Below are 60,948 nucleotides of genomic sequence, written 5' to 3'. Positions count from 1 at the left end.
TACAGTACTAACCAGAATTCTATAACATGAGTGTAATCACCCTTCAAACCTTTTACCAACTGTATCTCCTGTATATATGAATTTACCCATTTCTAATATTATGGTTTACTCTTTTGATAATAAACAGTTGATTAATAGATCAACAAGTCTAAACTGGTCTGCCCTGGGGTCAGCCCAGCTGTCTTTGATCAGCATTTACATACAGTCAATTCGAAAAGGTGTAGTGGGGGTTGAGAATGGCTCTCTGTTGTTATCTGCTGCCTGCAGCTGTCTCCACTGACTAGGCCTGCCGCGATAAGCAATAAATCGATTAATTGCCGCAATAATTAAAATTAATGCAATGATTTTGACGGGCGCGATTAATTGCTATTTGCGCGTTTGTTTTAATGAGGCGGAACCAGTACCCCTCGTCAGTCACTCCGTGTGGGGGGCCGCTGGCCTTACTACAGAGCACAGAACGGGAGCTCCGTGGGGCACTAGCAACGCCACATATAGCTTAACTACATTTCTCAATAGTGTTGCTCCTTTTAACCAAATAGCGTTCTTTGTAGTGTAACGTTAGCTATTTTTAGACCCAAGTAGTTACTCGCTACTGCCCGGAGAAACTGGACTGCTAAATAAAGATTAAAGATCTAGTGTTGATGCTCATTCAATGCCAACAACATTAGCTAAATAGCTAACAAACGAAATACAACGTATAGCATAGCTACAACACAGAATAACGTTAATACAATTACATGCATCATTGTTTACAATGAACGGGTGGGACTAGTCAAAGGACTGGACACGGGGACAAGTTAAACATGAATACAGGTAATCGAGTTGCGCTCCCGTGCCTACGCACCACAGGGCTATTCTATTCTATACAGCTTTGACGCTTCCTCCTCATCGTTAATTGCCTGTAGTAGCTGCATCTAACGTTAGTAGCTAACGTTAAAACTAACCTAAAGTTAGTTGCTCACCAACAATCTCAACATTTGTTTTATCATTAGCTCAAAAACACAGAACCGGACGAGATGCTGCTAGGATAATAACAACAATACTTCCGCTCCGGTCGGTGGGCTTCAAAATAAAAGTCTAAAACCGGAAAAGACGGAGCGGTGGGCTTCAAAATAAAAGTTTTGGGAAATAAATTTCTCAAAAAAAAATTCTCTAACCGGTCGCAATAATATCGCTTATCGCGATATTTTCGGGGGCAATTAATCGCCCAGCAAAATATGTTATCGTGGCAGGCCTACCACTGACTGTTGAGCCTGATTTAGCCACTGAGTCTCTCTCTGCTATTGAAAGATACATCTGGCTTTTGATGTGGTCCTCTAATTTATTCACACATATTAATTATGAAATTCAACGTCAATTCTACCACATAACCTACTTGCGTTCAGCGTCCCACGTGACCACGCCTAGCACGCCCCCGCGGCGACGTGGCAGCGGCAGAGCGGCAGAGGCGCGCAGGTTGCCGCGGCATTATGCATACGCAATCCCCCCTGTTTTAACATTGACGGTTAGCTCAACTTGTTCCTCAACTTGCTGTGGAGCCTGCGGTCCAGTTGGTGACAAGTTCAAATCACTTCAATTTTTTTTTTTTTTTACGTTTAATTAATTTATCGCCTCTCTATATAAACGTAACTAGTGTCTGTCTTACTTTCGCCGGTTAAGTTTAGGCATTCTTTCAGAGTTGGTTAAGGTTAGGAGACTGTTGTTTAAAAATTTAGCTGAGTTTAGTGCACATATGGCCCTGGGATAAAAACTAAACTTCAGTCTGTTAGTCCGGGTGGGCATGACGCTGAAACGCCTGCCCGAGCGCAGCCGCACGAGGTGCTTGTTGCCCGGGTGGTGTGGGTCCTTCAGTATTTTTACTGCTTTTTTGAGGCAGCGGGAGTTGTATAGTCCCTCCAGTGAGGGGAGGGGGCAGCCGATGATCTTCTGGGCCGAGTTGACGACCCTCTGGAGCGCCTTCCTCTCTGCGGCTGTGCAGCTGAGGAACCACACATTTATGCAGTAGGTTATTTCCGCTCTGCCGCGGTCACATGGGCGTCGTGGCCAATCAGAGAAACGCTGAACGCAAGTAGGTTACCTTAAGTGTTCACGCATACAGGTCCGTGACATTGAATAGAATATTAAAATCGGAAAAAAGCTAAAACGGTCCAAAAACGTATATGGACCGCGCTGAACGGTCCCCCACTTTCCATTCATAATGACATTTATGACATACACAACATACAGATATAAGAATCTAATCTAATCATCTAAAGTTTAGATGATTAGATAGATTAGATTCTTATATCTGTATGTTGTGTATGTCTTAAATTAAATGTCATGATTAGATTAGTTTAGATTCTAAACTAATCTAATCATGACATTTAAGACATACATGACATACAGATATAATACAGTACTGTTACATTTGTGACATACAAGATATGCAAATATACAGTATTGTTAAACCGATGATGATCCTAACAGTAAATATATACATACGAGGGGAGGAGACTGTACATTAGGTGGGGGGCGGGGCGGGAGGGTGTTTTTTCGCAGATGGGCGTGTTGCGCGTGCGCACCTTCCTCTTAGCTGTCAGTACCGTGCTGCGGAGAGCCGTGTGTCCGTCCGTCTGCCTCCTGGATCTCTGGACTGGAAACAGCAGCAGGGCTTTTAGCTTGACAGCTTTATAATGAGTTGCTGATCTCAACGGCTCATCTCTCATCACGAAGCAAGAAACGGGAGCGACTGAACAACACCATGCTGCGTGTGTGTCTGAAGGGGGCGAGCTGTGCAGCCCGGGTGAGAGAGAGAGAGAGGATCACTGTGTTCCAGGAGCGGTTAGCTTAGCACGTTAGCAGCTAGCGTGTTAGCCCGTCTAGTTGTCATTCAATGACCCACAGCCTTTGCTCCAAGGCCTTTAAGGCTTGATAATACTGATGCATGTCACTTAATAACTGTTGTTTGATTAACACACAAGGGCGTTTCCACATATTGGACGTCACGCAGACGGCTGGGAATGAAAACGCCTCGGTGGATTGGAAATATTGCTAAATGTTATTGGGCTTCCATTCTGGCTCAAACGGCTCTGGACGCAACGTACAGCTGCGGCTACGTAAACTGCGTAGTGGAAAGAGGCGTTGTCCTGGTTGAGTGACTCCAGCTCCCTGCGAATAAAAACCTCAAGCGTCATGATTGACACGCATCTAAACCAATTGAGCGCCGGACTTTTGCTCATTATAACCAAGGATCTCTTTTTCACTATGTGTACAATGACAAGTAACTACTTCAGTCAAACTCTGCTGTCAACTGGTCTTGATTTACACAACCGTGAAAGCAGTCCTTTGCGGTTTGCCTTGATGCGTACGAGGTGAAAGGGGTGATTTGTGCCAAGGAAGGACATCTGACCTTGTCGTTCAGAGTTGTGTGTAATCAAAACAGGTGACTGTCTTAGTGGGAATATTTCCTCTAAATTAATTGATTACTAGTAGTGGTTGATTACCACTGGAACCTACCGAAACACAGAGTTGTGGGGGAAGTAGCTATTATAACACGGCCACACCAGTGGAATAGGGTCAGTGTTTAGACTTGTATTTTTTATTATAAGAACAGCTGTGGTGCCTTAACCTGAACGGTGAGGGATGTAGAGCCAAAGAGCTACATTACCACCACAGCTACCAAACTACTAGGAGTCGCAGGCCCGCCATCGGTCTCGTGAGATCGGGAGCTGCACACAGCCAAGGAATTAATAAAAGTATGATGGCTAAAGTCGGAGGTCTGTCATTTACTAAGCCTTGCGATAAACGTCTGGACCAGCTCCTGTTGAGGTCAAGTGTTCCTTTATTTGATCCCCTCGGGGAAGTTCAGGAGTCGTAGCAGCACGGGCGAGGGAGGTACAGGCAGGACACGAGACCATAGAAGTAGAAATCATCCTAATAACAACAATATAGAATAATAAAATAGTAATGTAAAAATATAAATAATGATATAGTATAATATCAAAATAATAAGAGTAGCAGTATATTCTTTCAATCATACAAGATGGTACTATACATAGTAGTGTGCTGTGATTCTTATGTCTGTCTATATTTCTCTTTTCATTTCTCTCTGTCTGGCTCTATTGCTCTCTTTGTCTCTTTTTCTCTCCCCATATCTGTCTGCCTCTCCCCATATCTCTGTCTGTCACTTTTTCTCTCCCCATATCTCTGTCTCTCTCATTTTCTCCCCATATCTCTGTCTCTCTCTTTCTCCCCATATCTCTGTCTCTCTCTTTCTCCCCATATCTGTCTCTCTCTCCATATCTTTGTCTGTGTCTCTCTTTTTCTCTCCCCATATATCTGTCTATTTTCTCTCCCCATATCTGTCTCTCTCTCTCCCCATATCTTTGTCTCTCTTCTTCTCTCCCCATATCTCTCTCTCTCTCTCTCTCGCTCTCTCTCCCCATATCTGTCTCTCTCTCTCTACCCATATCTGTCTGTCTCTTTCTCTCCCCATATCTCTGTCTCTCTCTTTCTCTCCCCATATCTCTGTCTCATCTTCTCTCCCCATATCTCTTTTTCTCTCCCCATATCTGTCTCTCTCTCCCCATATCTGTCTGTCTCTTTCTCTCCCCATATCTCTGTCTCTCTCTTTCTCTCCCCATATCTCTGTCTCTTTTCCTCTCCCCATATCTCTGTCTCTTTTTCTCTCCCCATATCTGTCTCTCTCTCTCCCCACATCTGTCTCTCTCTCTCCCCATATCTGTCTGTCTCTCTTTCTCTCCCCATATCTCTCTGTCCCTCTTTCTCCCCATATCTGTCTCTTTTTCTCTCCCCATATCTCTGTCTGTGTCTCTCTTTTTCTCTCCCCATATCTCTGTCTCTTCTTTCCTCTCCCCATATCTCTGTCTCTTCTTTCCTCTCCCCATATCTCTGTCTCTTCTTTTCTCTCCCCATATCTCTCTCTTCTTTTCTCCCCATATCTCTGTCTCTTCTTTCCTCTCCCCATACCTCTGTCTCTTCTTTCCTCTCCCCATATCTCCGTCTCTTCTTTTCTCTCCCCATATCTCTGTCTCTTCTTTTCTCCCCATATCTCTGTCTCTTCTTTCCTCTCCCCATACCTCTGTCTCTTCTTTCCTCTCCCCATATCTCTGTCTCTTCTTTCCTCTCCCCATATCTCTGTCTCTTTTCCTCTCCCCATATCTCTGTCTCTTCTTTCCTCTCCCCATATCTCTGTCTCTTCTTTCCTCTCCCCATATCTCTGTCTCTTCTTTCCTCTCCCCATATCTCCGTCTCTTCTTTCCTCTCCCCATATCTCTGTCTCTTCTTTCCTCTCCCCATATCTCTGTCTCTTCTTTCCTCTCCCCATATCTCTGTCTCTTCTTTCCTCTCCCCATATCTCTGTCTCTTCTTTCCTCTCCCCATATCTCCGTCTCTTCTTTCCTCTCCCCATATCTGTCTCTTCTTTCCTCTCCCCATATCTCTGTCTCTTCTTTCCTCTCCCCATATCTCTGTCTCTTCTTTCCTCTCCCCATATCTCCGTCTCTTCTTTCCTCTCCCCATATCTCCGTCTCTTCTTTCCTCTCCCCATATCTCTGTCTCTTCTTTCCTCTCCCCATATCTCTGTCTCTTCTTTCCTCTCCCCATATCTCTGTCTCTTCTTTCCTCTCCCCATATCTCTGTCTCTTCTTTCCTCTCCCCATATCTCTGTCTCTTCTTTCCTCTCCCCATATATCTGTCTCTTCTTTCCTCTCCCCATATCTCTGTCTCTTCTTTCCTCTCCCCATATCTCTGTCTCTTCTTTCCTCTCCCCATATCTCTGTCTCTTCTTTCCTCTCCCCATATCTCTGTCTCTTCTTTCCTCTCCCCATATCTCTGTCTCTTCTTTCCTCTCCCCATATCTCCGTCTCTTCTTTCCTCTCCCCATATCTCTGTCTCTTCTTTCCTCTCCCCATATCTCCGTCTCTTCTTTCCTCTCCCCATATCTCTGTCTCTTCTTTCCTCTCCCCATATCTCTGTCTCTTCTTTCCTCTCCCCATATCTCTGTCTCTTCTTTCCTCTCCCCATATCTCTGTCTCTTCTTTCCTCTCCCCATATCTCTGTCTCTTCTTTCCTCTCCCCATATCTCTGTCTCTTCTTTCCTCTCCCCATATATCTGTCTCTTCTTTCCTCTCCCCATATCTCTGTCTCTTCTTTCCTCTCCCCATATATCTGTCTCTTCTTTCCTCTCCCCATATCTCTGTCTCTTCTTTCCTCTCCCCATATCTCTGTCTCTTCTTTCCTCTCCCCATATCTCTGTCTCTTCTTTCCTCTCCCCATATCTCCGTCTCTTCTTTCCTCTCCCCATATCTCTGTCTCTTCTTTCCTCTCCCCATATCTCCGTCTCTTCTTTCCTCTCCCCATATCTCTGTCTCTTCTTTCCTCTCCCCATATCTCTCTCTTCTTTCCTCTCCCCATATCTCCGTCTCTTCTTTCCTCTCCCCATATCTCTGTCTCTTCTTTCCTCTCCCCATATCTCTGTCTCTTCTTTCCTCTCCCCATATCTCTGTCTCTTCTTTCCTCTCCCCATATCTCCGTCTCTTCTTTCCTCTCCCCATATCTCCGTCTCTTCTTTCCTCTCCCCATATCTCTGTCTCTTCTTTCCTCTCCCCATATCTCTGTCTCTTCTTTCCTCTCCCCATATCTCTGTCTCTCTCTCTAGAAGTGCCTGTGTGGACGAGGCCCCTCCCACACCCTGCAACACTGTCGGCCCTACACAGCAGGCGGCGCGGGGTAGAGCACCACACGCTGCTTACACTGACACAAACACATGCATACAGTACATACAGTGTACACGCATACATTACACACTTTCAATATTTTATTTGAATCCACAAATCGAAAGACAGATACAGACACAAACGCATGTATACATACAGTGTGTGCATGCATACACACACACATTTAAGTGTTTTATTTGAAAATGCTGATACAGTACATTAGTGCAGCATCATCTGACACAGTAGAATCAACTGGTTTGTATTGTTCTCTAATCTGTTCCATCTCTCAAATCATCTCCTCTCCTCCCCTCTTCAGCGGGTCAGCCGGGAAGGTTGTCGGGGCGAGCTTCTTGGCGTTAGGGGGTGGAGTCGGAGGGACGGTGCTCTACGCCAATTGGGACCCAAAGTTCCGGACCACAGTGGAGAAGAATGTCCCGTACTCTGAGAAGCTGTTCGGCCTGGCTCTGGGGCCCAACACCTACACGGCTCCCAAAAAGGTGAGTGTGTACGAGCCAGACCTGCATCTTATTAGCATCCCTGGTTTCTTAAACCATGGGCAGGTGGCCTAAAGGGGCCGCAGGCCTTCTGCTGGTGGGTCCCCACTTTAAAACAGTAGTTAATAATAATAATAATAATAATAATAATAATAATAATAATAATAATAATAATAATACATTTCATTTATATAGCACACTTTAGACTCGATGAGATCTCAAGGTGCTTCACAGCAAAATATAATAACTGGACCTTGAAGAAGTCTTTATTCGGCATGCAGTGACACACACATGCAATGGCCGGCACACACACAGGAACACACACACACAGGAACACACACGCATGCAATTTTTGTTGGGTCGCCGTCGTCGATGCGATTGAGTCTCTGCACTTGACCCAAAAGGAAAAATAAAAAGGCTTAAAACATAAAAATAGGAGCAGAAAAAAAAGTCCTAGTGTAGAGTAAAAATAAATGGGTTTTAAGGCTGGCCTTAAAGGCAGCAAGGGAGTCTGAGGCCTTGATGGATCCTGGCAGCTGATTCCACAGGCGCGGCCCCAGTGTGGAAAAAGCACGCTGCCCCATGGTTGACAGCCTGGTGCGTGGGGTGGAGAGGAGGTTTTGGCTGCCAGACCTGAGTGACCTGGATGCAGGTTGAGGGGAAAGGAGGTCTTGGAGGTAGGTCGGGCCAGAGTGATTTTTTCCCGGGTTTTGGTGAGGACAATGTTCTAAACGTCCTGTAATCTCTGGATGGTTTTGGAGGGAATGCCTGCCAGCAGAGAGTTACAGTAGTCGGACCAGTTTTTCTACGTCAGACTGGGAGAGTGGTGGTCTGAGTTTAGAGATGTTCTTCAGGAGGTTTGACAGACCGTTTTTAACGTGTGCATAGAATGACAGTGATGAGTCCTAACTTTACACCCAGGCAAGTGAGGAGAGTTATACGTTTGTGATATGTTTCAATGAACCTGGATCACATGACAAGAAAAGAGAAATAATTTGGGTCCCTGGCTTGAAGTACAAGAGCCCAGAAGGACAGAATAACGTGCATTCCAAATTCTCCGTCAGAAACCATTGCTTTTGTCATGAAAGGAACTAGGGCTGAGCCCAAACGTTCGAACGTTTGGACCTTTGTTCGTTACGTTGGCATTCAAATCTTAATTAATGGGTTCGAACCTCCGCATTTTTATTTTTTTTAAATGTTTACATAAAATATATATATCAGAATATCATAGTACTATGTTGTGTTTACAATAATTCGAAAGTCACGCACGAACACAGGACAACAACAGTCTAGTCGGGATGAGGAGCGGTCACGTCATACATAATCAGGAAATGAATCAATCATGCAAAAAAGAGAGTTGAGTGACCCGCACTCACCCGTCTTATTTCATAATACAACATTTCCGAATGGACGTGTGGATTAAACCAAGTGTATGCAGTGATGCTGAACTTTCCCAGCGGAACACAAGTTACTTAACGTTACACAGGTGTGTTATGCACGTTAATTAAGCTATGCGCGTTTAGCTGGCTAACATTAAGGTAGCAGGAGCCGTTGGCCAACAAAGATGTTGTTTCAACAAATGTATTCACAAAATGGATTATCATCCAAACGTTATTGAAGCCTCCCGTGACCAGTAAGTAGGTACTACTACTCTTAACACTTTGAGTGCCAGGGACGCGATTTGTCGTTAGTTCATGCCACCAGTTGAGTGCCACCAACGACATATAGCGTTTGTTTGTCGTATATTTCTTTATTAGCGATTTGAATTCATATTTCATCAATCTAGGCTCACGCTAGTGTTGCAGACTCTCTCTGAGCTCAATTGGGAAAATACCGCCCCCTATCGTCTCTCCCTGTGTAACTGCGGTCCAGCCTCCTCATGTTACTTTTCTGCCAAGCCACCTGAAGAGACCCAAGTTGATCGCAGACCCTCAGAACAGCGTGGATTATGTATTTCCAGTACCCAACGCTGAATCAATAAACTGATCGATATTTGGAATGGCGATCAGGAATTGGAATAATCTTTTTGGATAACATCTGATCTGAGGTAAGCAATTTATTTTACCAGTCTTGGGATAATCAGAGCTGTTTTCACCTATATATCAGCGTGTGCCCTGTGTGTGTGTGTCTGTGAGTGTGTGCTCACTGATCAGGAAATGAGAGAATATATTTTTCAGATCGCTTCTCTAGCGTGCATAAATATACATATACTATCGATAATCTAGCGTTTATTTGAAAACGATTCATAAATAGGCCGAAAAATGACAGTTTTTTGTGTATGCCAGAATATTCCAGTAAAGGGCGATTATCACGGAATCTATATATTTTCCTGAAAAACGAGGGCTTTTCAAAATGCTATAAAACGGAAATGAACCGATAAAAAAAAAAAACACGACAATGTTGCCTCGACAATGTTGACTGCAAACAAGTCATTGATAAACGACGGGCAGATTAGACACATAGCCATAATTTAAGACGGAGATTATGCGTTTAGAGCGCTATCATTGAAGTGGGTGGTGGCATCCAACGATAAATAGTGCACGCCACGCTGGCAATCAAAGTGTTAATAACCGCAGCAATATGCGCTACGTTATATATGCGTAAATGTGTGCTGTGCCTAAAGTCAAGACTCGACTGAACCAGAAAAAGTATTTAGGAGCAAATTTTTTTGCATGATTAAAAACGATGGTTCGAACGTCCGTTCGAAAAACTCTGGCAAAGTTCGAATCCCAAAAACAGGCTTTGGGGAAACAGCTCTAACTGGAACAAGTGTTGTCTGTATATAGTTTTGAAGTTGGCAATGCTGTTGGCATTATCGATCACGTAATACATGTTATTTTTTTATTTATTTTTTATCTTTTTCCCCCTCCATTTTCCTCCGATTTTCTCCCATCCCAATGTTAGTCGTTATGCCAATTCCCAATCCCCTTCCTGGTCGCTGCGCACTTACCCCCCACAGTCGGTCTGGGAGAGTGGAGGCCATCACATGCTTCCTCCGACACACGTCTAGCCAATCAACCGCTTCTTTTCACCTGGCAGCGCGGATTCTCACTGAGAGGGCGTAGCGTGTGGAAGGATCACACTACCCCCCTTAGATCCTATCCGCGCTTAGCAGGCGCCCCGACCGAACTGTAGGAGTCGCTGTTTACAACGACCTGGACCCACCCCGCCAGCTTTCCCACCCTCTAATACAGCCAATTGTATTAGTGTGAACGGCCAGCCAAGCTGGTGACAACGGCGGAGCTGTGAGCTGGATTCGAACAGGCGAATCTAGCCGCTCCGGGGTTCGGTGACGAACGCAATCTCCGTTACGCCACCTGACCGCCCCACGTAATACATGTTCTATTCCATACTATAGTAAGTATTTTTAGGCATTTTGGCGATGGGAGTGGGTTTCTTCATTGAGCTCTTATCCTTATCGTTAGGGCACAAGTATCTTGTGTTTTATTATACATATCTTTTGAAACGGTATATATATATATATATATATATACACAGGAGGAAGAGCGGTCGTCTTGATCTAAAGGTTCCCGGTTCGATCCCGGCTCCTTCCCGGTAGCGTGTCGAAATGTCTTTGAGCAAGGCACTTAACCCCCTAACTGCTCTCGATGAGCAGGTTGCATGGCTGCCTCCGCCATCTTCGGTGAATGTGTGAGTGAGCGGGTGAATGTGAGGCTTAAGTTGTAAAGTGTTTTGGATAAAAGTGCTATATAAATGCAGTCCAATTACCTAACGTACCAATTATGGGGCATATTCGGTCGGTAAGAGATTCATAGTGAGAGATTATAGTGTCCATATAGCTACATGTTCAGTTTATCAACCAGCCCTATCATTTATTTAGTTGTTATTTGCTTGTTTTTGTTGCTAGTTGATCCAGCCGTCCTCAATGATGCTGGAGGAGAGCAAGTCCCCCAAGACCAAAGGAAAGAAGAAGGAGGAGGAGCCATCGGACGGCGCCGCCCCTGATAATTCCCCAGCACAGACTTTAGAGGGTGAGCGAACAAAAACTGCATTCTTCTAACGGTGAGCAGAGAAAGCAGTCATTCTGGACTGGAACTTTTGGTGGGAAACCACTTTTAGATTTCTCTCTGATATATCGGTGCTGTAATTGAAAATGAATTAACCTGTATGCTAGCTCTTGTTTTGCCAGGTTCTCATAGTAACTTACAGCTGTGTTTATCACATAGATACAACCAGTTACAATTCGAACTACACCAAGTTAGAATACATTTATTAGATTACTTCATGACAAATGAGGTACTCTCTAAATATCCTATCCTACGTGAGGTTTAAGGAGAAATAAAGTGTGCTCCTACTGAGAGTGAACGTTTTTTTATTTTGTCCAATAACATCTGGTTCATGCCACGGTGGTTTAAACTTTCCAGTAGACTCTTATCTCATGTTCGCTTGTAGGTAACTAGTAGGTTAGTAGGGTTCTTTTTTGAGTGCAGTGGCACTGGTTTGTAATTATGGGTGTTAACAATCTCAATACAGAATAGGAAATTCTGGAAAGAAATGTACAGTGTATACTAGGGCTGTCTTAAATACTTCGAAGCTTCGAAGCTTCGTTCGATGGCACAAGCTTCGAACATTAAAAAAAAATCAAAGTTTGGGCGGCTAGGTGGTGTAGTGGGCAAGGCACACGCCACCAGTGTGGAGACGCTAGGATTCGCGTGTTCGAATCCAGCTCTCCACATGTTTTCAGTTTAGCTGGTCGTCCGCAGTAATACACATTGGCCGTATTACGGGGAGGGAAAACTGAAGGGTGGGGATCGAACGTTGTGAACAAGCGACTCCTACAAGTCGGTTGGTGCGCCTGCGCAGTAGAATCAGGAAGTGTCGGGGGCAGCGTGAGCCTCCCACGCGTTACTCCTCGACACTGAGAGATCGAGCTGCGCAGGTGAAAAGATGCGACTGCTGTTACCTCAAGTACCGGAGGGGACTTGTGCTATGTATGACTTAGTCCACATTGCAGCCGGCTTGTGGGAGGCAAGAAACAGCGTTCGTGACAGGGGAGGGTTGAATTGGATGATACGAAATTGGGATGGGAGAAAAATATAGAAAAAATGGGAGAAAAAGTGGATAAAAAAAAAAAAAAAAAATCAAAGTTTAAAAAAAAAATTAAATTTTTTTTATTTTATTTTTCAAAAAAGAATAAAATTTTTTTTTACTTCGATTTGTGTGTGTGTGTGTGCGCACATGGGGCCATTGGGTGGGGCCGGGGGACAAATACACTGGAGGAAAGTAACCCAGCTCAGCACTGCCCAAATTATATCATCACTATTGCCTGTTTGAAGGATATCATCCTCAAACACATGCCTTGTAGAATTCCACACATAAGAAAGAAAGATACTGGGATGAATAAACAAAATGGGAAATAAAATGTAGAAATGCATGCAATACATAAATAAATATGAATCTCCATATATGAAATAGAACATTTAGATAAGGTGCTACTGAGATGTTTTGGTGAGTTCTTTGTTTTTTTGTGGAAGTAGCCCTTCTTAAAAATGCATGAACATTCACTGATAATTGGTCTGTAGTGGAGTCTACAAGGTCTACATTGCCGGACCATGTAGAATCCGGACCTTGTAGACTGACATAATTCTGTGCATAGTTTAGTCTACACAGGCCATATTTCAAATAATCAAAATCTTACTTCATTCATCTTAAACATTCTTGATTTGGGGGATTGGTAGTTCCCATAAAATCTGAAGTTGTTCAAACGACAACAGCGATCCACCTTGAATTAAATCACACAGCCGAGTGAAACCTTGTTGGCTGCGTCACAGTCACGAAAGGGACTACTTAATTCATTAATCCAATCCACTTTATTTATAGAGCACATTTAAAAACAACAAAGTTTACCAAAGTGCTGTACAAGTCCCACAACATAAGATACATTTTTTTTTCTCGAAGCTTCAAATTAAAATCGAAGCTCGGCCCCGAAGCTTCGATTGCCAAAAAAAGCTTTGAAGGTCAGCCCTAGTGTATACAAATGTTTATTCAGTTAAATTGGTGGAATGGCTGCTGCTATTAGCGTAATGTTTAAGGCTAATTTTCATTGTTGAAATAAAATGTTTATAAACAATATAATATAACCAAAATATAATATGTATAGCCTAATCTTTAATTGGAACTAGTAGTATGAATACATTTTAATGTATAAAGAATTGAAAATCAAGTAGAGAATCAAATAAAAAATGTGTAAAACAAAAAAAATAAACTATTATTATGAGCCCTGCAGAATGTTCATTCACTGCTCCCCACAAACGAATGTTGAACGCTCCTCTGATCAGTTTGCTACAGTTCCTTTATCTGACTTCGAATGAATAGAATTTCCTGTTAGTGTTGCTTTCTAATCTCTTAAAACATTTTCCAAGAGATTCTAGAATTAGTTTCTAATGTGCATTCTATTGTTTCTACCGCAGCCCCAGCAGATACGGGTAAGATTCTAGTGTAGTGGTCTCTCTTTGAGTCCTACTGTAGAATGATACTACATCCTCCTTCTTTTACAATGGACTTTTTGTCTGTATTGTAGTGGACTAGTTTCTTTCTACCATAGAAGACGGAGTTCTAAGTCGATGTACAGTAAACATGTTGCTGGCTAGCTGACGTTAGCTAGTGTAATGTTGCTGGCTAGCTGACGTTAGCTAGTGTAATGTTGCTGGCTAGCTGACGTTAGCTAGTGTAATGTTGCTGGCTAGCTGACGTTAGCTAGTGTAATGTTGCTGGCTAGCTGACGTTAGCTAGTGTAATGTTGCTGGCTAGCTGACGTTAGCTAGTGTAATGTTGCTGGCTAGCTGACGTTAGCTAGTGTAATGTTGCTGGCTAGCTGACGTTAGCTAGTGTAATGTTGCTGGCTAGCTGATGTTAGCTAGTGTAATGTTGCTGGCTAGCTGACGTTAGCTAGTGTAATGTTGCTGGCTAGCTGATGTTAGCTAGTGTAATGTTGCTGGCTAGCTGACGTTAGCTAGTGTAATGTTGCTGGCTAGCTGACGTTAGCTAGTGTAATGTTGCTGGCTAGCTGACGTTAGCTAGTGTAATACCATTATTGCCAAAGCGGCTTGAGGTTTTGGTTTGGTGCAATATTTTGCACCACAGTGCAAATCTTTAAAACTATAGACAAAGCTGTAGCTCTTTCCATTGTCCAAGCCACCCACATACCCTGAAGGGTACTATATATAAAAACAGAATGCTAATCGATCAATAAGATCAATCCATCAGTGATGGCTGTCTCCAAAAGTTGTTTACATGAGGTGCACCTTGGTTGCATATTCTTCTACTTTAGAATCATATCTGCCAACATTGAGATGTGAAAAAGTAGGACCAATTTGTCTGATTTAAATGTGATTTTATAAAAAGAATGTTGGCAAATACGATTAGAAACTGATTGTTTTTTCGTCATGTCTCTAATGTAGCCTCTATTGTTTCTTTCCATCTCGTCTCCACTATGGCTTCTATTGTTTTTTTCTCCTCTTCCTCTAGGTCTATATAGCTTCTCTTGTTTTTGATTGCATATTGACTATTCTAGTATTGGATTATAAAGGGCAGGTCTAGTTTCTGCCATTTGTTCTCCACCTCTATAGCTTTGTCTGTGTCTCTGGGCAAACTGTTGTGTTATCCAGATAGTTGTAACTGTTTTATTAACCAGACAGTTAACTGTTGTATTATCCAGACAGTTAACTGTTTTATTATCCAGACGGTTAACTGTTTATTACCCAGACGGTTAACTGTTTTCTTATCCAGACGGTTAACTGTTTTCTTATCCAGACAGTTAACTGTTTTCTTATCCAGACGGTTAACTGTTTTATTACCCAGACGGTTAACTGTTTTCTTATCCAGACGGTTAACTGTTTTCTTATCCAGACGGTTAACTGTTTTCTTATCCAGACGGTTAACAGTTTTCCGTTTTCTTATCCAGACGGTTAACTGTTTTCTTATCCAGACGGTTAACAGTTTTCTTATCCAGACGGTTAACTGTTGTATTATCCAGACGGTTAACTGTTTTGTTATCCAGACAGTTAACTGTTTTATTCAACAGCCTCTGTGTTCTTGGAGCAGACAATATGTCTGAATATAATATGAATTGAACTTTCCACTGATGGTTTCTTGCTGCAGTAGCTGTGGACACAGACAGACAGACAGGCAGGCTACAGACAGACAGGCAGGCTACAGACAGGCAGGCTACAGACAGACAGGCTACAGACAGACAGACAGACACTGGCAGGCTACATACAGACAGACACTGGCAGGCTACAGACAGACAGACACTGGCAGGCTACAGACAGGCATGCTACAGACAGACAGGCTACATACAGACAGACAGGCAGGCTACAGACAGACAGACAGGCAGGCTACAGACAGACAGGCAGGCTACAGACAGACAGGCAGGCTACAGACAGACAGGCAGGCTACAGACAGACAGACACTGGCATGCTACAGACAGACAGGCAGACAGGCTACAGACAGGCTACAGACAGACAGGCTAGCTACAGACAGACGGACAGACACTGGCTGGCTACAGACAGACAGGCTACTGACAGACACTGGCTGGCTACAGACAGACAAGACAGGCTAGCGACAGACAGACAGACAGGCTAGCGACAGACAGACAGACAGGCTAGCGACAGACACAGACAGGCTAGCGACAGACAGACAGGCTACAGACAGACAGACAGGCTAGCGACAGACAGACAGACAGGCTACAGACAGACAGGCTAGCGACAGACAGGCTAGCAACAGACAGGCTAGCTACAGACAGACACTAGCTAGCTACAGACAGACACTAGCTACAGACAGACAGGCTAGCGACAGACAGACAGGCTAGCTACAGACATTCAGGCTACAGACAGACAGGCAGACTGGCTAGCTACAGACAGACAGACAGACAGACATGCTAGCTACAGACAGACAGACAGACATGCTAGCTACAGACAGACAGACAGACATGCTAGCTACAGACAGACAGACAGACATGCTAGCTACAGACAGACAGACAGACTGGCTAGCTACAGACAGACTGGCTAGCTACAGACAGACAGGCAGGCTAGCTACAGACAGACAGACAGACTGGCTACAGACAGACAGACTGGCTACAGACAGACTAGCTACAGACAGACAGACTGGCTAGCTACAGACAGACAGGCAGGCTAGCTACAGACAGACAGACAGGCTAGCTACAGACAGACAGACAGGCTAGCTACAGACAGGCAGGCAGGCTAGCTACAGACAGACAGGCAGGCTAGCTACAGACAGACAGACAGGCTAGCTACAGACAGACAGACTGGCTACAGACAGACAGACTGGCTAGCTACAGACAGACTGGCTAGCTACAGACAGACAGACAGGCAGGCTACAGGCAGACAGACAGGCTACCTACAGACAGACAGACAGACTAGCTACAGACAGACAGGCTAGCTACAGACAGACAGACAGACAGGCTAGCTACAGACAGACATACAGACTGGCTACAGACAGACAGACAGACAGACAGACTAGCTACAGACAGACAGACTGGCTAGCTACAGACAGACAGACAGACTGGCTAGCTACAGACAGACTGGCTAGCTACAGACAGACAGACAGGCTAGCTACAGACAGACAGACAGACTGGCTACAGACAGACAGACAGACAGACAGACTGGCTAGCTACAGACAGACAGGCTAGCTACAGACAGACAGACAGACTGGCTACAGACAGACAGACTGGCTAGCTACAGACAGACTGGCTAGCTACAGACAGACTGGCTAGCTACAGACAGACAGACAGACAGGCAGGCTACAGACAGACAGACAGGCTAGCTACAGACAGACAGACAGACTGGCTACAGACAGACAGACTAGCTACAGACAGACAGACTGGCTAGCTACAGACAGACAGACAGACTAGCTACATACAGACAGACTGGCTAGCTACAGACAGACAGACAGACAGGCTAGCTACAGACAGACAGACAGACAGACAGGCAGGCTACAGACAGACTGTGACGTATGACTGTCGAGACGTCCAGCCACCATGTCTCACTCGTATCCCTGTCCTTGCAGAAGCATGTGCCGAGGCGTCTCATATAATCTCGGCCATCAGCGACGTCCCCTCTGTCCCCGCCCCTCACGATACAGCGGCCGCCATCCCTACAGGTGACCCATGACCCCTCCATGACCCCTGTGTGCCCTGGGGTTAGAGGTCAAACTAATTTACGGTGTCTGCCTAAATGTTGGTTCCACACGGCTGACGACTACAACTCCCAGCATGCCTCATTCTTTGTCCGTCCTTCTGTCTGGATGTTTCTTCTACTAACACAGTGACTACAACACTGTTTTATCTGTCTGCATGCCTTCCTTTCCGTCTGCCTGTCTATCTGGGTCTGTCTGCCTGTTTGTCAATCTGCCTGTCTATCTGTCTGTCTATCTGCATGTCTGTCTGCCTGTCTACCCGCCTGTCTGTCTCTCTGTGTCTGCTTGGCTCTCTGCCTGTCTATCTGCCTGGCTGTCTCTCTGTGTCTGCTTGGCTCTCTGCCTGTCTATCTGCCTGGCTGTCTGTCTCTCTGTCTGCTTGGCTCTCTGCCTGTCGATCTACCCGCCTGTCTGTCTCTCTGTCTGCTTGGCTCTCTGCCTGTCGATCTACCCGCCTGTCTGTCTCTCTGTGTCTGCCTGTCTATCTGCCTGTCTGTCTCTCTGTGTCTGCCTGTCTATCTGCCTGTCTGTCTCTCTGTGTCTGCCTGTCTATCTGCCTGTCTGTCTCTCTGTGTCTGCCTGTCTATCTGCCTGGCTGTCTCTCTGTGTCTGCTTGGCTCTCTGCCTGTCTATCTGCCTGGCTGTCTGCATGTCTGTCTGGCACTAACTTTTATTTGGCTGTGTTTTCCACATCCATGAGACTAACCTAACCTTGTGTTGGGTTGTTATGCTCTAATGTTATTCTCTCTGCTTGACATTAACCTTCACTTGGTTTTGGTGGCCGTTAGCCACAGATAGACAGTTTGGTCTTTTCAGGTTTCAGTGTCAGCCATGTGGGCTCAAATCTTGCTTCATGGCTGTTGCTAAGTAACTAGTAATTCCACACCAGATGATCTTTAGAATGTTGGATATCTCACTGTATATATTATACTTACCAGGGACGTCCCAAAGACCGGTTTTTACCAACAACTTGCTGAACAGTATAGCTAGACCTAGAACCATGTTAAATAGTACAGCTAGCCTTCTTCACACCTAGAACCATGTTAAATAGTACAGCTAGCCTTCTTCACACCTAGAACCATGTTAAATAGTACAGCTAGCCCTCTTCACATCTAGAACCATGTTAAATAGTACAGCTAGCCTTCTTCACATCTAGAACCATGTTAAATAGCACAGCTAGCCTTCTTCACACCTAGAACCATGTTAAATAGTACAGCTAGCCTTCTTTACATCTAGAACCATGTTAAATAGCACAGCTAGCCTTCTTTACATCTAGAACCATGTTAAATAGTACAGCTAGCCCTCTTCACACCTAGAACCATGTTAAATAGCACAGCTAGCCCTCTTCACACCTAGAACCATGTTAAATAGCACAGCTAGCCCTCTTCACACCTAGAACCATGTTAAATAGCACAGCTAGCCTTCTTTACACCTAGAACCATGTTAAATAGCACAGCTAGCCTTCTTTACACCTAGAACCATGTTAAACAGCACAGCTAGCCTTCTTTACACCTAGAACCATGTTAAATAGCACAGCTAGCCTTCTTTACACCTAGAACCATGTTAAATAGCACAGCTAGCCCTCTTCACACCTAGAACCATGTTAAATAGTACAGCTAGCCTTCTTTACACCTAGAACCATGTTAAACAGCACAGCTAGCCTTCTTTACACCTAGAACCATGTTAAATAGCACAGCTAGCCTTCTTTACACCTAGAACCATGTTAAATAGCACAGCTAGCCCTCTTCACACCTAGAACCATGTTAAATAGCACAGATAGCCCTCTTTACATCTAGAACCATGTTAAATAGCACAGCTAGCCTTCTTCACACCTAGAACCATGTTAAATAGCACAGCTAGCCTTCTTCACACCTAGAACCATGTTAAATAGCACAGCTAGCCTTCTTTACACCTAGAACCATGTTAAATAGCACAGCTAGCCTTCTTTACACCTAGAACCATGTTAAATAGCACAGCTAGCCTTCTTTACACCTAGAACCATGTTAAATAGCACAGCTAGCCTTCTTTACACCTAGAACCATGTTAAATAGCACAGCTAGCCTTCTTTACATCTAGAACCATGTTAAATAGCACAGCTAGCCTTCTTCACACCTAGAACCATGTTAAATAGCACAGCTAGCCTTCTTTACACCTAGAACCATGTTAAATAGCACAGCTAGCCTTCTTTACACCTAGAACCATGTTAAATAGCACAGCTAGCCTTCTTTACACCTAGAACCATGTTAAATAGCACAGCTAGCCTTCTTTACACCTAGAACCATGTTAAATAGCACAGCTAGCCCTCTTCACACCTAGAACCATGTTAAATAGCACAGCTAGCCTTCTTTACACCTAGAACCATGTTAAATAGCACAGCTAGCCTTCTTTACACCTAGAACCATGTTAAATAGCACAGCTAGCCTTCTTCACACCTAGAACCATGTTAAATAGCACAGCTAGCCTTCTTTACACCTAGAACCATGTTAAATAGCACAGCTAGCCTTCTTCACACCTAGAACCATGTTAAATAGCACAGCTAGCCTTCTTTACACCTAGAACCATGTTAAATAGCACAGCTAGCCTTCTTTACACCTAGAACCATGTTAAATAGCACAGCTAGCCCTCTTCACACCTAGAACCATGTTAAACAGCACAGCTAGCCTTCTTCACATCTAGAACCATGTTAAATAGCACAGCTAGCCTTCTTCACACCTAGAACCATGTTAAATAGCACAGCTAGCCCTCTTCACACCTAGAACCATGTTAAATAGCACAGCTAGCCTTCTTCACATCTAGAACCATGTTAAATAGCACAGCTAGCCCTCTTCACACCTAGAACCATGTTAAATAGCACAGCTAGCCCTCTTCACACCTAGAACCATGTTAAATAGCACAGCTAGCCCTCTTCACATCTAGAACCATGTTAAACAGCACAGCTAGCCTTCTTCACATCTAGAACCATGTTAAATAGCACAGCTAGCCTTCTTCACATCTAGAACCATGTTAAATAGTACAGCTAGCCCTCTTTACACCTATAACCATGTTAAATAGTACAGCTAGCCCTCTTCACACCTAGAACCATGTTAAACAGCACAGCTAGCCTTCTTCACACCTAGAACCATGTTAAATAGCACAGCTAGCCCTCTTCACACCTAGAACCATGTTAAATAGCACAGCTAGCCCTCTTCACATCTAGAACCATGTTAAATAGCACAGCTAGCCTTCTTCACATCTAGAACCATGTTAAATAGTACAGCTAGCCCTCTTCACACCTAGAACCATGTTAAATAGCACAGCTAGCCCTCTTCACACCTAGAACCATGTTAAACAGCACAGCTAGCCTTCTTCACATCTAGAACCATGTTAAATAGCACAGCTAGCCTTCTTTACACCTAGAACCATGTTAAACAGCACAGCTAGCCCTCTTCACACATAGAACCATGTTAAATAGCACAGCTAGCCTTCTTTACATCTAGAACCATGTTAAACAGCACAGCTAGCCCTCTTTACATCTAGAACCATGTTAAATAGTACAGCTAGCCTTCTTCACACCTAGAACCATGTTAAATAGCACAGCTAGCCTTCTTTACATCTAGAACCATGTTAAATAGCACAGCTAGCCTTCTTTACACCTAGAACCATGTTAAATAGCACAGATAGCCTTCTTCACACCTAGAACCATGTTAAATAGCACAGCTAGCCTTCTTTACACCTAGAACCATGTTAAATAGCACAGATAGCCTTCTTCACACCTAGAACCATGTTAAATAGTACAGCTAGCCTTCTTCACACCTAGAACCATGTTAAATAGCACAGCTAGCCTTCTTTACACCTAGAACCATGTTAAATAGCACAGCTAGCCCTCTTCACACCTAGAACCATGTTAAATAGCACAGCTAGCCTTCTTTACATCTAGAACCATGTTAAATAGCACAGCTAGCCTTCTTTACACCTAGAACCATGTTAAACAGCACAGCTAGCCTTCTTTACATCTAGAACCATGTTAAATAGCACAGCTAGCCCTCTTCACACCTAGAACCATGTTAAATAGCACAGCTAGCCCTCTTCACACCTAGAACCATGTTAAATAGCACAGCTAGCCCTCTTCACATCTAGAACCATGTTAAACAGCACAGCTAGCCTTCTTCACATCTAGAACCATGTTAAATAGCACAGCTAGCCTTCTTCACATCTAGAACCATGTTAAATAGTACAGCTAGCCCTCTTTACACCTATAACCATGTTAAATAGTACAGCTAGCCTTCTTCACATCTAGAACCATGTTAAATAGTACAGCTAGCCCTCTTCACACCTAGAACCATGTTAAATAGCACAGCTAGCCCTCTTCACATCTAGAACCATGTTAAATAGCACAGCTAGCCTTCTTCACATCTAGAACCATGTTAAATAGCACAGCTAGCCCTCTTCACACCTAGAACCATGTTAAATAGCACAGCTAGCCCTCTTCACACCTAGAACCATGTTAAACAGCACAGCTAGCCTTCTTCACATCTAGAACCATGTTAAATAGCACAGCTAGCCTTCTTTACACCTAGAACCATGTTAAATAGCACAGCTAGCCTTCTTCACACCTAGAACCATGTTAAATAGCACAGCTAGCCCTCTTCACACATAGAACCATGTTAAATAGCACAGCTAGCCTTCTTTACATCTAGAACCATGTTAAACAGCACAGCTAGCCCTCTTTACATCTAGAACCATGTTAAATAGTACAGCTAGCCTTCTTCACACCTAGAACCATGTTAAATAGCACAGCTAGCCCTCTTCACACCTAGAACCATGTTAAATAGCACAGCTAGCCTTCTTTACACCTAGAACCATGTTAAATAGTACAGCTAGCCTTCTTTACACCTAGAACCATGTTAAATAGCACAGATAGCCTTCTTCACACCTAGAACCATGTTAAATAGTACAGCTAGCCTTCTTCACACCTAGAACCATGTTAAATAGCACAGCTAGCCTTCTTTACATCTAGAACCATTTTAAATAGCACAGCTAGCCTTCTTTACACCTAGAACCATGTTAAACAGCACAGCTAGCCTTCTTTACATCTAGAACCATGTTAAATAGCACAGCTAGCCTTCTTTACATCTAGAACCATAAATAGCACAGCTAGCCCTCTTTACACCTAGAACCATGTTAAATAGCACAGCTAGCCTTCTTTACATCTAGAACCATGTTAAATAGCACAGCTAGCCCTCTTTACACCTAGAACCATGTTAAATAGTACAGCTTGGTGTGGGTGCGTGTTCTACTAGCTAACTGTGCATCTGTTTTCCAGAGGAGTGCACGGGGTGCCATCACCATGACCCCGCCCCCCCAGAGGCTGCTGCTGTTGTCGAGGCGACGGTAGAAGCTGTGGAAGCGTTGCCAGCGGTAACGGAGGAGCCTTTAAAAGAGCGACCGGTAGAGGAGGTGGCTGCCATACTGGCTCAGCAAGACCTGGATGAACAAGAACTACTGACATGTATGTAGAGGAACATATGACCTGCTGACATGTATGTAGAGGAACATATGACTTACTGACATGTATGTAGAGGAACATATGACCTACTGACATGTATGTAGAGGAACATATGACCTGCTGACATGTATGTAGAGGAACAGACCTACTGACATGTATGTAGAGGAACATATGACCTGCTGACATGTATGTAGAGGAACATATGACCTGCTGACATGTATGTAGAGGAACATATGACCTGCTGACATGTATGTAGAGGAACATATGACCTGCTGACATGTATGTAGAGGAACATATGACCTGCTGACATGTATGTAGAGGAACAGACCTACTGACATGTATGTAGAGGAACAGACCTACTGACATGTATGTAGAGGAACATATGACCTGCTGACATGTATGTAGAGGAACATATGACCTGCTGACATGTATGTAGAGGAACATATGACCTGCTGACATGTATGTAGAGGAACATATGACCTGCTGACATGTATGTAGAGGAACAGACCTACTGACATGTATGTAGAGGAACATATGACCTGCTGACATGTATGTAGAGGAACATGTGACCTGCTGACATGTATGTAGAGGAACATATGACCTGCTGACATGTATGTAGAGGAACATATGACCTGCTGACATGTATGTAGAGGAACAGACCTACTGACATGTATGTAGAGGAACATATGACCTGCTGACATGTATGTAGAGGAACATATGACCTGCTGACATGTATGTAGAGGAACATACCTACTGACATGTATGTAGAGGAACATATGACCTGCTGACATGTATGTAGAGGAACATACCTACTGACATGTATGTAGAGGAACATATGACCTGCTGACATGTATGTAGAGGAACATATGACCTGCTGACATGTATGTAGAGGAACATATGACCTGCTGACATGTATGTAGAGGAACATATGACCTGCTGACATGTATGTAGAGGAACATATGACCTGCTGACATGTATGTAGAGGAACATATGACCTGCTGACATGTATGTAGAGGAACATATGACCTGCTGACATGTATGTAGAGGAACATATGACCTGCTGACATGTATGTAGAGGAACATATGACCTACTGACATGTATGTAGAGGAACATATGACCTGCTGACATGTATGTAGAGGAACATATGACCTGCTGACATGTATGTAGAGGAACATATGACCTGCTGACATGTATGTAGAGGAACATATGACCTGCTGACATGTATGTAGAGGAACATATGACCTGCTGACATGTATGTAGAGGAACATATGACCTGCTGACATGTATGTAGAAGAACATATGACCTGCTGACATGTATGTAGAGGAACATATGACCTGCTGACATGTATGTAGAGGAACATACCTACTGACATGTATGTAGAGGAACATATGACCTGCTGACATGTATGTAGAGGAACATATGACCTGCTGACATGTATGTAGAGGAACATATGACCTGCTGACATGTATGTAGAGGAACATATGACCTGCTGACATGTATGTAGAGGAACATGTGACCTGCTGACATGTATGTAGAGGAACATATGACCTGCTGACATGTATGTAGAGGAACAGACCTACTAACTATAACTCGTTCAGCCAAAGCTACACCAGACCAGTTAATGACTTCCGGCTACGCATTGATTTCAATGATGAATGCTACAATTGTAATGTTTATTCCCCCCCCCCCCCCCCCCCCCCTTCAGCCCTGACGTCCATCGTTGAAGACTCCCTGTCCAGTTCAGCCAGAGCTACTCTCTATGCTATAGGAGCGCAGGAGGCGGCACTGCTGGCCATCGCCATGCACACCTACAAGCTGAAGGAGGCCATGGAGGCTGAGGTACACGTGACCTGAGGCTCTTAAGTTATTCATTCTGACTTAACCCTTTCACTGCCACACGACAGCCGGTTAACCCTTTCACTGTGACAATACAGAAGGTTAGCCCTTTACTATCACACAACCGACGGCGATGCTCCATCATTAGCATCAGTAGCTCCGCGGAGCTAATGATGCTAATGGTGGAGCATCGCCGTCGGTTTTGTGATAGTAAAGGGTTAACCTTCTGTGTCGTGTGGCAGTGAAAGGGTTAACATAACATTGACGGAAGACAGAAAATATGTCAAAGTCAACATGGCTCTTACATCGTGACGGAACAACAAAGAATCTAAATAGATGTTGTGGTGTTTATGAGTATTTGTAAAGCCCGAAAAAAAATCACACGTTAATGTCCCCATGGGGCCGGACAAGTCTTCTTTTTAAACGAGTCAAGAAGAAACATCACAATAAATCAAGAACAGAAAATAAATAAATAAATATAAATGCAACACTCCCAGACATACCCGAGTGAAGGTAAGGAAAAACTCACTAAAAACCTAGCAATAGGAAATGTGGAGGAGAGAAACCTTAGAAGGGGGAATAAATCAATCAATCAATCAATCAATCAATCAATCAATCTATAGAACTACACTTCCTACCTCTATATATATTTTAGATCTACGTTCTATGGACCTGCATTCTGCACTTCTCTCATGTATCTACTGTAGATCTACGTTCTATGGACCTGCATTCTGCACTTCTCTCATGTATCTACTGTAGATCTACGTTCTATGGACCTGCATGCTGCACTTCTCTCATGTATCTACTGTAGATCTACAGTCTATGGACCTGCATTCTGCACTTCTCTCATGTATCTATACTGTAGATCTACAGTCTATGGACCTGCATTCTGCACTTCTCTCATGTATCTACTGTAGATCTACAGTCTATGGACCTGCATTCTGCACTTCTCTCATGTATCTACTGTAGATCTACAGTCTATGGACCTGCATTCTGCACTTCTCTCATGCATCTATAGATCTGCGTTCTCCACAGCAGGTGTGGTGTGGGTCTGAGGTGTAACGGTTCTCTTGTGTTCCCAGAGCGCTCCAGACCAGAAGTCAGCGCAGTGGAAGGACCTGGAAGCCGCTCTGGCTGAACGGAGCCGGACTGTTGACGACGCTGGAGCAGCTCTGATGAAAGCCAAGTATGACGCACGCACACACGCGCACACGCACGCACACACGCACACGCACACACCAGGGTTGGTGCCGGTCCACGGGATAAATTCTGGTCAAATATCATCTGTTTATTAAGATTATTGCAATAACGTTATACCTGATGCTTAATGCTTATTGTCAATCAAAACAGTCAGTTTTGAGAAAAACGTATGTTGGTGTAGCCAGGATGGAACTATCCCTTTAATGTCTCAGAACTATCCCTTTAATGTCTGCCTTTAATTTCTCCCAGGGATGCCCTGGAGTCTCTGAGGTCGGTGATTGACAAGGCCAAGGGGTCGAAGGTCACCACAGTCCGTCCCCTGGTCCTAGCAGCAGAGGAGAATCTTCACAGCATGGTGGTTGACCTGGACCAAGTGGTTACCAAGGTAACGCGTGTGTACTAGGGGTATAACGGAACACAAATTCTCCGATTCATTATGAATTTGGATAGTGAGGTCACGATTAAATTTTCGATTCTTTATGCATTAAAATGAGTGCCGTCAGTATTAACGCATCAATTCATTTACGGTAGATTAATTTGAAAACCTTAACGTGTTAAAGGAACACACCAACTTTTGTCAGACAAGAAGATGGGTACCTCCTCATCTCTGTCTTCAGTACAGAGAGAGACAAGATGGGTACCTCCTCATCTCTGTGTGCAGTACAGAGAGAGACAAGATGGGTACCTCCTCATCTGTGTGCAGTACAGAGAGAGACAAGATGGGTACCTCCTCATCTCTGTGTGCAGTACAGAGAGAGACAAGATGGGTACCTCCTCATCTCTGTGTGCAGTACAGAGAGAGACAAGATGGGTACCTCCTCATCTCTGTGTGCAGTACAGAGAGAGACAAGATGGGTACCTCCTCATCTCTGTGTGCAGTACAGAGAGAGACAAGATGGGTACCTCCTCATCTCTGTGTGCAGTACAGAGAGAGACAAGATGGGTACCTCCTCATCTCTGTGTGCAGTACAGAGAGAGACAAGATGGGTACCTCCTCATCTCTGTGTGCAGTACAGAGAGAGACAAGATGGGTACCTCCTCATCTCTGTGTGCAGTACAGAGAGAGACAAGATGGGTACCTCCTCATCTCTGTGTGCAGTACAGAGAGAGACAAGATGGGTACCTCCTCATCTCTGTGTGCAGTACAGAGAGAGACACGCTGGCTAGCTTACACGTTATGACTGGAAGTGGATACGGACCATTAGCCTACCGTCAAAAGTAACAAAACAACTCAAACACTCTTATTTACATGTTGTGACTTGTGTATTTTTACCATGTGTAGAAAAATACAATGAGGGTTTTAATTTAAGATTGAAGAAGGGAGGCTGAGGCTGTTATTTCTACACCTGGTAAACACACAAGTCACAACATGTAAGTGAGACAGTTTCTGAGTTGTTGGAAAGTGTATTTCGTTACTTTTGATGGTAGGCTAATGGTCCGTATCCACTTCCAGTCATAACATGTAAGCTAGCTAGTGGGGCATCCTCCCTTCTGTGTGCACGCGTTCGCGTCCCATCTCTGGTCTTTGGAAAGAGAGGGAGCTAGGGAGGGGTTTTAGGTTGTGTGTTCTGAGTTCCAAAAAATTGAAGTTAAAGTTTAAAGCTCAATATATCAAAACGTGGCACTTTACAGTAAACAGGAGGTCTATTTGTATTAAAAACAATAGATTGTTTTTCATTTTAATGTCTGGAAGAGCTCGCAAATAAAAATATCAAATTATATTTTTGTTGCCTTTTTTGAGTTGATCGAAATGTGACTGACTGTGTTAAATGGGCATATGATATCGTCTCATATCGATCGCAGGCACCTGAATCGAATCGTATCCTATCGTGGCAGACTTTGTGATATCGGCAAAATATCGTATCATTGTCCAAAGAATCGATATTGTATCGTACTATCGTGATGAAACTGGTGATTCCCACCCCTAATTGAAAGACAACATTTTCAGGTTGGACTTGTTGGACATGTTGCCGTCTATTCTCTAGAATCAAGTGTTGTCCAGAGCCATAGTTAGACAGAGTTTGTCCAGGTTGTAAACAACGGTCTTTCTAATAATGTATCTTATCTAATCTAATGTAGTCTATTTGTAAGTCCAGAGGCTAGTCTCCTGTGACAGTGAGCTGGAACTTGTCTGTCTGTCTAACCTCTCTATCTAACCTGTCTGTCTGTCTGTCTGTCTGTCTGTCTGTCTGTCTAACCTGTCTGTCTGTCTGTCTGTAGGTCCAGTCGGCCCAGTCAGAGGCTAAGATCGTGTCCCAGTACAGTGAGCTGGTCAGCGAGGCGAAGGAACAGTTCCAGAGAGAGCTGAACAGCATCACACCAGAGATACAAGCCAACTGGAAAGGACTAAGTAAGATCTACATGCTAACACACACCAGAGATACAAGCCAACTGGAAAGGACTAAGTAAGATCTACATACTAACACACACCAGAGATACAAGCCAACTGGAAAGGACTAAGTAAGATCTACATGCTAACACACACCAGAGATACAAGCCAACTGGAAAGGACTAAGTAAGATCTACATGCTAACACACACCAGAGATACAAGCCAACTGGAAAGGACTAAGTAAGATCTACATGCTAACACACACCAGAGATACAAGCCAACTGGAAAGGACTAAGTAAGGTCTACATACTAACACACACCAGAGATACAAGCCAACTGGAAAGGACTAAGTAAGATCTACATGCTAACACACACCAGAGATACAAGCCAACTGGAAAGGACTAAGTAAGGTCTACATGCTAACACACACCAGAGATACAAGCCAACTGGAAAGGACTAAGTAAGGTCTACATGCTAACACACACCAGAGATACAAGCCAACTGGAAAGGACTAAGTAAGATCGACATGCTAACACACACCAGAGATACAAGCTAACTGGAAAGGACTAAGTAAGATCGACATGCTAACACACACCAGAGATACAAGCCAACTGGAAAGGACTAAGTAAGGTCTACATGCTAACACACACCAGAGATACAAGCCAACTGGAAAGGACTAAACACTTAACCCCTAATTGCTTGCTAATTGCTACCCTTTGTATAAAAGCACTATTTACAAAATAAATCTCTCTCTCTCTCTCTCTCTCTGTGTCTCTCTCTCTGTGTCTCTCTGTCTCTCCCCCCCTCTCCCCTCTCTCTACTCTCTCACTCTGTCTCTCTCTCTCCCTATCTCCCCTCTCTATATCTGTCTCTCTCTCCCTCTCTCCTATCTCTCTGTCTCTCTCCCATCTATCTGTCTCTCTATCTTCCCTCTCTCTCTGTCTCTCTCTCACTCTCTCTCCCCGTCTCTCTCTCTGTCTCTCACTCTCTCTCCCCGTCTCTCTCTCTGTCTCTCTCTCTGTGTCTCTCTACTCTCTGTCTCTCCCCTCTCACTCTCTGTCTCTCTCCCTCTCCCCCCCCCCCCCCCCCCCCCCAGCTGGTAAGCTCTCAGTAGATGACCTGAACTCCTTGATCGCCCATGCCCACCGGCGTATCGACCAGCTGAACCGGGAGCTGGCGGAGCAGCGCGTCCGGGAGCAGATCCACGTGGAGACGTCTCTGGAGCAGCAGAGGATCGCGGACCAGCGGGCCCTGGAGCAGGCGGTCAGCACGGCCATCGAGCACAGCAAGGAGGAGGCTCGTCTGGAGCAGGAGAGGAAGGTAGCGGCACGCTTTATTTACCCAGGGTGGGTCCTTTATAGCCTTTATTTACCAGGGTGGGTCCTTTATAGCCTTTATATACCCAGGGTGGGTCCTTTATAACCTTTATTTACCCAGGGTGGGTCCTTTATAACCTTTATATACCCAGGGTGGGTCCTTTATAGCCTTTATTTACCCAGGGTGGGTCCTTTATAACCTTTATTTACCCAGGGTGGGTCCTTTATAGCCTTTATTTACCCAGGGTGGGTCCTTTATAGCCTTTATTTACCCAGGGTGGGTCCTTTATAACCTTTATTTACCCAGGGTGGGTCCTTTATAACCTTTATTTACCCAGGGTGGGTCCTTTATAGCCTTTATTTACCCAGGGTGGGTCCTTTATAGCCTTTATTTACCCAGGGTGGGTCCTTTATAGCCTTTATTTACCCAGGGTGGGTCCTTTATAGCCTTTATTTACTCAGGGTGGGTCCTTTATAGCCTTTATTTACCCAGGGTGTGTCCTTTATAGCCTTTATTTACCCAGGGTGGGTCCTTTATAACCTTTATTTACCCAGGGTGGGTCCTTTATAGCCTTTATTTACCCAGGGTGGGTCCTTTATAACCTTTATTTACCAGGGTGGGATCTTTATAGCCTTTATTTACCCAGGGTGGGTCCTTTATAGCCTTTATTTACCCAGGGTGGGTCCTTTATAGCCTTTATTTACCCAGGGTGGGTCCTTTATAGCCTTTATTTACTCAGGGTGGGTCCTTTATAGCCTTTATTTACCCAGGGTGTGTGTCCTTTATAGCCTTTATTTACCCAGGGTGGGTCCTTTATAACCTTTATTTACCCAGGGTGGGTCCTTTATAGCCTTTATTTACCCAGGGTGGGTCCTTTATAACCTTTATTTACCAGGGTGGGATCTTTATAGCCTTTATTTACCCAGGGTGTGTCCTTTATAGCCTTTATTTACCCAGGGTGGGTCCTTTATAACCTTTATTTACCCAGGGTGGGTCCTTTATAGCCTTTATTTACCCAGGGTGGGATCTTTATAACCTTTATTTACCCAGGGTGGGTCCTTTATAGCCTTTATTTACCCAGGGTGGGATCTTTATATCGACGATGTCGATCATAAAAACGCGTCGACGCAGAATGTTTGCGTCGATGCTCCAAATTTTTTTTTCTTCTTTTTGTTTTTTAATATAATTTTTTTTGCACTACCTATCTTTGTGAAAGTGGCTTCTCAGCTCTGGTCCAGCTGAAGACAGAGCAGAGGAACAGATTGGACATTGAGCATGACCTCAGAGTTGCTTTGTCTACCATCACCCCAGGCTTTGAGACTCTTGTCAGGAGCAAACAACATCCCCAGTTATCCCATTAGTTCCCTGGGATGTTAAGCTAAGAAGTCTGCTAAGAAGGATATATTATTATTTATTATTTTATTTCATTGTGTTTTTAGCCCTAGTTGCACTTTTGTTGCAACCCCAGTTATCCCATTAGTTCCCCCAAACTTACTGTCGGTCTGTTATGTTAAGCTAAGAAGTCTGCTATGAGCCTGGAAAAGGAGCCGCGCGCCCACAGGAAGCAGAGATGGAGGGTGTGACAGAAATAATCGTTTGATTGATTGATTGAAAACTTTAACAGACTGCAGAATGGGTACAGTACAGCTCAATACATACGATACAATACATACGATACAATCAATACAATACGTTAGATTAGTCAACTAATCGAAAAAATTGACAGATTAGTCGACTACCAAAATAATGGTTAGTTGCAGCCCTATCTGTATCTGTTCAACCAATACAGTTATCTGTATTAACTGTAACACTCAACACTTTGATGAACATTGTTACTCAGCTGATAGAGTTCCTTCCTGCTGTCTTGTCGTACAGAACTTGTAAGTCGCTTTGGATAAAAGCGTCAGCTAAATGACTAAATGTAAATGTATTAGAAGACCAGATATTCATTGGAAATGCAATTGTTGTGCCTTCAAAGCATAAAATTGATTTAATATGGGCATATAATTAATTATGAATATGTTTTTGTCATCTGTACTTTCTCTTTATTCTTTTTATCTCGACAAAATGTTATGAACTGTCTGAAGTTCTTTGTTAATAGATAGTTGGTTTTGATGCCCCCCCCCCCCACACTGAAGGAGTGATGCCATGAGAGAAACATAACTGTATAAATTAAAGTACTAAGTAGTTTCAGCCACTAGAGGTCACTAGAGCACCACCAAAACGATGTTTACATAGAAACACTGAGCATATCAAACTGTCAAACTAGGCATTGCAGATCAAATATACATGTAACTCAAGATCTAGCAATATCATGTCAAACTTGCCACTAAAGATGTTGTCAGAAACATATTTTAGGTTCAACTTTAGGTAAAAGGTAGAAAAAGTAAGGGAACAAGCAAACAAGCCGCCATTATGTTTTCGTAAACGGGAGCGGAGAAGCGGGGACTGCCCACTAGCGCTGTGTTCCATTTGTGGAAATGGCGAGTAGGGAGGGGATGCATGACACAACATGCACATTGTCGTTTGGCATAGGACACTGTGCTGTGGACAACCGCTTTAACTCCAGTGAACACGTATCGGATTTAATCCTCCAATAATGATAATATCAGTGAAAGTCTTTGGCAGTAAGGTGTAATTGTTCTCTTTCTTTCTCTCAGCTGGGGGAGGTGCGGGAGGTGATGGAGGCTGAGATGAGGACCCAGCTGCGTCGCCAGGCAGCTGCTCACACTGACCACCTCCGAGACGTCCTGAAGGTCCAAGAGCAGGAGCTCCGCGCAGAAGCTGAGGAGGTACGAGACATGCAAATATATACTGACTGACATCTGAGGAGGTACGAGACACGAGAATATATACAGACTGACATCTGAGGAGGTACGAGACATGAGAATATATACTGACCGACATCTGAGGAGGTACGAGACACGCAAATATATACTGACTGACATCTGAGGAGGTACGAGACACGCAAATATATACTGACTGACATCTGAGGAGGTACGAGACACGCAAATATATACTGACTGACATCTGAGGAGGTACGAGACACGAGAATATATACTGACTGACATCTGAGGAGGTACAAGACACGCAAATATATACTGACTGACATCTGAGGAGGTACGAGACACGCAAATATATACTGACTGACATCTGAGGAGGTACGAGACACGCAAATATATACTGACTGACATCTGAGGAGGTACGAGACACGCAAATATATACTGACTGACATCTGAGGAGGTACGAGACACGCAAATATATACTGACTGACATCTGAGGAGGTACGAGACACGCAAATATATACTGACTGACATCTGAGGAGGTACGAGACACGCAAATATATACTGACTGACATCTGAGGAGGTACGAGACACGAGAATATATACAGACTGACATCTGAGGAGGTACGAGACACGCAAATATATACTGACCGACATCTGAGGAGGTATGAGACACGAGAATATATACAGACTGACATCTGAGGAGGTACGAGACACGCAAATATATACAGACTGACATCTGAGGAGGTACGAGACACGAGAATATATACTGACTGACATCTGAGGAGGTACGAGACACGAGAATATATACTGACTGACATCTGAGGAGGTACGAGACACGCAAATATATACTGACTGACATCTGAGGAGGTACGAGACACGCAAATATATACTGACTGACATCTGAGGAGGTACGAGACACGCAAATATATACTGACTGACATCTGAGGAGGTACGAGACACAAATATATACTGACTGACATCTGAGGAGGTACGAGACACAAATATATACTGTTGACATCTGAGGAGGTACGAGACACGAGAATATATACTGACTGACATCTGAGGAGGTACGAGACACGCAAATATATACTGACTGACATCTGAGGAGGTACGAGACACGCAAATATATACTGACTGACATCTGAGGAGGTACGAGATACAAATATATACTGTTGACATCTGAGGAGGTACGAGACACGCAAATATATACTGACTGACATCTGAGGAGGTACGAGACACAAATATATACAGACTGACATCTGAGGAGGTACGAGACACAAATATATACAGACTGACATCTGAGGAGGTACGAGACACGCAAATATATACTGACTGACATCTGAGGAGGTACGAGACACAAATATATACATACTGACATCTGAGGAGGTACGAGACACAAATATATACAGACTGACATCTGAGGAGGTACGAGACACGCAAATATATACTGACTGACATCTGAGGAGGTACGAGACACAAATATATACAGACTGTTGACATCTGAGGAGGTACGAGACACAAATATATACAGACTGTTGACATCTGAGGAGGTACGAGACACAAATATATACAGACTGACATCTGAGGAGGTATGAGACAAATATATACACACATCTATTGATAAAGAATCTTAAATTGTATTTAAGACTAAAGTATTTTGTTTTGTTTTCCGTTTCTAATGTAATTTTAGCCATCTTAACACTTTCAGCGCCACGCCTGGTTTTCCGTTTTACCGCTTGAATGCCACCATCGGCGCCAATGTTAACGTTAATATCGCCTAATCTATGTTTTAAATTATGGCTATGTGTCTAATCTGCCCATCGCATTATCAAAGACTATTTTCCAGTCAGTGCTGTGAAGACAGATTGTTTTTTTATCGTGTCGTTGCCGTTTCAGAGCAGTTAGAAAAGCCCCCGTTTTGATATAAAAAACAGCTCATTCTGGAGCATTCTATGAAAATCGTCTTTAGTGGAATATTCCACAACGTTGATATTCGTCTGCCTTTTTATGAATCGTTTTCAAATAAACGCTAGATGATCAATATTATACGTGCACGCACGCACATTACGGCCGTGCGCGGATAATCGCCTCGTTGATTTCATCTCTGACTTTTACTGTGAAACCGAAAGAAGACATTTCACAAAACAGCTTATAACTTCATCAAACTTACTCTGATTATCCTACCACTGATAACATAGAGTCCTTACCTGACATCAGATGGTATCCAACTGGTATATTCCAATTCCTGATCACCATTCGAAAAAATCGATACGTGTATGGATCCAACGCGATACAGTAGAACTCCATGATCCGTGGGGATCTGAGGCTCCAGAATGAACTCTAGTAACCCCGGCTGGATCAGTGAACTGGAAAATGTGGAGTACCGGATTTTTTTCCCCTTCATTTTCATTGAGTCCATTCCAAAATCACTTATGTCATCTGGGAGACGACAGGGGGCGCTTTTTTCCACAGTGATCGTCGGCGCCCCTCGGCTATACTCGGGTAGGCTCGGGTGATGCAATAATTTTTCAGATCGCAAAAAAAAAAAAAAAAAAAACAGAGAAATCTCGTGAGTGGCTAGCAACCACCTATAAAAAAACACGAGAAATCTCGTGAGTGGCACTGAAAGAGTTATTAATTGTTAGTCTCATTATGCATTGTGTGTTGAGTACTGACTTTTAACTTTTTGTGCACCCCAGGAAGACTAGCTGGTTGCTATGGCACCAGCTAATGATGATTCGTAATCAAATCAAATCCAAGACAGACAGTCCAAGAAACTATACGCGTTTTCATACCGTCTGTTGCCAGTTTTATGTAATATACATATTACATACATACACCATGTGAAGCCACGGCTCCTTGCCAAACCCAATTGATGCCCCTGATGGGAACAAATGGCAACACAAAGCAGTGAGGTTCATGGGAAACATGTTCTTCATCAGGACATTAGGCTGCCAGTCATTTTGGCAAAGGTCTCATTTGTTAACTGTAATTATACCAAGGTGTCGCAACTAATCTGAGAATGATATATTATGATACATGGCTTATTGTTGTTTAATGATGAATAGTATCTTCTACTTCTCTCGTGACAATGAATAACATTTGAACCGGGGTCTGTTGTAGGTCCTCGGCAGTAAGATGTTTGAACAGGAGACCCACTTCCGCAGGCTGACCCAGGAGCAGCTGGACGACTTCACTCTGGACATGAACGCCGCCTACGCCAGACTGAAGGGCATGGAGGAGGCTATTGACAGTATGTTAGACCACACTACCCTGAAACTACACCACCCTGAAACTACACCACCCTGAAACTACACCACCCTGAAACTACACCACCCTGAAACTACACCACCCTGTAACTACACCACCCTGAAACTACACCACCCTGAAACTACACTACCCTGAAACTACACTACCCTGAAACTACACTACCCTGAAACTACACCACCCTGAAACTACACCACCCTGAAACTACACCACCCTGAAACTACACCACCCTGAAACTACACCACCCTGAAACTACACCACCCTGTAACTACACCACCCTGAAACTACACTACCCTGAAACTACACCACCCTGAAACTACACCACCCTGAAACTACACCACCCTGAAACTACACCACCCTGAAACTACACCACCCTGTAACTACACCACCCTGAAACTACACCACCCTGAAACTACACCACCCTGAAACTACACCACCCTGAAACTACACCACCCTGAAACTACACCACCCTGAAACTACACCACCCTGAAACTACACTACCCTGAAACTACACTACCCTGAAACTACACCACCCTGAAACTACACTACCCTGAAACTACACTACCCTGAAACTACACCACCCTGAAACTACACCACCCTGAAACTACACCACCCTGAAACTACACCACCCTGAAACTACACCACCCTGTAACTACACCACCCTGAAACTACACCACCCTGTAACTACACCACCCTGAAACTACACCACCCTGAAACTACACCACCCTGAAACTACACTACCCTGAAACTACCCTGAAACTACACCACCTTGAAACTACACTACCCTGAAACTACACCACCCTGAAACTACACCACCCTGAAACTACACCACCCTGAAACTACACCACCCTGAAACTACACCACCCTGAAACTACACCACACTGAAACTACACCACCCTGTAACTACACCACCCTGAAACTACACTACCCTGAAACTACACTACCCTGAAACTACACCACCCTGAAACTACACCACCTTGAAACTACACCACCCTGTAACTACACCACCCTGAAACTACACTACCCTGAAACTACACTACCCTGAAACTACACCACCCTGAAACTACACCACCCTGAAACTACACCACCCTGAAACTACACTACCCTGAAACTACACTACCCTGAAACTACACCACCCTGAAACTACACCACCCTGAAACTACACCACCCTGAAACTACACTACCCTGAAACTACACCACCCTGAAACTACACTACCCTGAAACTACACCACCCTGAAACTACACCACCCTGAAACTACACCACCCTGAAACTACACTACCCTGAAACTACACCACCCTGAAACTACACCACCCTGAAACTACACTACCCTGAAACTACAACTACACCACCCTGAAACTACACCCTGAAACTACAACTACACCACCCTGAAACTACACCACCCTGAAACTACACTGAAACTACACCACCCTGAAACTAGACCACCCTGAAACTACACTGAAACTACACCACCCTGAAACTACAACTACACCACCCTGAAACTACACTACCCTGAAACTACCCTGAAACTACACCACCCTGAAACTACACCACCCTGAAACTACACCACCCTGAAACTACAACTACACCACCCTGAAACTACACTACCCTGAAACTACCCTGAAACTACACCACCTTGAAACTACACTACCCTGAAACTACACCACCCTGAAACTACACCACCCTGAAACTACACCACCCTGAAACTACACCACCCTGAAACTACACTACCCTGAAACTACACTACCCTGAAACTACACCACCCTGAAACTACACCACCCTGAAACTACATCACCCTGAAACTAGACTGATGTCAGCGGCAGGTTCTTAGTCTGTCCGTTTCTCGGTGGAGGCTGCGCTGGTTCCATCCGGCGCTGGGGTTCTGAACAGACGGCAGTCGTCCTGCTCCCATGGCAACGGGCAGCACAACCAGCTGAATATGATCGGAGTGGGTCAAGATGGGGACTATTGTTTGATTTAGACAACAAATCTGGGAAATTTTTACTTCCACACATGCAATAATGCAAAACATCTTTTGAAATCTCATACTTACCAGAGATGTGTATCATTTCCCAGGAAATAACTCCTTCAGTATAACGCAAAGTCTTAGTATGTCGACTTAAGACCAAACTGACCAATTAATCCACTATGAGGGGGCAGCCCTAACACACACACAAATATTTACTTAACTTCTCAGTTATTTATTTTCTTAATTTAAACTGGATTAAGAACTTGTCCAGTGTTCGATTATAAACAAACTACACAAAACTAAAGTATACTGACTTAACATTAAAATGGCTAAACTTTGATGCAAGTAAAAAAAAGAAATTCACGTGATGCGAGTAATAACTTTCTGTTCTGTGACTCCTCCCTCCCAGGTCACGTGATGCGAGTAATAACTGACTCTTCCCTCCCAGGTCACGTGATGCCAGTAATAACTGTGACTCCTCTCCCAGGTCACGTGATGCGAGTAATAACTGACTCCTCCCTCCCAGGTCACGTGATGCGAGTAATAACTGACTCCTCCCTCCCAGGTCACGTGATGCCAGTAATAACTGACTCCTCCCTCCCAGGTCACGTGATGCGAGTAATAACTGACTCCTCCCTCCCAGGTCACGTGATGCGAGTAATAACTGACTCCTCCCTCCCAGGTCACGTGATCGCTGAGGAGGAGGCTCGTAAGGCCCACCAGCTGTGGCTCTCTGTGGAGGCTCTGAACTACACTCTAAAGACCGCCAGCGCGGAGTCCCCCACCGAGCCCCTAGATGGCGCCGCGGCGGCCGTGCGAGACAGCTGCCACGACAACGAGTTCGCCCTGGCGCTCGCCACGGCCCTCCCGGAGGAGTCCCTCGCCCGCGGGGTGTACAGCGAGGCCTCTCTCCGCGCCCGCTTCTACGCCCTGCGCTCGCTGGTGCGCCGCGTCGCCCTGATCGACGAGTCCCACAACTCCTTGTACCAGTACTTCCTGTCCTACGTCCAGGCCGCGCTCCTGTTCGAGGACAAAGAGCAGGCGCCGCCCGCCCAGCTGACCGACGCCGACTTGGACCCGTTCAAGCTGCTGGCGTACGCTAGCTACTGTCTGGAGCAAGGAGAGCTGGAGCTGGCCGCCAAGCTGGTCAACCAGCTGAGGGGAGAGTCCAGGCGGGTGGCGCAGGACTGGCTGAGCGAGGCCAGGGTCACCCTGGAAACCAAGCAGGTGATTAGCTTACTGTCGGCTTACGCCAACGCGGTGGGTTTAGGTACTACACAGGCTCCATAGGCCAGTTCCCTAAACCCTAGGCCTTCACCCCAACTCCTCTCCTGACCCATATCCTAGCCCTAACACGTCATAGGCTAGTCCCCTAGCCAGTTCCCTAAACCCTAGGCCTTCACCCCAACTCCTCTCCTGACCCTTATCCTAACCCTTATCCTAGCCCTACCACGTCATGTCAGGCTGCACTCATACAGCCCTCTGGCTCCTCTGAGTAAACAGGGCCAGTAAAACCAAGGAAGTAGAAACTATACCTACCTGTACTGCACTGATCTTTAGTGTCAATATCGGTCCCAAGGCATTCAGGATTCTTACAACAACAACAGCTCAAGCTTTCTTCAGCTTTAGTGCCGTTATTAAAACTAGAATTGATTTCAGAATCAATATTGGTATCGAAAGATTTCACAACAATACCCTTCCTCTCCACCTCCACCCCCCATCTCACCTCTAACCAGTCAGCGCTGGGTTAAATCAAGTGATTTGACAGTCAATTGAACCCCAGTGCTCGTCCCACGGTTTCCCTGAACGCAGGTCGTCTGCCGCCACTCTCCGATTGTTTAATTTATAAAACGATATTAAAATTAGTTGCAACACAGGAAATGTATGTTAATTTTTTTGTTTGATGCACTAAAGCCACGGTCACATCGCCCCCTTGTGGTCGAAAAGCACCACTGCAGCCTAGGAATTGAGAGGGAGATATAAAATCTCTCTCGACGTAAGTTCAGCTTCACAGTTTGTTCAATATGTTCACCATCATTTCCATGGCTAGAGCTTTTGTGGAGAATTCATAATATTAATAATCCATGTTGTTGTGCTGCATCTCTCCTTGTCAGTGTTGGGTATGTAACAATAAATCATGGACGTTGACAAGAATGATTGTTTGTTTTGTCTTAATTATCCATCTTCTTAAAGCTGTTATAGATAACATTCAGCCACTAGATGTCGCACTAGAGCATATTTGAGGGATTATTTATCCAATCTGGTGCATTCCATGTGGGGGGAGGGGATACATGCCAGCAACATGTAAACAACATCATTTTTGCCCCCTTTTTTTATAACTTTATTTATTAGAAGTATTATGCAGGTATAAAAATATCCAAGTGCAAATGAGATATCTTTCCATTTTTCTATTCACAATTTGTATCCCCTAACTAACCCCACCCAAGGAGAGTGAAAACAAACGTATATGTTCAACAATACAGAATACACATCAATAAAAATAGATAAACATAAATACAGATGTGACAGAAAAACAACAATATTAATTGAAATAATAACTGAAAAGATAAATAAATAAAATAAACTAAAAGGGTGAAAGGGGAGGCTCAGTCATCACAACAAGGCAAAGATGTCAGAGATTCTATATGATTTAGAAAAGGTCTCCAAGTCTTCTCGAACGAGTTTAGGGAGCCCTTGAGGGAAAATCTGAGCTTTTCAAGTTGAATGGACCGTAACGACTCCTTCATCCACCTATTGTGAGATGGAGGTTGAGCATGTTTCTGAGTGGCCTGGCCACCTATTCTTTATTCCCAGCAGAAGAGTGCTGCCGAGTGCTTCCGCGTTTTCCCTGATTGGCTGCGACACGCCCCGCGGCAGCCGCGGAGCGGAGCGGCAGAGCTTGCGGCATTATGTAGCCGTAATCCCAGATGTTTTTCATTCGACGCTTAGCTCAACTGGTATGCCGCCGTGCTGTGGATCCTGCGGTCCGTTGGTGACGAGCTCGATTCCCTTACATTTTTTTTAAAAAAAATGTTAACGTGCATTCTTTCGCCGGTTAAGTTTAGGCATGTTAACTTTAAGCATTGTTTCGGAGTTGGTTATGGTTAAGGTTAGGCATTGTTTCGGAGTTGGTTAAGGTTAGAAGGGTTAAGTTTAGGCGCTGTTAAGGAGCTGGTTAAGGTTAGAGTTTGTCTTAGAGAATGGCAATATTCTTTCGGAGTTGGTTATGGTTAAGGTTAAGGTTAGGCATTGTTTCGGAGTTGGTTAAGGTTAGAAGGGTTAAGTTTAGGCGCTGTTAAGGAGCTGGTTAAGGTTAGAGTTTGTCTTAGAGAATGGCAGTAGACAGCCTATTTCCGCACTGCCGCTCTCTCGCGCTGCCGCGGTCACATGGGCGTCGCAGCCAATCAGGGAAAACGCGGAAGCACGCGACGCACTCTTCCGCTGGGAATAAGCTACACGCGGCCTGGCCAGTAAGGTGGTGAAGGCAAGAACACGTTGTATGATTTTAGAGGTAAAAGGTTGCAGAGGGACACCGAACAAGCCCACGAGTGGATCAGGGGTGATGGTGGTATTGATTGATTGATTGAAACTTTTATTAACGGATTGCAGAATGGGTACAATGCAGTACGGCTCAATACACACAATTGTTTTTTATTTTTTATTTTTTTGGTCTTTTTCCCCCTCCATTTTCCTCCGATTTTCTCCCATCCCATTGTTAGTCGTATGCCAATTCCCAGTCCCTTCCTGGTCGCTGCGCACTTACCCCCCACAGTCAGATCATCTGGGAGAGTGGAGGCTACCACGTGCTTCCTCCGACACACGTCCAGCCAATCAACCGCTTCTTTTCACCTGGCAGCGCGGATTCTCATCGAGAGGGCGTAGCGTGTGGGAGGATCACACTATCCCCCTCAAGTCCTATCCGCGCTTAGCAGGCGCCCCGACCGAACTGTAGGAGTCGCTGTTTACAACGACCCGGACCCACCCCGCCAGCTTCTCCCACCCTCTGATACAGCCAATTGTATCAGTGCAGACGGCCAGCCAAGCTGGTGACAACCCCGGAGCTGTGAGCTGGATTCGAACAGGCGAATCCAGCTCACAGCTCCGGGGTTGGTGACGAACGCAATCTCCGCTCGGCCACCTAACCGCCTGCAATACACACAATTGTTAAAGACTTTCGTCTTGTTTACATCAGGGTCCCCCATTTTCAATTTGTAAAGGCAATTCTGCGAACCAAAGTTGCCTTGAGGCTCCAGGTAATGCGTTGTTAGTCCGACACGCTCCGAATTGCAGTACAAAAGAAAAGATGACTCTGATCTGATGTACTTTGTCAAAATAAACAGGATTTATTGGAAAGCGAATCACAACAGCCCCAATAGCTGCCTACCACTATAAAACAAACAAAAAGGGTTTTGTAAATGAACGTAAACTGTCAATCAAGTGCGAATTAAGTGCGGTCAAAAACTATATGTAAGTCTCCATCTTGGAATTTATTATGGCATATATTAATAAACACCAAGCACAAAGACTATAATAAACTATGTCTAATGGGGCAATACAGATACAATTTATCATCATAGGATTTGGCTCCTACACAATTCATGATAACATTTATGACATACACGATAAACAGTACTGTTACATCCAGACATTTGACATAGAAGATATACAAATATACAGTACTGTTTATTTACAGACAGCGTTTCTAAAAGAGAATATATACATTTGAGGGGGAGGAAACTACATTGGGTGGGGGGGGGGGGGGGGGTTTGGACATTTACCGGGCCAGTTTTGAATTGCAGCCTCTCGTAGGTGCTCTTTTAGAGCGGTTTTGAAGGTGGGCTGTGCATCGTTTTGAAGATTTCGGAAGTGGCCAGCCTGGGGCATGACCAGAACATGTGGGTATGGTCGGCCGGAGATTGTTTGCACCTATTACATGAGTCATTTACATTAGGATAAATTCGAGACAGCCTCAAATTAGTATAGTAGACTATACTATGCCTCGCACAGATGGAAGACGAATGAACAGACCATAGAACCTGTTCCCAATAATCGTCACGTAACACTTTTCCCAGCTCTCGCTCCCAAGAGTCCTTAGGGCTGGTTACTAGGCTATCAGTAGTGGAGTTGACAAGATAATAGATCGTTTTTTTTCAGGATTGAGAGCCATTACTGAGTATAAGAGTTTCTGGGGGACGACTAGGGAATTTGGGGTTCTGATTCTGAATAAAGTGTGTAATTTGAAAAAAAAACTAAACTGGTGGAATTTTGGAAGGTCAAACCACCAATGGATGGATTTGAGGAAAACGTAGTAACGGATAGAGGGAGTTGAGAGCACACCAGGGAGCGAAGAGTGTTTAGAGGAAGAAAGTTCCATATCGACCCATGCAGGGTGCAGATTATCAACTGTCGTTAACCCAATATAAAAGTATTTATTTAGGAGCCTCCTTGTCTTGTGGGATGAATGCCTACCCAGCATGAATCCTGTTTGATCAATTTAAATTAAGCTTGATAAAACCTGCTGTAAACGTTGGGCTAGGATTTTTTACAGAATCTTTAGGTCTACATTTAGAAGGGAAATGGGCCTATAGCTGCCACAGAGGAGAGGTTCTTCATCAGTCTTGAGCAGGAGAGAGATCCAGGCCTCTGACAGGGTAGGAGGCAGGCGATCCTCCGAAAAGTACTCATTATACATATTCTGAAGGGCTGGGGCAACGAAGGCAGAAAATAGCTTTAAAAATTCAACAGTGAACCCATCAGGGCCCGGCGTTTTACTGTTCTGTAAGGACATGATTGCTTCTTGTACCTCTAACAGAAATCGGACCACCCAGCGCCCCACCCAAGTCCTTATTTACTTTGGGGAAGACAATCCTATCAAGAAGGTTATCTGAGTCTCCATCCCAGACATCTGGGGATCATTGTGAGGAGTAAAGTTCTGAGTAAAAAGCTAAAAATGTCTTAAATCTCTACAGGGTCTGAGATAACATCACCAGTGATCAGTCACATCACTAGTGATCAGTCTGGATAGGGATGCGGCACCTGATGCCTGATGAGCCGGCAGCCTCCCCGCCTTGTCCTCCAACTCAAAGAAACACTGTCTAGTCAGAAATAAGTAACTGCTTCTGTGTTTTGCTTGTGGACAATAAGTAAAATTATGTAATAAGTAAAATTCAGATTGGAGTTGAAGGTGTTCTTTATAAAGAGCCGGGGTCGGGGCTGAAGCGCGTAGGGCAGTCCGTCAACTCTAAATATGTTGTCAGTAATTGCACTCCGCTCCTTCCGTCTTATTTAGGGTGGAGACAAATGTAATAGCTTGTCCGCGCATATATGCCTTAAAAGTTTCCCATAAAGTACGCCTAGAGGTTTCCGTAGAATCATTAGTGTCAAGGAACAAGGAAATCTGTGCCTCAAGGAGTTCTTTAAAAGGAGCTTGGGCTAACAAAGGGGAGTTAAGCCTCCATTGTCTGGAGGGGGGTACATGACTAGAAAAGCTAATATCAACTGATGGGGCGTGATACTATGGTACTCACAGGAATGTACACATGACAAGAAATAATTGTCTAAAAGAAAGAAATCAATCCGAGAATATGAATGGTGATCGTGTGAAAATAAAGAAAGAGCTTTGTTCGAGTGGCATTTAGCTAACCTAAGATAAGATATTCCTTTATTGGTCCCCTTGGGGAAATGCAGGGACAATGTATGTGTCAAGAGCTTTAGCTGACTTGGATAGCGCCTGAGGATTAGACAAAGACCTGTCTAGCGTAGGGTCTTGGATCGGGTTGAAGTCACCGCCAATACACTTTGGGAAGGGAGGAAAATAACCTAGATATGCATTTATCATCATTCCATGTAGGTGCATAAACACAGGCCATAACCACAGGCATACCACATAGCTCAAGTTTGTTTGTTTTTATTTGTCACATATAAAGTACATGTACATTACAGTGAAATGCTTGGTTCTGTATAAGCCCCTGAAAATGTGCTTCATTTAATAAATATTCTTTTGTAGTGTTAAAGTGTTTAAAGTGAGTGTGTACATGTGGATGTGTGTGCAATGAGTGTAGATGGATGGGGTGTTACATAGAGCCATCGAGCGTCCTGATGGCCTGGGCCCAGGAGTTCAAAACATTGAATCCCTATTGATTGATTGAACATTTTATTTAACAGATTGCAGAATGGGTACAGTACAGTACAGCTCAATACACACAATTGTTAAGGGGATGCAGACCAGAGAAAGACTTTCGTCTTGTTTACACCAGGGTCCCCCATTTTCAATTCATAATGAGTTGAAATGAATGAATACAAATCTGATCCAATCAAGTTTTGAACTCCTGGCCCTGGGGATAGTTCCTTCTGAGTCTCTCTGTACTGGCCGTGACTCCGGTAGCACTTGCCTGACCGTAGCAGTGCAAAGAGGCAGTTGTTTGGGTGACTAGAGTCTTTGATTATTCTCTTAGCCTTGCCCCTGCGACCCCTGGTGTAAATGTCCTGGGGAGTGGGAGGGAAGCCCACGTCCAATTATGCGTTCGGCTGATCAAGCCCCTCTCTGCAGTCTGCTGCAGTCTTGTACGGTACTGTTCCCAAACCAGTCAGGATGCTCTCTATTGTGCATGAGTAGAAGTTCTTAAGGATCTTCTTCTGACTCACTTTGAACTTCCTTAGGCGCCTAAGGAAGTAGAGGCGTTGCCGTGCCTTCTTAACTACACTGTCAATGTGTGTGGTCCATGATATGTGACTCCGAGGTACTTGAAACTGTTCACTCTCTCAACCGGTGCCCCGTCGATGCTGAGGGGGCTGTAGTCCCTAGCAACTGAATTAGAGCCGAAGTGTCTTCCCGAAGTGAGGCTCGTTGTTTCTCCAGTTCCGTAACTAGCTGGCTCATGGGTAGGGTTTCAGGGACTTCTTTGTGTGCATCGCTAGCCTCCAAGTTTGCGGCCGCCATCCATTTGTTGATTTGAGCTTGTCGCTTTAGGTTTACTGCTCATTTTGTGACCAAATTAATTCTATATATAAACTGTACTTTATTACTCGGTTACAAATAAAAGTATGGTATTTTACAGGTAAATCTGATCAATTAAACCGGGAAACCTCTTTCGCTTGACTTTCTCCTACATCGTCACCACCATTTTTTTTTTTTTTTTTTTATGTGCAGAATATATTCATATACAGTAGGCTACATTCTTGAGATTGCTTTGGAGATGAGCTTTTTTGTAACTTTCTTAACCAGTTAATGAATCAGAACATACTATAGGTCTGTTCTACTCCATTGTTTCCATTACCAACATGAATACAATTTGAACAGCTACAAAGTACAGCAAATACATTAAAAAAACTGTGGGGTGTAGTGCAGCTACTCATTTGTTGTACATTTAGCTCACGGATTGGATCTTTAAGGACTACTGAGCTGCATTTCTACAGTCCCTCCAGCAGGTGTCAGTAGTGCACTGTGATGAGCTCTGGTGACTTCCTGTGGTGAATGATGTGGGCTACGTGCCTGTAACTGCTACCACGGGCATTATCTCATTCCAGACCTTGGTTCCATTACAGGCACAGGGAGAATCTCAGTGCAAGAGTGAAATAGTTTGTATCTGCCTCAATGCTTTAAAGGGGAAATCCACCCTAAATAGAATTCAGATGTTATTTCTATAATACTTTATCACACAGTTACAATCTGTGAATATGAACCGGTCTCTCCTTAGGCTGAACACCAGAGAGGCAAGACATAATGACATACTGTAGAGCCGCTCCATAGACAGTGAATGGTGGAACAACTGCACTATGACTGACATGGTGATTTAACTTCCAGGACACTATGACAGTAACCATGGTGATTTAACTCCCAGGACACTATGACAGTAACCATGGTGATTTAACTCCCAGGACACTATGCCAGTCAGTAACCATGGTGATTTAACTCATAGGACACTATGACAGTAACCATGGTGATTTAACTCACAGGACACTATGACAGTAACCATGGTGATTTAACTTCTAGGACACTATGACAGTAACCATGGTGATTTAACTCATAGGACACTACGACAGTAACCATGGTGATTTAACTCATAGGACACTATGACAGTAACCATGGTGATTTAACTCCAGGACACTATGACAGTAACCATGGTGATTTAACTCCCAGGACACTATGACAGTAACCATGGTGATTTAACTCATAGGACACTACGACAGTAACCATGGTGATTTAACTCCCAGGACACTATGACAGTAACCATGGTGATTTAACTCCCAGGACACTACGACAGTAACCATGGTGATTTAACTCCCAGGACACTACGACAGTAACCATGGTGATTTAACTCCCAGGACACTATGACAGTAACCATGGTGATTTAACTCCCAGGACACTATGCCAGTCAGTAACCATGGTGATTTAACTCATAGGACACTACGACAGTAACCATGGTGATTTAACTCCCAGGACACTATGCCAGTCAGTAACCATGGTGATTTAACTCATAGGACACTATGACAGTAACCATGGTGATTTAACTCCCAGGACACTACGACAGTAACCATGGTGATTTAACTCATAGGACACTATGACAGTAACCATGGTGATTTAACTCCCAGGACACTATGACAGTAACCATGGTGATTTAACTCATAGGACACTATGACAGTAACCATGGTGATTTAACTCATAGGACACTACGACAGTAACCATGGTGATTTAACTCATAGGACACTACGACAGTAACCATGGTGATTTAACTCCTAGGACACTATGCCAGTCAGTAACCATGGTGATTTAACTCATAGGACACTATGACAGTAACCATGGTGATTTAACTCATAGGACACTATGACAGTAACCATGGTGATTTAACTCCAGGACACTATGACAGTAACCATGGTGATTTAACTCCCAGGACACTATGACAGTAACCATGGTGATTTAACTCATAGGACACTACGACAGTAACCATGGTGATTTAACTCCAGGACACTATGACAGTAACCATGGTGATTTAACTCCCAGGACACTATGACAGTAACCATGGTGATTTAACTCCCAGGACACTATGACAGTAACCATGGTGATTTAACTCCAGGACACTATGACAGTAACCATGGTGATTTAACTCCCAGGACACTATGACAGTAACCATGGTGATTTAACTCCCAGGACATTATGACAGTAACCATGGTGATTTAACTCCAGGACACTATGACAGTAACCATGGTGATTTAACTCCCAGGACACTATGACAGTAACCATGGTGATTTAACTCCCAGGACACTATGACAGTAACCATGGTGATTTAACTCATAGGACACTATGACAGTAACCATGGTGATTTAACTCATAGGACACTATGACAGTAACCATGGTGATTTAACTCATAGGACACTATGACAGTAACCATGGTGATTTAACTCCTAGGACACTACAACAGTAACCATGGTGATTTAACTCATAGGACACTATGACAGTAACCATGGTGATTTAACTCCCAGGACACTATGACAGTAACCATGGTGATTTAACTCCCAGGACACTATGCCAGTCAGTAACCATGGTGATTTAACTCATAGGACACTATGACAGTAACCATGGTGATTTAACTCATAGGACACTATGACAGTAACCATGGTGATTTAACTCCAGGACACTATGACAGTAACCATGGTGATTTAACTCCTAGGACACTATGACAGTAACCATGGTGATTTAACTCATAGGACACTACGACAGTAACCATGGTGATTTAACTCCCAGGACACTATGACAGTAACCATGGTGATTTAACTCCCAGGACACTATGACAGTAACCATGGTGATTTAACTCATAGGACACTATGACAGTAACCATGGTGATTTAACTCCCAGGACACTATGACAGTAACCATGGTGATTTAACTCATAGGACACTATGACAGTAACCATGGTGATTTAACTCATAGGACACTATGACAGTAACCATGGTGATTTAACTCATAGGACACTATGACAGTAACCATGGTGATTTAACTCCTAGGACACTACAACAGTAACCATGGTGATTTAACTCATAGGACACTATGACAGTAACCATGGTGATTTAACTCATAGGACACTATGACAGTAACCATGGTGATTTAACTCATAGGACACTATGACAGTAACCATGGTGATTTAACTCCTAGGACACTATGACAGTAACCATGGTGATTTAACTCATAGGACACTATGACAGTAACCATGGTGATTGAACTCATAGGACACTATGCCAGTAACCATGGTGATTTAACTCATAGGACACTATGACAGTAACCATGGTGATTTAACTCCTAGGACACTATGACAGTAACCATGGTGATTTAACTCATAGGACACTACGACAGTAACCATGGTGATTTAACTCATAGGACACTATGACAGTAACCATGGTGATTTAACTCCCAGGACACTACGACAGTAACCATGGTGATTTAACTCCCAGGACACTATGACAGTAACCATGGTGATTTAACTCCCAGGACACTATGACAGTAACCATGGTGATTTAACTCCCAGGACACTATGACAGTAACCATGGTGATTTAACTCCTAGGACATTATGACAGTAACCATCAATCTATCTGTTTGCTTGTCTATATACGTTTCTGCTAAACGTCTAGCACTTCAAAAAGTGCTCTTCTTAAACCCCCTTTGCTTTTTTCTTTCTTCTGAAAAACAGTGTCTTTGACGTGTTGCGTTTGAACGTATTTTAATGACCTTTTATGGTGTTTGTATGCCCTTTGTCCTGTTTAACCTCTTAAAGGAACACGGAAATTAGCTCATTTGCCATCTACCCTGGAGTTAGACAAGCAGATACATACCCTTTTCTTCTCTGTGCATGCATTAACACTTTGATTACCGGCGATGCGGTGTGCCTTACCGCCGTTGAATGCCAGCACCTACTTCAATGATAGCGTTGTGAACGCATAATCTCTGTCTTAAATTATGGCTATGTGTCTAATCTGCCCGTCGTTTATCAATGACTTGTTTGCAGTCAACATTGTCGAAACGGATTGTTTTTTAATCGCTTCATTTCCGTTTTATAGCATTTTGAAAAGCCCTCGTTTTTCAGGAAAATATAAAGATTCCGTGATAAACTGCATTTACTGGAATATTCTGGCATACACAAAAAACTTTGTAATTTTTCGGCCTATTTATGAATCGTTTTCAAATAAATGCTAGATTATCGATAGTATATGTGTACTTATGCACGCTAGAGAAGCAATCTGAAAAATATATTCTCATTTCCTGATCAGCGAGCACACACTCACAGCCACACACACACAGGGCACACGTTGATATATAGGTCAAAATAGATCCGATTACCCCAAGACTGGTAAAATAAATTGCTTACCTCAGATCAGATGTTATCCAAAAAGATGATTCCAATTCCTGATCGCCATTCCAAATATCGATCGCGTTTATTGATTCAGCGTTGGGTACTATAAATATATATTCCACGCGTTTTCCGGGCCGGCGATCAACTTGGATCTCTTCAGATGCCTCGCCGGAGAGTAACATGAGCAGGCTGGACCACCCCCCCCCCCCCCCCCCCCCCCCATCAGTCTAAAGTAAACGAATGGGGTGCAGTTACACAGGGAGAGACGATAGGGGGCGGTATTTTCCCAATTGAGCTCAGAGAGAGTCTGCAATACTAGCGTGAGGCTCGATTGATGAAATATGAATTCAAATGGCTAATAAAAAAAAATACGACAAACAAACGCTATATATCGTTGGTGGCACTCAACTGGCGGTATGAACTAACGACAAAACGCGTCCCTGGCACTCAAAGTGTTAAAGACCTCTGCGACAGGTCCTGCATTATTATTATTATTAACAGCCACACCGTTAGCCTAGCTTAGTGTCATTCACTGGAATTAGGTGTGCCAGTGTAGCTTCCAAAACGTTCCTGTAAACATGTTGTGACCTGTGTATTTACCACATGAAAAAAAACAGGAACGTTTTGGAGTTGTATTTGGAGTAACCTCGTTCCCAGGTTTATCTCCATGAGATAAAGCCTGGTAAAGAACTACTGCTGAAAGTGTCTATGGGGTAGAATTTCCGGTGTATACGTGTACTTCCGCTGGAAGTTGCCTCCGAACGGACCAAACTTTTCCCAAATCCTGTCAGAAAACAAGCTAGAACGTCCCGGTCATGTAGTAAATTCTTCAGGCAAAGCCGCTGCAGTGGCTTAAACCAGGAAATATGTGCACTTCACACGTTTCTATAATTGTTTTGTCGAAACCGGAACGCCTGTAGCCTGTACTTCCTGTACTTCCGTTTAGACATTTTAGGAGGCATATCTTTACCAGCTTATATTTGGAGCTACTGTTGGGAACTAGGCTACACTGGCACACCTACTTCCAGTGAATGACACTAAGCTAGGCTAATGGTGCGGCTGTTCCCTAAGCCTAATGCATGCACAGAGAAGAAAAGGGAATGAATGAATGAATGAATGAATGAATTAATTAATTAATGACCTTTATTTATATAGCACCCTTCACAGCATGAATGCAGAGGGTGCTTTACACTACAGCATAACATATAAAACAAAAATCTCAAATAAATGACAACAACAACAGACAGCAGTTAAAAACAGTGAACCAAATAAAATAATTGAATATAAAGAATTTAAATAAAATCATCAGTCAATAACTAAAAACTATAGGAACAGTGAGGACAAAGGGTGCCTATGACCAAAAGCCTGTCTGAACATGTGTGTTTTTAGCTGTTTTTTTAAAAGAGTTTTCTGAGGGGCCAGTTCGTATCTGCTTGTCTCTAACTCCAGGGTAGATGGCAAATAAGCTAATTTCCCAAAAGGTTGGCGTGTTCCTTTAAGCCTGAGCCATGTTTTCAGAAAATTCACCTAAAAATACATACCTAAGTAAATGGAAGATTTCTCCATTTCTACAAGGCCCATTTGCATGTTCTTGGCATCTAGGTACATCTATGGACCTCATGGTATGTATTCCCAGTGTCCGAAATATTGTGTCTGTTACTAGGCTTGAGTAAATTGTAATGAACCAAAGAAGAATATCAATTCTTATTATAATTGTTTCCATCTTTGACGGTGAATAACACCACGCTAACATTGACCAGACATGAAGAAGTGCCACTGCGCTCATTCAGCACCTTCGTGAGAGCAAGTGTACAAAAAACCTAAACAAATGAATAAAGGGCAGATGATTTACAGTTTTTTTTATGTAGATACAGTACTGAATTTTGCCATCAGGCCTATAAATTACCTTACTATGGATCGGGCCAAATAAAACCTCCTCTTTCCAATGAGTTCAATCTGGATTTAGTACCACCAATTGTTCGCAAATAATATTTTCAACAGCTTTGACAGAGGCTGGCGTGAGCTGGGTAGTGTAGTTTTATGAGATTTCGATGTCCATCGAAAGCCCGGGGTCTCCTCGCTCTCTTAGAAGAGAGAATCAAGAATCAAGAGGTTTATTTGTCACATACATACCAGGGCATACAGTGAAATGCGGGGGGTCATGCCCGCATTGATTGTGCAAAATACAATAATAAAATAGGCATAGAAAAAATAAAATAGATAAGACACAAGATATCAAAGGTAAAAAAAGACATGCTAGGTTCCTGAGAAACTGGTTCTTATACACTACTATGCAATATACAATTTACAATGTTAACTCTTAATGTATCTAGGACTACAAATATGAATATTCTACAAATATGTAATTTCCTCACGTCGAATTCATCAGGTGTCCGCCGGGATGCGCAGAGATATTTATACACTCATATTTCGCTAATAATAACACTTAAAATCATTGGTAAACAAACGTAGTGCTGAAAATATACGCTTTGACTGCTGTTTTGATAGGGTTAGGGTCTTTACTCTTGGCTACATTTGAAAAAGAAATGCAACATTAATACGGACTGTATTGATCTATTTATGACGTGATATTAATTTCGGCACAGTACCGGGCCCGTCTGGGCTTAAAAGGGGTTAACTGGATGGAATGAAAGGAAAAGTAATGTTCTATATCACCCGGCACCACATAACAGTGGCGTACCGAGCATTCTAGAATGCTCTAAAGTCTGGCCTGTGGTTTCAGAACGCAACGTTAACATGACAGGGAGTGACGGTGAATCACATCACCGTGAGGAGGAGGAGGAGGAGGAGGAGGAGGAAGAGGAAGAGGAAGAGGAAGAGGAAGAGGAAGAGGAGGAGGAGGAGGATGAATAGGAGGAGGAGGAGGATGACGACGTCAAGCTTCAATCACAAAAGGCTCACAGACTGAAAAATATCAACCCTGACTCATCGCTTCCTCTTTGCCATGTCCTCACTAATCCAAACGTGACCTTATAGATATAGACCTTATAGGGCTAAAAGAAGTACGACGGGGCTCTATGGAGAAACCGTGGCACTCTCCTGACTAAAATTTGTTTCAAACGAAAATGGCTGGATGTAATTTTGCCAAATCAGTATGGATGGCTGTGAGTGTGAGACTCTTTCACCTTTTACACATCTAGCTTTGGCATGGATTGATTGTTTAGATCGCTAGCATGGCTAACAAATGTATTGTAGTCTGTCTGCCCCGTTGTTCTGACCAGGATTACGCTCCTTTCTGCTTCGGGTCTGCGGCGCGCTTTTTGTCACGACGTCGCCGGCGAACAGCTCTATTGACTTGACCCTTGACCCTCGTCTTTTCTCATCGTTTTGATGCCACTGGAAGTGCAGTTCAGAGTCGATCGCCTTGTTTTGGTCGACCTCGTCTCGTCTCCCCGCTCTCTACTGGAGGAACCTCGTCTCGTCTCCTCGCTCTCTACTGGAGGAACCTCGTCTCGTCTCCTCGCTCTCTACTGGAGGAACCTCGTCTCGTCTCCTCGCTCTCTACTGGAGGAACCTCGTCTCGTCTCCTCGCTCTCTACTGGAGGAACCTCGTCTCGTCTCCTCGCTCTCTACTGGAGGAACCTCGTCTCCCCGCTCTCTACTGGAGGAACCTCGTCTCGTCTCCTCGCTCTCTACTGGAGGAACCTCGTCTCGTCTCCCCGCTCTCTACTGGAGGAACCTCGTCTCCTCGCTCTCTACTGGAGGAACCTCGTCTCGTCTCCTCGCTCTCTACTGGAGGAACCTCGTCTTGTCTCCTCGATCTCTACTGGAGGAACCTCGTCTCCCCGCTCTCTACTGGAGGAACCTCGTCTCGTCTCCTCGCTCTCTACTGGAGGAACCTCGTCTCGTCTCCTCGCTCTATACTGGAGGAACCTCGTCTCGTCTCCTCGCTCTCTACTGGAGGAACCTCGTCTCCTCGCTCTCTACTGGAGGAACCTCGTCTCGTCTCCTCGCTCTCTACTGGAGGAACCTCGTCTCCTCGCTCTCTACTGGAGGAACCTCGTCTCCCCGCTCTCTACTGGAGGAACCTCGTCTCCCCGCTCTCTACTGGAGGAACCTCGTCTCGTCTCCTCGCTCTCTACTGGAGGAACCTCGTCTCGTCTCCTCGCTCTCTACTGGAGGAACCTCGTCTCGTCTCCTCGCTCTCTACTGGAGGAACCTCGTCTCCTCGCTCTCTACTGGAGGAACCTCGTCTCCTCGCTCTCTACTGGAGGAACCTCGTCTCCTCGCTCTCTACTGGAGGAACCTTGTCTCCTCGCTCTCTACTGGAGGAACCTCGTCTCGTCTCCCCGCTCTCTACTGGAGGAACCTCGTCTCGTCTCCTCGCTCTCTACTGGAGGAACCTCGTCTCGTCTCCTCGCTCTCTACTGGAGGAACCTCGTCTCGTCTCCCCGCTCTCTACTGGAGGAACCTCGTCTCCTCGCTCTCTACTGGAGGAACCTCGTCTCCTCGCTCTCTACTGGAGGAACCTCGTCTCGTCTCCTCGCTCTCTACTGGAGGAACCTCGTCTCCTCGCTCTCTACTGGAGGAACCTCGTCTCCTCGCTCTCTACTGGAGGAACCTCGTCTCCTCGCTCTCTACTGGAGGAACCTCGTCTCGTCTCCTCGCTCTCTACTGGAGGAACCTCGTCTCGTCTCCTCGCTCTCTACTGGAGGAACCTCGTCTCCTCGCTCTCTACTGGAGGAACCTCGTCTCCCCGCTCTCTACTGGAGGAACCTCGTCTCCCCGCTCTCTTCTGGAGGAACCTCGTCTCATCTCCTCGCTCTCTACTGGAGGAACCTCGTCTCATCTCCTCGCTCTCTACTGGAGGAACCTCGTCTCATCTCCTCGCTCTCTACTGGAGGAACCTCGTCTCGTCTCCCCGCTCTCTACTGGAGGAACCTCGTCTCCTCGCTCTCTACTGGAGGAACCTCGTCTCGTCTCCTTGCTCTCTACTGGAGGAACCTCGTCTCCTCGCTCTCTACTGGAGGAACCTCGTCTCCTCGCTCTCTACTGGAGGAACCTCGTCTCGTCTCCTCGCTCTCTACTGGAGGAACCTCGTCTCGTCTCCTCGCTCTCTACTGGAGGAACCTCGTCTCGTCTCCTCGCTCTCTACTGGAGGAACCTCGTCTCCTCGCTCTCTACTGGAAGAACCTTGTCTCCCCGCTCTCTACTGGAGGAACCTCGTCTCCTCGCTCTCTACTGGAGGAACCTCGTCTCGTCTCCTCGCTCTCTACTGGAGGAACCTCGTCTCCCCGCTCTCTACTGGAGGAACCTCGTCTCATCTCCTCGCTCTCTACTGGAGGAACCTCGTCTCCTCGCTCTCTACTGGAGGAACCTCGTCTCCTCGCTCTCTACTGGAGGAACCTCGTCTCGTCTCCTCGCTCTCTACTGGAGGAACCTCGTCTCCCCGCTCTCTACTGGAGGAACCTCGTCTCATCTCCTCGCTCTCTACTGGAGGAACCTCGTCTCCTCGCTCTCTACTGGAGGAACCTCGTCTCATCTCCTCGCTCTCTACTGGAGGAACCTCGTCTCCTCGCTCTCTACTGGAGGAACCTCGTCTCCCTGCTCTCTACTGGAGGAACCTCGTCTCGTCTCCTCGCTCTCTACTGGAGGAACCTCGTCTCGTCTCCTCGCTCTCTACTGGAGGAACCTCGTCTCCTCGCTCTCTACTGGAGGAACCTCGTCTCCTCGCTCTCTACTGGAGGAACCTCGTCTCCTCGCTCTCTACTGGAGGAACCTCGTCTCGTCTCCCCGCTCTCTACTGGAGGAACCTCGTCTCCTCGCTCTCTACTGGAGGAACCTCGTCTCCTCGCTCTCTACTGGAGGAACCTCGTCTCATCTCCTCGCTCTCTACTGGAGGAACCTCATCTCCCCGCTCTCTACTGGAGGAACCTCGTCTCCTCGCTCTCTACTGGAGGAACCTCGTCTCATCTCCCCGCTCTCTACTGGAGGAACCTCATCTCCCCGCTCTCTACTGGAGGAACCTCGTCTCGTCTCCTCGCTCTCTACTGGAGGAACCTCGTCTCATCTCCTCGCTCTCTACTGGAGGAACCTCGTCTCCTCGCTCTCTACTGGAGGAACCTCATCTCCCCGCTCTCTACTGGAGGAACCTCGTCTCGTCTCCTCGCTCTCTACTGGAGGAACCTCGTCTCCCCGCTCTCTACTGGAGGAACCTCGTCTCGTCTCCCCGCTCTCTACTGGAGGAACCTCGTCTCCCCGCTCTCTACTGGAGGAACCTCGTCTCCTCGCTCTCTACTGGAGGAACCTCGTCTCCTCGCTCTCTACTGGAGGAACCTCGTCTCCTCGCTCTCTACTGGAGGAACCTCGTCTCTCCGCTCTCTACTGGAGGAACCTCGTCTCGTCTCTCTCTACTGGAGGAACCTCATCTCCCCGCTCTCTACTGGAGGAACCTCGTCTCCTCGCTCTCTACTGGAGGAACCTCGTCTCGTCTCCCCGCTCTCTACTGGAGGAACCTCGTCTCCCCGCTCTCTACTGGAGGAACCTCGTCTCCTCGCTCTCTACTGGAGGAACCTCGTCTCCTCGCTCTCTACTGGAGGAACCTCGTCTCGTCTCCTCGCTCTCTACTGGAGGAACCTCGTCTCCTCGCTCTCTACTGGAGGAACCTCGTCTCCTCGCTCTCTACTGGAGGAACCTTGTCTCCTCGCTCTCTACTGGAGGAACCTCGTCTCGTCTCCTCGCTCTCTACTGGAGGAACCTCGTCTCCCCGCTCTCTACTGGAGGAACCTCGTCTCCTCGCTCTCTACTGGAGGAACCTCGTCTCCCCGCTCTCTACTGGAGGAACCTCGTCTCGTCTCTCCGCTCTCTACTGGAGGAACCTCGTCTCCTCGCTCTCTACTGGAGGAACCTCGTCTCATCTCCTCGCTCTCTACTGGAGGAACCTCGTCTCGTCTCCCCGCTCTCTACTGGAGGAACCTCGTCTCCTCGCTCTCTACTGGAGGAACCTCGTCTCGTCTCCTCGCTCTCTACTGGAGGAACCTCGTCTCCTCGCTCTCTACTGGAGGAACCTCGTCTCCTCGCTCTCTACTGGAGGAACCTCGTCTCCCCGCTCTCTACTGGAGGAACCTCGTCTCCTCGCTCTCTACTGGAGGAACCTCGTCTCCTCGCTCTCTACTGGAGGAACCTCGTCTCCTCGCTCTCTACTGGAGGAACCTCGTCTCCTCGCTCTCTACTGGAGGAACCTCGTCTCCTCGCTCTCTACTGGAGGAACCTCGTCTCCCCGCTCTCTACTGGAGGAACCTCGTCTCGTCTCCCCGCTCTCTACTGGAGGAACCTCGTCTCCCCGCTCTCTACTGGAGGAACCTCGTCTCCTCGCTCTCTACTGGAGGAACCTCGTCTCGTCTCCTCGCTCTCTACTGGATGAACCTCGTCTCCTCGCTCTCTACTGGAGGAACCTCGTCTCCTCGCTCTCTACTGGAGGAACCTCGTCTCCTCGCTCTCTACTGGAGGAACCTCGTCTCCCCGCTCTCTACTGGAGGAACCTCGTCTCGTCTCTCCGCTCTCTACTGGAGGAACCTCGTCTCGTCTCCCCGCTCTCTACTGGAGGAACCTCGTCTCGTCTCCCCGCTCTCTACTGGAGGAACCTCGTCTCCCCGCTCTCTACTGGAGGAACCTCGTCTCCTCGCTCTCTACTGGAGGAACCTCGTCTCCCCGCTCTCTACTGGAGGAACCTCGTCTCCCCGCTCTCTACTGGAGGAACCTCGTCTCCCCGCTCTCTACTGGAGGAACCTCATCTCCCCGCTCTCTACTGGAGGAACCTCGTCTCCCCGCTCTCTACTGGAGGAACCTCGTCTCCCCGCTCTCTACTGGAGGAACCTCGTCTCCCCGCTCTCTACTGGAGGAACCTCGTCTCCCCGCTCTCTACTGGAGGAACCTCGTCTCCCCGCTCTCTACTGGAGGAACCTCGTCTCCCCGCTCTCTACTGGAGGAACCTCGTCTCCCCGCTCTCTACTGGAGGAACCTCGTCTCCTCGCTCTCTACTGGAGGAACCTCGTCTCCTCGCTCTCTACTGGAGGAACCTCGTCTCCTCGCTCTCTACTGGAGGAACCTCGTCTCCTCGCTCTCTACTGGAGGAACCTCGTCTCCTCGCTCTCTACTGGAGGAACCTCGTCTCCTCGCTCTCTACTGGAGGAACCTCGTCTCGTCTCCTCGCTCTCTACTGGAGGAACCTCGTCTCGTCTCCTCGCTCTCTACTGGAGGAACCTCGTCTCCTCGCTCTCTACTGGAGGAACCTCGTCTCCCCGCTCTCTACTGGAGGAACCTCGTCTCCTCGCTCTCTACTGGAGGAACCTCGTCTCGTCTCCTCGCTCTCTACTGGAGGAACCTCGTCTCGTCTCCTCGCTCTCTACTGGAGGAACCTCGTCTCCTCGCTCTCTACTGGAGGAACCTCGTCTCGTCTCCTCGCTCTCTACTGGAGGAACCTCGTCTCCCCGCTCTCTACTGGAGGAACCTCATCTCCTCGCTCTCTACTGGAGGAACCTCGTCTCCCCGCTCTCTACTGGAGGAACCTCGTCTCCTCGCTCTCTACTGGAGGAACCTCGTCTCGTCTCCTCGCTCTCTACTGGAGGAACCTCGTCTCCTCGCTCTCTACTGGAGGAACCTCGTCTCCTCGCTCTCTACTGGAGGAACCTCGTCTCCCCGCTCTCTACTGGAGGAACCTCGTCTCGTCTCCTCGCTCTCTACTGGAGGAACCTCGTCTCGTCTCCTTGCTCTCTACTGGAGGAACCTCGTCTCCTCGCTCTCTACTGGAGGAACCTCGTCTCCTCGCTCTCTACTGGAGGAACCTCGTCTCCTCGCTCTCTACTGGAGGAACCTCGTCTCCCCGCTCTCTACTGGAGGAACCTCGTCTCGTCTCCTCGCTCTCTACTGGAGGAACCTCGTCTCCTCGCTCTCTACTGGAGGAACCTCGTCTCCTCGCTCTCTACTGGAGGAACCTCGTCTCCTCGCTCTCTACTGGAGGAACCTCGTCTCCCCGCTCTCTACTGGAGGAACCTCGTCTCCCCGCTCTCTACTGGAGGAACCTCGTCTCGTCTCCTCGCTCTCTACTGGAGGAACCTCGTCTCCTCGCTCTCTACTGGAGGAACCTCGTCTCCTCGCTCTCTACTGGAGGAACCTCGTCTCCCCGCTCTCTACTGGAGGAACCTCGTCTCCTCGCTCTCTACTGGAGGAACCTCGTCTCCCCGCTCTCTACTGGAGGAACCTCGTCTCCTCGCTCTCTACTGGAGGAACCTCGTCTCGTCTCCTCGCTCTCTACTGGAGGAACCTCGTCTCCCCGCTCTCTACTGGAGGAACCTCGTCTCCTCGCTCTCTACTGGAGGAACCTCGTCTCGTCTCCCCGCTCTCTACTGGAGGAACCTCGTCTCCTCGCTCTCTACTGGAGGAACCTCGTCTCCTCGCTCTCTACTGGAGGAACCTCGTCTCGTCTCCCCGCTCTCTACTGGAGGAACCTCGTCTCCTCGCTCTCTACTGGAGGAACCTCGTCTCCCCGCTCTCTACTGGAGGAACCTCGTCTCGTCTCTCCGCTCTCTACTGGAGGAACCTCGTCTCGTCTCCTCGCTCTCTACTGGAGGAACCTCGTCTCCCCGCTCTCTACTGGAGGAACCTCGTCTCGTCTCCCCGCTCTCTACTGGAGGAACCTTGTCTCCTCGCTCTCTACTGGAGGAACCTCGTCTCCTCGCTCTCTACTGGAGGAACCTCGTCTCCCCGCTCTCTACTGGAGGAACCTCGTCTCCCCGCTCTCTACTGGAGGAACCTCGTCTCCCCGCTCTCTACTGGAGGAACCTCGTCTCGTCTCCCCGCTCTCTACTGGAGGAACCTCGTCTCCTCGCTCTCTACTGGAGGAACCTTGTCTCCTCGCTCTCTACTGGAGGAACCTTGTCTCCCCGCTCTCTACTGGAGGAACCTCGTCTCCTCGCTCTCTACTGGAGGAACCTTGTCTCCCCGCTCTCTACTGGAGGAACCTCGTCTCCTCGCTCTCTACTGGAGGAACCTCGTCTCGTCTCCCCGCTCTCTACTGGAGGAACCTCGTCTCGTCTCCCCGCTCTCTACTGGAGGAACCTCGTCTCCTCGCTCTCTACTGGAGGAACCTCGTCTCCCCGCTCTCTACTGGAGGAACCTCGTCTCCTCGCTCTCTACTGGAGGAACCTCGTCTCGTCTCCTCGCTCTCTACTGGAGGAACCTCGTCTCCCCGCTCTCTACTGGAGGAACCTCATCTCCTCGCTCTCTACTGGAGGAACCTCGTCTCGTCTCCCCGCTCTCTACTGGAGGAACCTCGTCTCCTCGCTCTCTACTGGAGGAACCTCGTCTCCTCGCTCTCTACTGGAGGAACCTCGTCTCGTCTCCCCGCTCTCTACTGGAGGAACCTCGTCTCCTCGCTCTCTACTGGAGGAACCTCGTCTCCCCGCTCTCTACTGGAGGAACCTCGTCTCGTCTCCCCGCTCTCTACTGGAGGAACCTCGTCTCGTCTCCTCGCTCTCTACTGGAGGAACCTCGTCTCCCCGCTCTCTACTGGAGGAACCTCGTCTCGTCTCCCCGCTCTCTACTGGAGGAACCTCGTCTCCCCGCTCTCTACTGGAGGAACCTCGTCTCGTCTCCCCGCTCTCTACTGGAGGAACCTTGTCTCCTCGCTCTCTACTGGAGGAACCTCGTCTCCTCGCTCTCTACTGGAGGAACCTCGTCTCCTCGCTCTCTACTGGAGGAACCTCGTCTCCCCGCTCTCTACTGGAGGAACCTCGTCTCCCCGCTCTCTACTGGAGGAACCTCGTCTCCCCGCTCTCTACTGGAGGAACCTCGTCTCGTCTCCCCGCTCTCTACTGGAGGAACCTCGTCTCCTCGCTCTCTACTGGAGGAACCTTGTCTCCTCGCTCTCTACTGGAGGAACCTTGTCTCCCCGCTCTCTACTGGAGGAACCTCGTCTCCTCGCTCTCTACTGGAGGAACCTCGTCTCGTCTCCCCGCTCTCTACTGGAGGAACCTCGTCTCGTCTCCCCGCTCTCTACTGGAGGAACCTCGT

At 45.8% G+C, this 60,948-nt stretch overlaps 1 protein-coding gene across 1 annotated transcript; it reads left to right on the top strand.

The window, feature by feature from the left end:
- Positions 1 to 2,580: 2,580 nt before the first annotated feature.
- On the top strand, positions 2,581 to 39,730 carry immt (inner membrane protein, mitochondrial (mitofilin)). The gene is made up of 14 exons (XM_084331863.1): positions 2,581 to 2,782; positions 6,659 to 6,729; positions 7,033 to 7,213; positions 11,079 to 11,202; positions 17,258 to 17,350; positions 22,689 to 22,874; positions 24,579 to 24,712; positions 25,792 to 25,895; positions 26,159 to 26,294; positions 28,130 to 28,259; positions 29,336 to 29,559; positions 32,217 to 32,348; positions 35,466 to 35,595; positions 38,259 to 39,730. Exons 1-14 carry the CDS (start codon positions 2,741 to 2,743, stop codon positions 38,864 to 38,866), a joined length of 2,295 nt encoding a protein of 764 aa, XP_084187989.1. The 5' UTR covers positions 2,581 to 2,740; the 3' UTR covers positions 38,867 to 39,730.
- Positions 39,731 to 60,948: the final 21,218 nt, after the last annotated feature.

This window comes from Notolepis coatsorum (genome assembly GCF_963971535.1).
Source record: "Notolepis coatsorum genome assembly, chromosome: 16".
Lineage (NCBI taxonomy): Eukaryota > Metazoa > Chordata > Actinopteri > Aulopiformes > Paralepididae > Notolepis > Notolepis coatsorum.
This window is presented reverse-complemented; position numbering and strand designations above follow the sequence as displayed.

Bases quoted from the DNA above. Each gene is read 5' to 3' on its own strand.
- immt (XM_084331863.1), top strand. From the start codon at position 2,741: ATGCTGCGTGTGTGTCTGAAGGGGGCGAGCTGTGCAGCCCGG. The intron at 7,214-11,078 runs GTGAGTGTGTAC...TTTTGTTGCTAG, and splicing joins CCTACACGGCTCCCAAAAAG to TTGATCCAGCCGTCCTCAAT. The intron at 29,560-32,216 runs GTAGCGGCACGC...TCTTTCTCTCAG, and splicing joins GTCTGGAGCAGGAGAGGAAG to CTGGGGGAGGTGCGGGAGGT.